Below are 57,406 nucleotides of genomic sequence, written 5' to 3' on the forward strand. Positions count from 1 at the left end.
AAACAGTGTTCAACAACAAAAAAACGAAAGTCATTACTATAGTTTAAGTTTTGTTCAGTCAAATAGAGGACGGTTCTTCCAGTCAAACGTGTTTCTTTTGCGCCAAATTATAAAGGAACATCCAAGGATTATCTTGCAGAGCTGATGTAAGAGAAGAAGAAACAACGATCTTAACTTGCCAGGGGACACATAGTTCTCTATACTGTCCACACTAGGAATGTCTAAAGACCATGAGAGCCAATCTGTACTGTGTAGACTTTTGCCACAATCCACCATTTATGAAGCGAGATATTAATCTTTCATATCCTCTCGATTTTGTTTGGCAGCAACCAAGTTTTCCTCAATGGGTATAGTCAGTTCAAATAATGTGACTTGTCTGTGTTCATCATGGTATGCTATGATGTCTGGACATTGATTGATGTTGTTAAATCTTACGAGAAGGTGTATTTCTCTCCTGGAAGACCACTTGAAGTTGTCCAGCTTTTTGTTAGAGGGCATTTTATGTAGTGAAATATATAGCTCGCAAAACAGAGTTATGTTGCTACTTGTATCTTCCATTGGACACACAGACAGTCAGACAGATGAGGAAGCATGCTTACAACCAGTAATGAGTCTTTCTTTTGAAACAATTTGCAAGAATCATCAGAAGAGTTTGGATTTGTCAGCAGAAGAAAGTTATTGACTTACAACTTAACAGCAGTAGAAAACCATTTTCAAACTTGTTGTTTCTAAACCAAAAGCAACGGAAAGCTGACATTTGTTTGGTACAGTGTACAGTGTGGAGGGCCTCTTATGCTGACAAGTAAATAGTTGTTTTGTGCAACTGATGAAGTCATTGGTATTCTAATTTGATATCAATAAATTTAGTTAATTTTGTTGCCAGATCTTGGCTTTGAGTCGTGTTACAGACAGGGATTTCTTGATGTTCAGAATCATGTTTTAAACGTATGATGCTTCAAGTGTTGTTCATCTCTTAAAGGGAGATGAGCCACCAAAAACAAAAGAAGTGCATCAAGGCACAAGTTATGACTTCTTGTGCTTCTGTTAGCCATGCTAGACTCAACAACATCGAGGCAAAGAATTCGTAATTTGTTATCTTAGCTAAACTGTGTAATGCCATGTTTTGGGTTTCTGCTTAATTTTAAATATTTTGTAATGGTGCTGGGAAGCTTGAAGATAGTGCCACAGTGTATGACTTGATGTAGGCTGTTTTTGAAAGCTATGAGTCAAAGGGACGGGACTTTGAAAGAGTTACGTGACTTGCAAGGAGCGGTATACTAACGGGATTCGATTTCCCCCAAATCTGTGTGGTTGACTGACTACTGTATAAGATGAAACATTGGCAGGAATTTATATTGGCGGTTTGCTAAGAAATTGATGGACAAAGCATATTGGCAGATTTTATTTTGACGGTCAGGCATCATTGTCTGATAACTGATATATAACTACCATAAGTGGTCATGGAGGAGTTTGTGATTGACAGCTGTGTTCGTGGCTCACATTTCCCTAACTTACTGGTCTCTAACTACTGCGTAGTGATGAAGAACTGCTGTGTCAGTGCAAAGAACGTGACAGTCCAGCTTCTCCATAGCCTCACGGTCTCATTCATAGGCACAACAGACGGCGAGCAGGCATTACCTATCATCTTGTGGGCTCATCTGCATGACGTACTACCACATCACCGTATGATGCCTGATCCACGTGGGTGATGATGTCAACATATTCCGGTGACCAACTTAATGGTGGTATATTGGCGGTCGCTGAAAAATCCACCAATCTGCCAAAATAGATTTGCCGCTAATATTTCATCTTATATGGGATGCAAGCGGTGACCAATCACGACACACATTCTCTTTTGTGTCACATGCGGCAATGAGAGACAATGGGCGGCCAGCCAATCACTAGGCGCTGTTTGGCATTAGAGAAAATTTAGCCAGAAAGACATCAATTTTGATTATAAGCAAACAGAAACGTTCTATTTCAAGTAACGCTACCTGGAAATCTATGAAAATTCTAATGTTACTGCTCTAGGTAGTAGTATGTACACACAAACGTGAAGCGTAATACTGTAATGCGCGCATTATGAATGGAACTTTGTTGCTAACACGAGTCGCTAGCTATGGATACGTACAGTGTATCGTAGATTTTGTACATAAATTGATATGATAGGTATTGTAGACACAATTTAGACTGTATGAACTCTTTTCCCCCAACCTGGTGTTGCATATGACATCTCGTGACTTCTGTATAGAGACTGCGCTGATTCTAAAATGGAGGTTTTAGGGTGAGGAGGCTAAGCGACTGGTGGGATGGGAGCACCCAGCCAGCGGTATACTGTTCACCACCCTTGCTGGCGTTGCCATTTCGAGTATTGCTTCGTAGCGTTCATTTGAAGTGACGCTCGATGGAGGTTCACGTATTACTAGTAGGAATGGGACTTTGAGAAAGTCACGTGACTTGCGAAAGTCACGTGACTTGCGAGGAGCTTACACTAACGGAGTTCAGTTTCTCTGTAGCTGGCTGGCTATCTATCTATGTCAAGAAAATGACCATATATGGGTGTCACGCTTTAGGAATGTATGGTATGCAAACGAGTGACCAATTCTTTGTGTCGCACGTGGCAACAAAAGACAATGGGCGGGCAATCAGTCGGCGCTGTTCAACTTGAGAGAAAATTCAGCCAGAAAGACGTCAATTTTGATCACAAACACAAGCAGAAACGTATTCCAAGTAATGCTACCTGGAACTTTATGAAGATCTAATGTTACTGCTGTAGTACTAAGTATGCACAAATGTGATGCGTAGAGCTGGATTTACAATAGGCCAACTCTTGAGCGTTGCGTTGTGTCTCGTGCGTCGCGTCCTGTTGTATTGTGTGGGAGTGGCATGCATTGCGTCACGCGTGTTGTGCCATTCATAATATGATTTCAGCGCACTGTAGACGTCGCTGCATGAATTCTTGAATTGATCATTCATGCTTAGATTTTCTACTGGCAGAACTTGGCTGGAACCCCCAGCTTGCTCAAAATCCATTTCTGTGCATTGTCCCTAGCATGCAGGTCTTTGTACATCTTGCAGCTGATCATACAAGCAAGGACAGCTTCCTACACAATCTATAGACTGCTTAACGTCGAGTACAGCGCCGAAATCAGTAATCATCACTCATGGAAACCACACGTGCATTTTAGTTGGCTGTGATTGGTCAAAATCAAGGTTCTACTTCCGACGCGACATGCTCAGCTTTCGATTCGACACTCAAATAGAACTCGGTTCTATTTGGACACATCACGTTGCACGCTTTGTGTGCCCCTCGCGTCGTGTCACGTCAAGCCATTTACAACTTGAAGTTAGTACGACGCGACACACTCGACGCATGCAACACGACGCTCAAGTGTTCGCCTATTGTAAATCCAGCTTAATGCGCACGTCACGTACGGGACTAAGAATCATTGATAACATGAGTCGCTAACGGATGTACGTACCATAGATTTTGTACGTAAATTGATACATATAGGTATTCTAGACACAATTTAGACTGTATGAGCTTCATCTTTTCCTTAACCTGATTTTGCACGTGGCATGTTGTGACTTAATTCTATACTGCGCCTGGTATGGAGGCTCTACGGTGAGAGGGAGCAAAGCGACTGGTGGGGCGGGAGCACCCAGCCGGTGGTATACTGTTGTCCCCACTCTTGCCTGCATTGCCAACAGGAGTTGAGACAAATTTGTAGAGCGGTAGCATATCCTTCTATCCTGTCTTGTTGATGGAAGCATTTGGCAGCCGGTGTTACATAGGCTCACGTAAGCTATTTGAGTTCACGAGACTGGTTGGGGGAAAGATAGATTTGGAGTATTGCTTTGTAGCTTTCATTTGAAACGACGCTTGATGGAGGTTCACCTATTACAAGTGGTTAGTTTACATAGTAAACGTAAGTTAACATCAGGAGTAGAAGATTACAGAGGTTAACCGAAGCTTTGTAATGTTAATAATAGCTAGCGGTTGAACTATTCATTAATAGAAATGACTGTAAGAACGTTGCATTGTTCGGTTAGCATTGTATAGCTGGTAGCCTTCTTGATTCGAGTAAGTGCACTAGTAGTTGAACCCGACGAGCATCATCCCTCACTCTTCCTCAGTCTCCGGAAGAAATTGCTTTGCTATCAGACATGTCAATTTGCTTGCTCCTAGAGCAATATCATCTTGTCTCCACTGGTTCCAGGCCAGAACGGATCAAGCGGCTGTCTGCTGTTCTCTTTCCTACTGACGGAGCGACTACAACAACTACAGAGCCGGCAGCACAACTACAGAGCTGGCAGCAGCTTTATCCATGGCGGTGACGAAGGAAATGTCTACCACGGCCACACAAATTGACAGCACATTGCTAGACTGTGATCCAGTCAGCAGCACAAGCATCGGTAGCTGCCATGTCTGAAGCTATTTGTTTCATGCTGAGTCGTTTGAGATCCAGGTCAGGCTCTTTCTGTCACACTACAAGGGAGGGCCATACCCAGACGTGGAGTCGCAATCGTGGGAACCAGAACAACGACGGCAGCTGAAGCTCTCGCTCATCATCAAGGTCTCGATCACCACACAAACGACGGTCTAGATTGCACAGTCGCCGTTCCCACACAAGATCAAAATCACGTTGTTTCAGCCCTCGCACATCTCTCGGCCACGCATTGACGGCAGCCAGATCTAGCGAGCAACCAGCATCCTGGATGCTATGTAGGAGGACAAAGAGGAAGATATTAGCAGGTGAATATGTTGAATTTGACACCATACTTACTGAAATGACGACTAACATGGCGGGGTCCCCATGGCAACAAAAGCCTTGGTATCCAGTCCAAAGTGCAGACATGGCCGCTACATCGGCTCGTGGCTCAGGTTTGGTTTGCATACATGGCTACAGTCTTGCTAGCGGATCCGGCTTGAGGTTATGAACTTATCGGCTACTAGTTTATAGTCGCTAAAGCTAGCTTGGAGTACCAAATCTCAGTCTGGCTGAAATATGATAGAGCCTTTCGTTATTTTGCCAGCAGGACCATGGACGTAAGAAGGGACACGATCAACCAATACCTGTGGGCTCAGTGCTTCACAGGTCTCGCAGCAACCTCTATCACCTGCTATACATGCAGCCAACTAGGTCACATGGCAACAGACTGTGCACAAACCGACCAGTCCTTTCGTCCCCCAGGCGAGCAACTGCATCTTTCGGTAACATCTCCAACCTCCCTTCAGGCAAACTCGAAATCTGCCGTCTCTTCAATGCTGGTAGATGCAAGAACCAAGCATCACCTAGCCTGTACAAATACCGACACCAATGTTTCATCTGCCACGGCGATCACCCAGAGACCACGTGTTTCAGCAAGACCACCAATAAACAAGCATAAACCGGACACTCCACTTTAGCCTGAGGTTTTTGCAATGTCACTACACAATCACCCTGATTGTACGTTTGTTGAATCACTGCTTTGGTCACTACGTCATAGTTTTAATCTTGGCCACACTGGTGCACGTTACTTTTGTTTATCTTCCAACCTAAAGTCCGCGCTTGAGCACAAGGTCACTGTTCAGCAAGGGCTCGATTTAGAATGTGAACACGGTCACATGGCTGACCCTTACAACGAACCCCCTCTGCCAACTCTCCAGTGCTCTGGCGTAGGTGTTGTTCCAAAGAAAAAGGTAGCTTGAGACTGAATATGCACCTCTCCATTCCTCGTGGACTTAGTATTAACGACGGCATTGACCCAGAGGAGTACCACTTGCGGTATAAGAAACTTGATGATGCCATTGCCTTTGTGAAACAGGCTGATCAGAGTTGCTAAATGGCGAAGATGGACTTGAAACATGCATTTCGTCTGTGCTCAGTCCGCCGAGAGGATTGGGACCTACTGGGAGTTTATTGGGGCGACTAATACTACGTCGACAAGCGCTCTCCCTTTGGTCTACGTTCCTCACCAGCACTATTTAATCAAGTAGCGGACGCGTTTGAATGGATCCTAGTAACCGAGTGCCACATTAATTGTGTTCTACACTACCTCGACAATCTCTTTGTCGAACCTGACAACTCCACTGACACGGGTGAAGGACAAAGCCCATCAGCTGGGCATACTGATGGAGCCGAGCAAAGAAACAGGCCCGACTACAACCATAACTTTCCTAGGCATTGAACTCGACTCAGAGGCGCTGTTTGTCAGGTTACCTCTTGAAAACTGAGGGATCTGATGGATAAATTCTCCAGTGGCTGTCACGCTGTAAGGCAACCAAGCGTAACTTACAATCCACAATTGGTAAACTTAGTTTCGCATGCAGAGTCATTCCAGCTGGCTGAATTTTTCTACACCAACTTCTTGAGCTGACAATCTTTTTCGTATGGAGTCATCACCATGTCTACAATAACAGTGAAACTAGGAAGGATTTTCAATGGTGGTATCGCTTTCTCCCATCCTGGAATGGGGTTGCAATGATGCTGGATGTCCATCTCTCTGCTGCCGTAGACATGGAGCTCTCCCCAGATGCGACCATTTTACACAGTTTTGGCGCATACTACAGTGGAGCTTGGTTCCGTGGTGACTGGCAGTTGCACCAGACGCTTGAATCGGGAAGTCTATAGCGTGGCAAGAATTGTTTGCCGTTGTCGTAGCCTGTTTGACGTGGGGTAAGCATTGGTCTGGCAAGCAGTTTTATTCCACTGTGACAATCAGAGCATAGTCAACTTATCATGGCACTCGTCTGTTGCTTGTTTTTAAGGCAGAAAACAATAACTACACTGTCGTTATTAGACATATTCTGGGTGCTTCTAACGTAATTACTGATGCATTGTCTCGCTCACAGATGCCCAAGTTTCATGCATTGGCACCTCAGAGAGCACCATGGCCAACTCCACTGCCTGCGGAAGCTCTCACCATTGGTCTTCCGGACCAGCAGCCACATTCTTTCTAAATGAAAGCATTGCCGCCTCATCACGACCCACCTATAACACAGGCGTGTCATGGTATATGGAGTTTTGCAGACAGAGGAAGTGGTCACCATTCCTAGCCTCAGAGTCATCTCTCATCGAGTTTGTCGTGTCAGCATCTTTGGAAGTGCAGTACCAGATTGCTGAAGGTATATCTGGCTGGCATCAAACACCATCATCAACTCGCAGGCATGCCAGTCCCTGTAGCAACTTCTTTTTGCCTTCCACTCATCCTCCGAGGCATAAGACGTTGTGGACTTCGGTTACCTCCAAAATGTCGCCTTCCAATCACTATCAAGATCATGGGTCAAATGAAATCGGCACTGCAAGAACATCTTGATCTATCAACCAATGGCCGCCAGACGTACTGGACTGCTTTTGCCACGGCCTTCTTTGGCTTTCTTCGGTGCTTGGAATTTACAGCTCCGAGCCCCAGCAATTGTGACAAGGACCGAACGCTATTACGCTCTGATCTCACAATTGACAGCAACGGTATCAGCTGAACGTCAAGGCTTCTAAAACAGACCCGTTTTGCTTGGGTGTCGACTTATTTTTTAGAGGCGGACACACCATTCAGTCTGTCCGGTAAAGGCTTTGAAAACTACCTGGCCCGTCCCAGAGCATTGGATACCGCTATTTCCACACGCAGACGGGTCCTTTTTCACTCTCCTGAATCTTACCTTTATGCTTTGGCCTTTGCTACACGTATTGGAGTACAATGAAGACCACTATGCAGGTCACAGCTTCTGGATCGGAGCAGTACCAACTGCAGTTGCTGCTAGTCTGCTAGATTGGCTGATCAAAGCTCTCAGTTGTTGGTCCTCAGACTGCTACCAATGATACATCCAACTTTACATTTACTCATTATAGAGACGGTTGATGCACATATATGTTGAATTTGATGGTCTCAGGCTGTATTCCAGCAATCTGGTACACCTGCAGTCTCCTGGCTTGCTTTGGTGTAGCGTGCCATTTGAGGGAGGGTCCTTGTTCTTGGCCGCACTGTCTTGTGTCTACGCGGTATTGCAACTTGCAGGCATGTTGCTTGCAACATAGTGTAGTGTATTACGAGCGATGTTAATAGTATGTATGCTGATGACATCTGTATTTGAAAGCTACGAGTCAAAGGAACGGGGCCTTGAAAAAGTTACGTGACTTACAAGGAGTGTACACTAATGGGGTTCAGTTTGCACCAAATCTCTGTCGCTGGCTGGCAATCTATGTCAAAAACTGACCATATATGGGAGTCACGCTTTAGGAATGTATGGCATGCAAGTGAGTGACCAATCATGACGCATTATTTTCTGTTTTTTTGTTGCACGCAGCAATGAGAGACAATGGGCGGCCAGTCAATCACTACGCGCTGTTTAGCGTAAGAGAAAATTTTGCCAGAAAGACGTCAATGATCACAAACAAACAGAAACGTATTTCAAGTAACGATACGGGAAGACTCTATGAAGATCTAATCTTGCTGCCGTAGTACGCACAAACGTGAAGCGTAATGCGCACGTTACATACGGGACTTCATTGCTAACGCAAGTCGCTAACTACGGATACGTATCATATACAGATTTTGTACGTAAATTGATACAATAGGTATTCTAGACACAATTGAGTTTGTATGAACTTTACCTTTCTCCCAACCTGGTTTGCATGTGATGTTTCGTGACTTCATATATTTATACTGTGCTAATTTTAGAATGGAGGGTCTAGGGCGAGCGGGAGTGAAGTGACTTGTGGGGCGGGAGCACCCAGTAGGCAGTATGCTGTGACCACTCTTGCCGGTGTTGTCAACAGGAGTTGAGACAAATTCGTGGGGGCAATGTGGCTGGCTTTCATCCAGCCAATGTTAGGTATGATCACGTGAGCGATTTGCATTCACGAGACTGGGTGGGGAAAGATAAAGTTGCTTCTAGAAGTTTCTCCAATGAGTATTGCTTTGTAGCTTTCATTTGAAGCGATGCTCAACAGGGGTTCATGTATTACTAGTGACATGTATGGAAAAACTTATAACTTGTTTTCAATTGCTAGAAAAGTGATGCATTTAGCTGTACAGGGTTGGTAAGGCAATGCATTATGACCTTGTCTTTACAGTTAGTAGCATGCTTTGCTACAAGTAGTCAGACATGCCACTTGACAGACTTGTAGGTGGATGTTTGGACTCATTTCTTCGTAGCTTGAAGGTATCCATATTTTAGATGATCATGATGTTCTCTCCTTCTTGACTACAAGTTTGGGAGCTCCACCACCTGAGCATAGAAAGGTAATTGTTTATGCAAGTCATACTAATAGAATGGTTGATGCTTGGATTTTTGGGGGAATATAGAACAACTGGTTCACATAAGCCGTGTCCACACTTGACCAGAATGGATCACGATTGGATTGCAGTTGTGCTGCTTGTGATCTGATCATGATCTAATCGGGAAAGCAACCATTCACACGGCACTTCAAAAACGATACCTCCACTTTTGTTATGACATGACTGATGACTGATGTGTATGTGTGGGTTTTTTGCTTATGGAAAGTGTTTTACAGCTACATAAGGTGAGCAAGAACAGAGATGAATGAGGAGGGTTAGATGTTCTGACTACACTTGTAGGGTACGTGAATGTAACACCCACTATTTCTAATTGGATTCAACTAATCACGATCAGATGGTGCTCCAGTTACAAGTGTGTGGACAGGGCTATAGATAAGTACCATTTAGACAATGCATTCATTTATTGGCGAGCAAAGCGAGCCTCTCTCTCGTCATGTCAATTGAGTTCGAGATATATTATATTTATATATTTATATATTTATATGCGTATGTCAGCACTTGTCATATGGATTTACGGCAAAACGGAAAGACAGATCGACAAAACGACGATGCCAGATGAATGCAATTTTGACTCCGTAACACATGCGCCAAGAATTGAAGCAAGGGTCCCCTTTCGAGGGGTTGACTAAATTATAATTTCTTGGCGAGAAGAGTGAAATGACTCTTGATTTTGCTCTTGTACGCAACTAATAAGGAAATAACATTGATGTGTGACAAACGGAATGGAAAGGAAAAGCTAAGAAAAGAGAAACGTCTGTTTTTTTGAGTTTCCGCACGTTACTTTGACAGAAATTATTGCTATGCAACCATTATCACGTGACTACGCGACCATTGTTACACGACTATCTCAGTGAACGATCCAAGCGTGAATGAAGAATGAAAGACAAAGCCAGAAGAAGAGCAACTGACAGTCTGTTTTCTGAGTTCTCGCATTTTGTGTGACAGAAATTATTGCTACTTAACGACGCCACCATTGTTACGCGAATAAGTAAGACAGAACACCATCGCTCGCCTAACACAATGCTAACCGAGCATTTACTAGTCATAATAGTTGTGTTGTCTTTTGAATTGTGGCATACACATGAATAGGCTAGTCATGACAAGTTTGGAGCATTTGATGTGTTTAGTGTATAGTTTCAACTTGTGGTTTGATCAGAAAGAAACTTGATGTCTGAATATGAGAATTTCAAAATCTGACCATACCATATTTTGGATGCGATGGGTAGAAAGTAGGAGGAGAGAAGAAAGCAGTCTGGGGACACCACTATTGTAATGAAAGGGGAACTCGCACGAAAATCCAAGCAACGTTCTCATGATAGTACTAAGTGCCCTGATTCTATTGGTATCTTTCTTTCGTAATACAACTCTTTCTGGATGGAGAAATTGAGCTTCCAATGTGGGGGCGTAACCCTATGGTAGCCGCCATTTTGAGATGATGACATAGCAATATCTTACTCACGTATGATGCTCTGTGTAGCGAGGATATATCGAGGGTTAGTTGAGGTGTAGCAGAATTTGAAAGGATTTAGTCTTTAATAACACAGTATCTTGGATGTTCTCTAAGAACATCCTTGGGTGTGAGCCGTCTACGATGCGTGGTAATGTCATTTACTATTACCTCAGTCCGTACGCGTACAAGGTTGAGTAGGTGAAGGAAATGCCTTGACTGAAAACGACCTGATACGGTCACGCTGACTGAATAGGGCATGATGTAATGTGCGAGCAGAGACTATAAGTTCATAGTTTTCATTTACGTTGAAGTAATATTTCTGCTAGTCTACTGTCGTTGACTTGTGAGTTGTCCATTACATTCCAAAGAATGGTTTACTGTATTGCGTTTGGTTGCAACAACAAGGACGGAGATCACAAACGTGGTGTGCGCTTTCATCACTTACCTCTTAGGAACAAACCTTTTTTTGAAACAATAGCTGACAAAGCTTCGATTACAGAATCTTCCTGTTAGACGTAGTAGCTTGGTCTGCAGTGAACACTTTGAACCGGACTGTTTTCAGCGAGATTTGTAAGCAGAATTACTGGGAACAAAACCACGAATTCACATCAAGTCAGATGCTGTCCCAACAATTTTTACTTTCATCTCCAAACGAAAACAACGATCAACAGGACAGAAATGAAGACGCAATCTGGTTACTATTTACTGACTGTTTCAATCAACTTGTCACTTAGAGCAGACCCTGTTGATGCAGGCCCTTACTGAAGTAATGAAATAACATGCTAAGGTTGCTAGAATGCCTGACTCTGATGATGATTATGAGCACCACCAAGAAATTGACAAAGGAAACAATTCCCCTGGAACCAAAGCGCGTGAATTTTGTGGTGCGTCAACGCGATATGATCTTAGAGACCTGGCTGAAACAAAGGAACATTCATACTGTGTGAGAGCATCTTCACCAATTCCTGAGGACACACATTCTAGTCAAGTTCAGCCACCACAAGTTGCCCATGGTTTTTAACACCAGTAACTGACAGTTGTCAGTCCACGGAGTTTGATGAAGAGGCACATTCTCCTAATACAGACAGTGGCACAGAGAAATACGGCGTCTTTGACACATCTTGTACGTCACAAGATTCGGATACCGGAATGGGTGTCAGGAAGACCAAAAATTCATTGTTTTCAGAAATTCCTTAAGTGAACTGTTTTGATTCTGCCCAACACGTGGCTCTTCTGTAGTCAGCCAATCAGAATCAACAAGTGGAACAATGTTAGTAGTAAGAATGGAGTGCTCAAAAGGGTATAATGTAAACTGGCAATCCCAACCACTTGTTGCTAGTTTACCTGTTCGAAATCTTATAACCACAGCAGGGATTCTGTTGTCAGGAGGAACATTCAGCAAATTCAGCCACTTTGCTCAAATCATAAAATTGCAATTTATCTTGGAATCATCATTTTATTGATTGCAAGATGAATACCTGTGTCCTGTGGTTAGTGAAACGTGGAAAAGTCACCAGGAATCTATACTAGAAAACTTCAAAGACAATCTTTTACATCTACTGGGAGATGGACGATGTGACAACCCTGGATATTCCGCTAAATATTGTACATATACTCTAGTGGAGCAAGAAACAGGGCTTATTGTTGATTTTCAGTTGGTGCAGGTCAGCGAAGTTTCCAATTCTGTTGGGATGGAAAAAGAGGGGTTGCTACGATCAGTCAATGAACTAGTAACTAAAGGATTAACTGTGGCTCAAATTGTTACTGAGACACACCTGCAGATAACATCTGTCATGAAAAGTGGTTCCCTGATATAGATCATCAGTATGATGTTTGGCACGTTTTAAAAAGTGTTATCAAAAAGCTAACCCAACTGGGTAAGGCAAAGGGCTGTAGTAACCTTCTTCCATGGATAAGATATGTGGCAAGTCACTTGTGGTGGTTATCAAAGTCATGAAATGGACAAGCTGAAAATCTAAGAGAGAATTGGATTTTTATTATTTACCGTACAATCATTGTCCATTCATGGGAGAATGCTACATCTTTTGGCAAGTGTGAACACAACGAATTGTCACGTGAAGAGAGCCAACAAAAGCAGTGGTTAGAGATAAGTTCTCTTGCACATGATGCACTGAAGTCGGTAGTTCTAAACAAGAAACTTTTGAAAGACCTTGACAAGCTAACGGACTTTAGCCGCACTGGTAATTTGGAAGTTTACCTTGCTTTTCTTACAAAATATTGTCCCAAGAGACAACATTTTAGCTACAACGGGATGCTTGCAAGAACGCAGCTGGCTGCACTTGATCATAACCACAACACAGGTAGCGGACAAGCTACTACAAGTAGTGGAGGAATGAGGTTTTTTCCAAACCTACCAAGATCTCTGTTGCAAAACCCATCACTGAATCAAAGAGCTATGGTTATTTGCAAGGAATCCTTAAAGCAGTTCTAAATAAACAACAGCTGAATCCAAAACCTCTTCGAAAACACAAAGCCAGACAACCTCCAGTAATTTTCAGCCAACATTGCCACCTGTGAAAGACCACTCAAGGAAATTATTGTTAGTGCTCGTTAAACGAGGTTTACGTAGAACATACAACTATGACATATATGCTATAGCAGGTATAAGATGGGACATTAGTTGACACAGATTTTTAGAATTAGGTAGTTACGAACATTATTGTCAAAATCATATCTAATCATGGTTCATGCTCCCTAAACCCCACGTACACTTTGCCTTCTTCTGGGAAGTTCTTCTAACAGAAGAAACTACACATGACAGTATGACCATTCTAAGACACCTGCCCAGTCTGTTATGAGCCCAATGTGTGAACTTCTTGTATGCTGTCAACCTCAAAAGCTTGTAAAGTGAAAGACAATAAACAAAATGGCAATGCCGTACACACTTGTGTCAAGAAACCTGTGATTCAGAGGTTCTGTGGAGGAATCTTCAGTGACATCTACCACTGCAGACACAGCAGTGCGCAGAACGTCGTAGTTGAGGCAGACAAGGTCAAAAGTTGCGTGTTCTACCACACACCGTAAACCACAGTGTCTCTAACTTAGCGCGTCCAACTCTTGGCAGCAAAAGCAGTGGGCATGATGACACACTGACCGCATGTGCATCATTCTGAGTTGACCAATCGCTCTGGGTTTCTGTCCCCTGTGTCTGAATCAATTTCATGAGAGTTTTACGAACTTGAACGGCTCTCAGCGTCATCATGTTCCGGCTCAAAACTGTACAGAAGCTACGCCATATACTCTGATGACAACACATGCGCAATCTGTAAGATATTTCTATGTCATGATCTCAAAATGGCGACTACCATAGGGTTACGCCCCCACGCTGGAAGCTCAATTTCTCCTTCCAGAAAGATTTGTATTAAGAAAGAAAGGTACCAATAGAATCAGGGCACTCAGTACTATCATGAGAACATTTCTTGTGTTTTCGTGGGAGTTTCCTTTAACTTTGAAAGACCTTCAAGAAGCGAGACTGTGCTCACGTTCAGAAACAGCTGCTCCAATCAAACCATTGCTGAAAAAAAGTTGGCTAATCAGCACTGTTATTCAAGTATCCTGACGTCAATAAGTTATTATCAATTATGTAAACGATTATAATAGCACAGTGGGGTGGAAGATTTGTTATGCTCACATTGAAATGGATGTCTCATTAAATGCTATCAAACAGTACCTGACAATGAGGCGATCACAGCAGCTGTTTCAACTGTATTGCCTACCGTTGGTGCTGTAGTCTTGAAGCCCCTTCAACTACTTGGTGTACACTGTCTAGTATGAGGTCATTATGTTCTGCTTGTTTCCCTACCAAGCATTTTTCGTGTTCTTCTGTTTGTCTTTAGTCGACTGGCTGAAAGTGGCTTCTGGCAATATTTGGTGTTTGCTGTGTTGCTTTTGAAGTTGTTAAGAGATCAGGTCATTTTTCGACTCACAACTTTGTAGAATCTAAAGAGTTGTTAATGGATCCCCTGTAAGCCATGACACAATGTGATCATCAAGTTCCCCCGTCAACATCGCAGATATTAAATTTGTTAGTTGGTCAAGGCATAGTTGAGCAGAAGAAGCAATTGATCCATATATACAGTATCGGTGCAAAGGGATTACTCAACAAATTTTTGATGGAAAAAGGGTGGCAACCCTGGGTTAGATGCTTTCTGCAATGTATACTATATTGTGTCTCCATTCTTGGTTATGGTATTGCTTCCATATTGTTTCCAATGAATGTTAGCACTTCACACTTCACATCAACTTTAGAGTTGTTCAGTGTGTCCTGTATAGAATTAACAAGATTTTCTTTGCTGCTGTTGAGAGGCAGTGTCATAGAGCAGGACAGCTTGGTATTTGAAAATGGGTGGATAAGTTAGAGCCAAAAGCAAAGTCTTCTAGTCTACAGAAACAAGAAGAAATACTACAAATCACTGCTGCAGTTTTATGTTCTGTGGCTATTATGAGACTTGAATTGTAGTACATATAGGTACATAAGTAGTTTATGGTGTGGACATCAAAAACAAGGATTGCATTGCTTATACAATTGAACCTTAAGCACTTCAGTGTACCAGTTGATAACAGTACAGAATGTGTGGATTTGACTGTTGATAAACATATTTGTCATGGCTAATTTAGATCAATATGCACTTCAAAGTTATGAAAACTGTGTGCTGGTAATTATTGCTATACAGAAGTGAAAGTAGTAATGTCAAAGGTCTAGTTCTTTCCATAGTTGAATTATCTCACTAAACTTTTGGTGACGCAGGCAGAACGTATAATTAGACATTGTGGATCACAGACAGGCATGCTGGATTGCAGAAAGAATGGAATTTGGTGAAGCAGGTGGAACCTACAATCAGATATTAGTGACTGCAAATGGGTAGGTTATACTGCAGAAGAAGTGGACAGACAGACAAACAGACAGTAGCAAGCAATCGAATGAGAAGCAAGTAAGAAGTGCATTTACTGAGGAGCTTTAATTAAAGACAAAATTGACCAGATGCGAATGTAATAAAACAAATTTTAGTATGCAAGTATAGGAGCAACATCAAAAAACTTAATACATTGCAATTGTTTTCTGTTGTACAAAGCACTTATAATGAAATGCAGACAGAGAATACGAGAGTGTGAGTGCTGTGTACTAGGAGCTAAATACAAAAAGCAATCACTTTCGAGATTTGCTTATTGGAGGAGTTAATAGGTTATCTGTAGTAATATAAATAATGAGAGAGACAACAGAAGAACAGGTGCTAATTTCCTAGTTGACACATGCTAAAAGTGTGCCATAGTAAGCATGAGTTTTATCTTTAGGATGACGGAGATGAGCCAGTGACTCTTAGTGATGATGAGTTAGAGAAGTTGAATCAAGAGTTTGAGCAATACTCAAAATCGTTTGAAGAACAGAAAGAAACGTAAGTGTGAAATCTGAACCAGAAAGGATTGCTGACAATGTTTTCATTGATTTTGTATTTGTGTATAGATATTCGAAGGAGCATCCTGATCTTTATGATGAATATCGAGATCCATATTTAGTGAGACTGAAACTTGTGTGGTGTGGTGTGTGTGTGTGTGTGTGTGTGTGTGTGTGTGTGTGTGTGTGTGTGTGTGTGTGTGTGTGTGTGTGTGTGTGTGTGTGTTTGTGTGTGTGTTTGTGTGTGTGTGTGTGTGTGTGTGTGTGTGTGTGTGTGTGTGTGTGTGTGTGTGTGTGTGTGTGAGTGTGAGTGTGAGTGTGGTGCTATAGCTCAGTTGGTTAGAAAGTCATCTTATGGAGTGATTACATCCGGGACCTTGCAGGGTTGCAGGTTCAAGTCACAGTAATGGCGAACTTGGCATAACTTCCTTGAGCAAGAAACTCACACACAATTGCTTCTCTTGACTCGGGAGTATAAATGAGTACCTGGTCATTGACTGGGGTGGCAAAGGCCCTCGAATGCGACAACATCAGCCACTGGGGTCCTGGTGGGACTTCGGGTGCCCACACCACAGTTGGGGTCGCAGTCGGCGCTCCTCCAAGTACCTGGCCAGTCTTCAGGAGTTTGCTTAGCACGGCCCATAGTTCCTGCATAGTGCACAAAAACCCAGCCATCCAGCTGGGGGGGGGGGGGGGGGGCGGCGTAACTGTAACGGCAGCTCCTTATCCATTTGCCATTTGCCATTTTGCATTTTGCATGTGAGCATGTGTGAGTGTGTGCATGTATGTGTATTTGATATGGACGCATGCACACTTGCATGTCTATCACTATGATATTAGTGGAACTGTTCAAGATGAGATATTATAGGGTATGTACTCACTTGGGATTTTATAATTACTATCTGCTGTTAAAGCTAGTTTGAATTTTTTTACCTGTTTGCGTGGCTGTTTGCAGGGTTGTTGCCAGAATTTTTTAAGGCATAGCAGGATGACGCCATTAATTAATTAATATTATGTTTTAATTAATATCAACAAAAAATAGTTAAGAAATGAAGCAGTCAAACATTTAGGGATTGATGCACAGATAGTGTATAAGTAGTTTCCTGACTTCTACCGTAGTAGCTTGTCTTGTTTGTAGCAAGCGAGACTGTGTGCTTCAATGATGCAGAGATTTGGTTTCACATAACGACCAGATCGTCATGCACGCATCGTCTTGTTTTCGAGCACTTACAGACATCTACCGCTCTAGACTATCTGAGGTTGCTTCGACGTCAAACAGCATAAAAAATACATGCATTCTGTTCCCTTTGTGAAACGAGAGTAGACTACGTTGCACAATGTTCATAGACGTTTATATAGGTCAGACGTTGATCGTGACTGCTGCATACGAGATTGAATCCTGTTGACGTTGACACTCCCGTGGTTGCGTTGGCTGCCGTAGACTTGCAAGTTTCACTAACAGCAAAGAATCTGAGGTTTTCGAGTAGCTAGGTCTCTTCATAGACGACAAACGACTACCACGACGAAACAAGAGGAGATTAGTGAAGGGGAATGTATGCTGTGCTTAGTGATGGTGTTTTAAGTCAGATGTTTAAGAAACTGAATTGGATCTTTAGTTTAAATGGCAACACAGCGGCTTCAAAGGAAGTTTACATGATGGAAGTATGATGTTGCGAGAAAGGGTCTGGCTACGCGAGACTATTCCGCCAACAAAAATTGTGACCTAGAGCGGCAAAAGATGACAAGCTTTTACTAACATTTCCTGTTTGGGCTTCATGTGTAAGCCTAGCACCCACGCCCATGTTTTACCTAAGGCATAGTGGGGGCTACACCTTGAGATCGCTGGCGACAACCCTGTATTTGACATGTACTTGACTGCAGTATGTAATTATCTTTTCTTCTCAGTCTGATAGTGTAGAAGAAAGAAATCTCAATCAGATTATGCAGGGACAGAAGGACATCTTGACTATTATCAGGTTCAGTGTGTTCCATTGTATTAGCTGGTCTGATTAGGTTGATTAGTTGAGTATTTTATGGCTTTTTTGTAATATTAACAGTGACGTTTCATGTTGCTGTGATTTATGGTTTATCTGTTTTGTTTGTGATAGTAGTTTTGCCTTTGTCTGGTTCTCTGATTTACGATGTTTTGTTACAAACTAAATACATTAAGGAGACTGTTATTTTGAATTGAAACATTGCAATTCAATCTGACTTTGTCCTTTCACAATGTGGTATTTTATTTTTACACTATTACATGCTATGTCATGAATCTAGAATGATTTGACTGTAAGGCACATGTTCTGTTACTGTAGAGTGGCCCCATATACAATAGTTTGTGCATGTAGTGTAAAAGACGCCTTTATCTTGCTGGCATTGCACTGCTGTAGAGTTATAGGATGCGTGCAGTCACTGTTTCTAAATAACTTGAATTCTGCATGTCTATTTGACTAATACTAGTTATAAATTGTTCTAATGATGTAATGATCTCTGTTTCTGTTTGTTTCTTTTGTCTTGTGGCTGGTATATTTCAGTAACTGCACCACAGCGAAATCTTTGTAGGTGGGGAGCCATGGATGCATGCAAAGGGAGAATGAAAGAATTGTCAGCTTGTTTAGCCATAGTGGCCTTAGGAATTAACTTACTTCCAGTCTGTAACTATGTGGCTGACTGACTGGCTGGCACGCTCAGGAATGTGTCACATCTTTAGTGTAGTCCAATCACCAAGCAGTATTTGCAATTGCTCATACATGACAACCAGTGAGTGACAACGGACAAACTGCCAATCAGAATTAGCCTCGACGCTAAGCCATCTTTGCTTTACGTGGTGGAGTAATGCTCACAATGTTACTTAGGGTTCACATGATCAAACGAAGTTGCCATTGTAAGGTGAAGATTGGCCTAGGGACACATTATATCATGTTTGTCACGTGATATAAGGTATCCTTAGGCCAATCTAGCATTGTCATGTTGCGATTGGCTGTTCCATCATTATGTATGCAATTAAATTAGCTCAATGATTATTGCTAGGCTGTGCCTGTAAAGTCAGTTAGTTAATTAGCGATAGAATGGTGGATGGAGAAGAAACGGGGCATGAGATCGTAGCAATCAAAGCACGACAAGAATGAACAAAAACCTACATGTATGTTTGCACACAGGACTGGTGCCGCTTTGCGAGTGTAATTCTGCTACCTGTACTTCCAAAGATTCTCTGAATAGATGTCTTCTCATGACCTCTATAATCCAAAGAGTGGCGCATGCACAGGTGCAGACTACATGTCTATCATCGTGGTTAGCGTGGCAAGTGTTTGTCGATTTTTTAGGTTACTTAGACTCACATCATCTTTGCAGTTCAATGGAGTTGTAATTTTCTGCTGATCTGTAGCCTATGCAGTTGGAAACATTTCCCCATGTTGCTCAGTAGTTACCAAATGAGAGAAGGTGATGATGGCGAACCAGGAGGAGCTTACTTTATTAATTAATTGAAAGAAGATTATTGATTAATTGGATACTGGGTCACATGAGGGTATTTATGCATAATGTGTCCTTAGGCCAATCTTCGCTTTAATGTGGCAACTTTGTTTCCGGTCATGTGAACCCTTAGGTATAATCACATGCATTACTTCTCCAGTTAAGGCGAAGAGATGGCCTAGCGTCAAGGCTAAATCAGAATGCCAAGCATTCATAAGAGTTTTTTCAGGTCTTGTTGGAAATAAACAACATACTTACCTGTCTGAAACTGCTAATGTGAAATTGATCACTTTTGTACTTAACTTAATTAGGCTTACAACTCTTATATGGGAACTTAACATCGTATAACTATGAGCGACATGTATGTCTCGTATGTCATAACTTTGACAATTACAGACTACTTTAGCAGTGTTATGTAATTTTTTATTGTGGTTTTTAGAAGCAAGTGTGTAAACACAGCTTCAATTACTAGTTTTAAATTTGGCAAATACAATATTAAGTAAGTTGGCGATATACAAGTTCTACCAACGTATGAGGTCACCAGGTGTTCTCCCTCCCTCCGCACTGTTTCTCTGGCATTTTGAGGTAGGTATTGCAGCGAAGGGGTACTAAAGACTTTTGGTAGACCGTCTCTGGAAGCAAGGACTTCTCTTCAAAAGCTTCTTCAAAGAGGTTAAAGATGTACTCTACATCTTGAAATTTAAAGCAAAGGTTGTTATTTGACTAAAATCACTTGTGCAGCACCATTTCTTAAGAAATGTACTTGCACAATGGGATGGTATAGAAATATTGATGAATGTTAATTTTGGCAATTTTTTTGTAAATTACCAAATTGTCAAATTTGAGTCTATGGTATATGAATGTGCAGGCAAAATCGGAAGTACAGCTGCGTATTTTAGTTGTAAGTATGGAAACTGTTTGGATAACCAACAGAGACCTGTAATATGTGTGTTCTGCTTTGTTCGGATGGCCTGTGCTAAGCATACAACTACAGGGAACCAGAACAATGCAAAGTTGCATTTCAGCCTGCCATTATTAGAAGAACCTATTAAGACATGAATGCCAGATCTCAAGAAGAACCAGTTTATCCAAGATATCAAGAGACTTACTGATATGCAAGCACTGTTAACTATGTGAACTGTAAATCCACATTTTTGTATGTATTTTTATTTTCATGGTGTTTTTACAACTTCTAAATGTACTAAATTAAAATGCATGCTAAAATTTTTCTTGGATGACAAACTGTTATTGCGAATCGCTACTAGCAATGTTGATGATGTACTACGACACAAGATTCAACTGAACTATGCACTGGTCTTACAATGACAGAAAACCAAAATTGAAACTCTGCTTACACCATGTCCAGTTTGCAACGTTATGATGTCACTCAACTCAAAGTACTCTGACAGACATTTAACAATGTCATCAACAGAAGATATGAACCAGACAGTTGCTGTTCTTGCAGCAGTAACGGTTTGTTTTTCAAATTAGTCCTAATGCGCACCCCAACACTACCCTTCATTTGATGACACAGCTGCTGTCTCGCAAGGCATGCGAGTCATCACTTTTTTGTACAATGCCAGTTTAAGAAGAAGGCATCTGCTGCGACCTTTTCCTGTTAGTTGTACCATTTCCTCAAGCTGTCCGTTTGATGCCGGTAACTCTTTTATATGCTCTGCGGATTGACGGAACTGTTGGCTTTGTAGTTCTGTGATTCAGTAATTTCTTTAGATGAGCGTGTGCCCTCGTAAGTCCACAATCTTCAGCGACTCAGGTAATGGTCAGCCTAGTCTTGAAGTCGTAGTTGTGATAGTGTCCTCTCTTTCTACGCTTAGACTAGGCTGACTGCGCTTTCTGCCGAGTGATCTCGATCCAGAGCTTCTTCTACATAACAGCATCATTCGCAACTGCGGCATCTTCTTGTTGGATCGTGGATGCTTCTGCTCTTCTTGGTAGTGGTAGTAGTTCTTTTTGATCTTTTGTTGTGAGCCAAGCATGGATACCACTTTGCTTCAGCTTAGAACTCATGAATCACGTATGCTGGCGCACGTAGAATGAAACAGTTACTGTACTTAGTACTAGTGTGCGCTAAAATTGTCTGTTAAAGCCTGTACACAAAAATAAGCTGCATATGAAAGGTGTTTTCGTCACATGTACGAAAATAGTCGAGTACAAACATTTGTGGATTTACATTAGTTTGCAATTTTTAGATGACTGTCAAATTAACTTTCAGAGAAAGACTTGAAGTACATCTAGATTGTTCCAAAATCTATTCCTGTTGGTAGTTAAGGCAAGATGATGTGTTGTGGATGCGTCACTAAGGCATGCTGAATGCATACTCTCTTTTGGCTACTGATTGAGTGAATAAATAGGATAATTCTGCAGTCACTAGATATACTAATATATCACCTAGTAATACATATGCACTACATGGTAACAGTTAACCGTTTTTATATTTGACAACTGTTGTTCTCTCTGCCCTAATTTCTTAATATCAGATAATTGAGTACTTATGCAATAGGCTGTAGAAGGGACCTACTAGTGGAAGTTGCTTGGAGTGACCGATTAATATATTTTTGGTTGTCTGCTTTAAAGAATGGTCACATTGGTGATAATTTAATTGTGTTATAAGCCTTGGTGTTTGTCGATTGAAGATAGAGATGAATTTAGTTGGACAGTTAAAATTTGTATTGGCATATAATGGTTCTTTGAAATCTGTGAATTGTGCTTTTGATATGGTGTTGTTTTATGGTTATATAGAGACTTGTCTATGAAGTTTGAATATTTACGTGATGATGTAAAGAAGAAAAGCTTATCTTCAGCTCAAGTGGCAGCTCGTCCTCCTCATGGATTGTCAGATGAATTGGGAACTGAAATGCACACAGTCATACAGCAGCAAAAGGACATGCTTCACAAATTAGAAGGAATCGAGACCTTACAGAGACAGTAAGGATTTACAGATTACATTTAGTTTGTGCATGCATCCCAGTGTGTGTGTGTGTGTGTGTGTGTGTGTGTGTGTGTGTGTGTGTGTGTGTGTGTGTGTGTGTGTGTGTGTGTGTGTGTGCGTGTGTGTGTGTGTGTGTGTGTGTGTGTGCGTGTGGACGTGCACATGATTACATTTGTAGGCAGGGTTTCTTCCGAAACCTGGGCAGGGTGCTATTCGTGTTAACTAACAAATTAATGTTAAGGATTGATTTTTATTAGTAATTAGCATTGATCGATTTGGAGCAGAGATTTTGCAAAAACAGTGACACAGGACACAGCGAAACACTCACTGTGCACACTGTCATCTATACTGTCTTACTCTCATAAGGTTACACTTAAATATGAGTAATGAGCAGGGGCCATGCCAGGTGTCCTTATAAAAGGACATAAAGGCTTTCTAATTTGTAACCATGCTAGTGTTGGTTCATTCTAGGGTTACCTAAATTGTTTACACAAAGCATCTTTTAGTTTCATGTTCCACGCATTGTATACTGAGATGTCTTTGATATCTGTATCCATTCTTTCTGTAAGCTGAGTGTAGATGACCTACAATGTACTAAATGAAATGCCTGGGATATGTATGCGGTTTGGAACCATACCAAAATCATCTCAAATGGTTAAATGACTGTGGAGATACAGTATTACAGGTTTTTGAGGTCAGACCTTGCAGAGGACATTATTGTAGAAATGGATAGTGTTTATTATTGAATCACCCCAAAAATTAAGTAGGGATGGCCAAATGACCTGGGAAAAACTACTGTATATGTGCATGTACATACTGTGTGTATAGGGCATGTCAAGATGTATTTGCTACAAGTATAAAACATTTTGAAAAAACGAGAAAGATGTAGGATTGCTGTACGAAAAAGAATAGAAACAAGGCCATGTAAGAGAGTGTTGTGACATCTTTCGTATATACAGACTAACTGAGCAATACATCATCCCTACATTGCACCATTTTGTAATTAGTAAGGTATAAAACACATATTATAGTGTCTCTAGTTAGAAAATGGTGCAATGTAGGGATGATGTATTGCTCAGTCAGTCTGTAGACGAAAGATGTCACAACACACCCTTGGACAGTCACTGAGTGAGGCTAGAAATCGACACTCTTCCTGTAGCACTCGGTACAGGAAATGTGTATGTTGGATTCGGTGCAAATGCAATCAGAATTTAGAGAGAAACGCTAGTGGGAGAAGAGCGGCTTCAATCAGCATAGAGTCTTCAATCGCTGAAAGCGTTGCGGAGGGCGACGACACGTACAGTCTACACCAGGCTGGTGTGGGCGTGTGTTCGAATGAACTGGAAGGTGTAGCGTTTGCGTCATCAAGAAATTTTATGCGAGGGTCGGTCCCTTGAGAGGGGACCATGCACTGCAATGACAAATTTGAGTAGTCGTGGACATGCTTCGTTATAAGCGCAGAGGTATAGAAATCGGCTTTGTAGCATAAACGGTTGATACCAATACCCACTCTTACAGATCATGAACCACAAACTCAACCCTAACATACCAACACTGGTAATTATAGTTGTCTGTAAATGATTGAGATGACAACTGTTGATATGGTGAGGAATATGTAGTCCTAGCTTTGTTGGTGGGTTCATGTTTGTTTGTCACGTTTGGCCAGGGTGTTTTGCTTGTAATTCTGAAGTAGCACTAACATTATTTGTTAATTGTTGTTATTTGTTAACTGTTGTCTAATGGGTAGCTGTTTTTGTTTACAGCCAAGCAGCTAGTAGTCAGCAGGGAAGTAGTTCTGAGCTTGTATCTCATGTTTCATCATTGATTGAAAGCGTCAGACATGTGCAGCACTCTCTTGATCAGATGCAAAACAGACAGGTAAACAGTTCTTTTGTTGTTGTTTTTGTTTTCGTTTCTTTGTCTCCTTTTATCTGGTCCTTCTCTTCTTATGAATTTGCTGGTACATCAATAATCAATCTTGGTTGCTCAACAATATCTGCATTCACGAATGACAAAATGTACACATATACTGATGCTATACAATGTATGCTATGCCAATCTCTTGATACTGTAATTTTTAACAGTGGGAATGTGCATGGTCATAAAGAATACTATTAGTTCTTTTATGTGGGCATTTGTATTGTTTTAAAGGGGAATGGTTGTGGGAAATGTTCTAATGTGCAAAGGTCATGAGCTACACTAGTGAAATCATAGAGAGTCATTCCATTGTTCATACAACCAGTGGTTAACTCTGGTATGCCAGTACTTTATGTTTATTCTCTGGCAATGTGGTCATAATTTTAACAGATTTGATAGACTTGTAAGAACCTTCCGTTTATGGCAATTGTAGCAGAATAGATTAAGTAGTGGAAGTTGTAATGCCTCGGTGCCCATGCACAGAGGAGGCATAGGGTAGCCTGCTCATGTGTCTGTCTGTCTGCACACCTGTTACCGCTGTATCCACTTGATTTGGTGGATTTTAACAACGAAAAGGGCTTCTATGGGTAAGAAGTGATGTTTCTGTAGATTTGCAACTGAAGCTATGGTGTTGAGTGGTTTTTTGTGCACATGGGCGATAGAAGGTTGCCCAGGTGCGGTAATCTGCTTGAATCCCCACTAAGTCATTCCCAGTTGATTCTAGATATCCCTGTCAGGCTGTGCTTTCATTTTTGTGTTTTGGCATAGTTAAAAGTGGCTAGCAGTATCTAATTGTGTTAAATTTGTGTAGGGTGCACCAGCTGAGTGTCCTTCTCTTGACACGAGTGGTTGCTTTCCGACAGTTTACTTTGTTCTGTTTCTTTCATGTCAAGTGGTGATGTTTATTGCGTATTTGATCTACAAACACAAAAACGAAACAGCTGCTAAGAAATTCTTTTGATAGAGCTGATGGTGTAGAAACATGACAGCTTGTGTCAATACAGACCAAAATTCAAAGACTGTTTATTGTGTCCAATAATGGCTTTGATGTATGCTATTTATTCACACATGGGTGCAGTACAATACTACACCGGGAGGGGCATAAACTATTGGTCTGCACAGTCTGTGGTATAAAGAAAGTGCTTTTAGCATGGCCATTAGATATAACTCCACACTAAAACTACTGTGACATTATTTAAAAGTTATCTATAGATAGAAAAGGAGCCCTTGAAATTAGGAACAAATAATCTGCATACATTCCTGCTCCAATATAGTATGCCCTCCCTGTACCCCTCCCCCCCGAGATCTGTAATTTATGTACAGACTGCCTCAATCTTGTATTTAATCTGAATGCGACCGTCATTAACCAGACAGAGGTCACGTGAAACATGAAGAATACTGTAAAAGAGAACTTCATACTATTAGGTAGTAATAAACGTTAACGATGATCTTCAAAGTCAACACAAAAGCAGCATCTCATCGTTCAAAATTTAAGACTAAATTTGCCTCAGATGTATAGGTAAAACTATATGTAGACCTCGCCTTGGCCTTTCACTCACAACCAACTGTGCGGAAAAAGGTTATTGTAAAGATCGATGGCTTGTTTGATCGTGGTATGTATACATGTATTTAGTATATAGCCAATAGCAGAGATAGCCATAGACGCGTCATGCACCCAATATAATACTGATATTCTCACTGCTTGTGTTGCATCCATACTTGAAGACTTGACTCTAGAAATCTTATTTGAAATACTTCTCACAAACAACAGAATGAAGAAGATTAGTGCCACTAATATGATTAGCACAAAGATGTGAATGATTTAATAATAAACAAAATTTGTATGTTAGCGAATTGGCAAAATTAATGGCTTGCAATTTGTCATGTCAGATTTCTGCTTGGCTAGTTTGTGCAATAGAGATAAATCAAACCAAAAAGCACATTGTATTCTGAATAATTAGATATCAACAAGGTCTTATTTATACAAAAACTGTACCGAAATTTTTTGACAATTGACACAATCAATAAAGAGATTTAGTACATGTTTAGTTCAACAGAGTCAGACATCACACACCATCAAGACAGCCTTCTCTCACATAAAACTTAAAACCACTTTTCTTGTTCTAGTAAGAGCAAACATGCTTTCTCATGGGGCTATGCTAGAATACAGTACAACAGTTGCACAATAAGAACCATACATTCATACAAACCCACAATACTTACAAGAATGTGTGATCACAATATTAAGTGTTAAAGACATTAAGCTGCTTGCATACAGCAAGTTAATCCCAAACTTGTTTTAAGGCAGTTTCAGTTGTGAAGTTGCTATAAAAGTCATACAAACATACAGTCATATGCCTTGTATCACTGTATCCCTATACTACATCTAATGTTCAGCTGCTGGTCTGAAGTCATCAGGTAGAGCATGAAGAACATGATCCAGTATCTGGAGTGCTCTGTGCAAATGTATTTCTATCCAACACGGTGTTTGCTTTATAGTCTGACGAGGATAGTCTGGTCCCCATCCTTTCACAAAACTTAGTCGTATAATGCAAAACTTTCTTAGATCGTCCACACCCACACCAGCTAAAGAAGGTGCTGTAGGTACGAGGCCTGCTGTAGAGCCTGCTACAGCCACCGCTTGAGCTACAGCACTGGCCTGTTCATTGGCAATCTAAAGTACACAATATCAATTCTAACAACTGACATTAATTAAACTCATAAATGATGGACAACAGAAACAAACAAATGTACAGATGCAAACAATAAACAAATAAACGTAGAACAGGCAAGTGACAACTATTTTTTAGACCAGCATACATACAAACAAAGTCAGACAAACAGACAAAGAAGAGTAAGACAACAATGAAGAAGAAACAGAAAGAAACTACAAACCCTGGCTATCTGCTACTGACACTACTTCAATTCTATATTCAGACAAAATGAAACAAAGCAATCCAACATTTAATGTATTTGTATACCAGTCAAAAATACCACTTTTTGCAAATTTCAAAATATTTCTAATGCTGATGACAAAGTCATAGATTAAAAGGTACAGAATGGCACGCCTGCTAATGTGACTGCTATCTAGCCTCGAATTTTCAGACCAGAGAGTGTGCAAAGCGCGCTAACTCTAGTCTGGACCAAGTCGATACTAAAATGATTTCGGAAGTATTTATCAATAGCGATGCTAAATGGTGTCTAACAGCGTAGGATCGTTTTACCTATATCAACATATCATTTGTAAATGCCATGAGACTCACCAAGAAAGAGATGTCTGCCGTGTTTGCAGCTATATCTTGGTAGAAGGCATGAAACGACTACTCTTTGATTCTTCGGCAGACCGCTAGCTAGTCTAACCGCTCGACTAGCGAGACTACCGCTCGACCAGTTGTCAAAGGTGATGGTCTGGCGACACTACTGTGCATGTCCTGTCACCGCAAGCTTGAAAATATCAAAGAACTGAAGCTGAAACTAAAACTAAGATGCATACATACAGAGTCTAATCATTGTTCTGGCATGCAGAGTTTAGTCATTGTTCTGGCGTGCACTTAGCCGCCCACGAGGATTTCACATGCGCGCAATCAGTGCTAGTGCACTTAGCATAACCAATTATTGCTAAGCCAATCAGAATTTACAACCGAGATTCGGGTTGTAGAAGCTGATTGGCTTAGAAGGGCTATTTCCGAAATCATTTTAGTATCGACTTGGTCCAGACTAGAGTTCGTGTGCTTCGCGCACTCTCTGGTCTGGAAGTTCGAGGCTAACTGCTATGCAGCATTATTGATGTCTAAAACACTCCAGCCACTTGGAAACCGAACTTCATGAGAAACTAAGTATCTAGTAATAACCATTTAAAATCTTGTTTTAAAAATATAAAATCACACCTCTATGTGTATTGATCATATTATACTTCTCTGAGATTGTAGTAGCTACAGTATATTACTGAAAAACAACTTCAGATGCCTTTGAGCTATCGCTCCCACAATACCAACTACCAAGCTAGCAAGCCAAGTGAAATGATACAGTAAATTTGATCAACACAAAGACACATGCAGATTCTTTACAGAAACGAAAGAAACCCAACGAGCCAATTAAATTTATTACAGTACTCTGCTGTGTAACCATTTCCATTCTATTATGTCGTGCTCAACCAGATCAGTCTGGTTTGTAAAGTCTATTACAAGTACCGGAAGCAAACCCTGCTTCAGAAGTACTTAGACCATCACGGCTGTCTAGAAAGAAGACATGACTTTACGAAGGATCCGAGTAGATCCCAGAAGCGCAGTTTATACCCTGCCAAGGAGGTTGTTTTGTTTAATTGTTTGTTTGCCTGTTAGCATCAATGCACCAAGTCCAATTTGAACACTATCACTCAGTGTTACTGAAAATTAGCTGATTACCCTGTTCTTTACCCAGGCTAATTACGGTAATTAACAGAAATTCCTATGGTTATTGTCCGGACTTCAAACAACTTGTTAAGCCATGCATCAAACCATCACAAGTAACCAACACAGCCTGAGCATCATGTGGCATACATTCACAATAAAATTTCAGCATTTCTGCAGATCAGTGTAAACTATTCAACATCTGTCTAAAGATGTTTTTTAATTTTCAAAATGTTCATTTTTACAAAAATGGCATCTCGTTTACTGCTTCCATTCTTGTCCAACTTTCCACTAGGTGTTTAGGGTCACTAAACTGCTGAGACCACGCTTGGCAATGCAGTCATGTAGTTAGCTACTTTTTAGTAATAAGTTATCTAGACAGCGAAGTGCAAAGCCACAAAGATTGCACCTACTGTCAAAAACATGAAAAAGAAGCTTTGTAGAGTAACATTATAATCCAATATTTAGCTACAACAGGCAACAATACAGACATTGTATTCCGAAAGACATGATGCCTAAATCTTCATTAGACTCGTTTTCCTTTTTGGTACATGGCAGTATTCAAAATCAACAAATAAGAAGAATGCCTGACAAAGACAGAGACCAACACTACTGTCAAGCAAAGAGATAGCAAGACCTTGACCGACCGATACACATAAGTATCGAAACAATATTAGTTTAGAAGGTTCCTACCTGATGCTGCATATGTGTATGGCACTGAACAAGATCAAAAACTTTGACGTAAGCATTTGGATATATCTTATGAACAGCTTCTCCGGGTGCTCTTCCAGCTTCTCTATCCAAGTGATAACTCTGTACATAAATACTGTGTTCACTCAAACATTGTATCCAAACATCTCCATTTAATCTTGTTTCTAGCTGAACTCCTTTTCCAATGTGAAGACGAACTCTCTCAACAACTTCCCCACGATGAACATTGCTCAGTTGACCCAAACAAAACCTCCCTTGTCCACTAGGATCAGTGTAGCCATCCACAGTCACAACACTGTAAACAGTAGGCACTTTGAATGTCTCCCCCACCTGACTGTCCAACTCAAAATAAGCTATAGAACACCAGTACTCAGGAACTGCAAAAGAGAATACCACATAACTATCTCAACATCATCTAAACGCATCTCAACACATCCACAAAGTACAATGGCACGTTCACACAACTGTGTTCTAGCCAGGATTTTCCCAACCGTCAATATGACGTCATCAAATGTTTGATGTTGACATATTTGGTAATGACATCATAAAATTACTTTATCTGTTCTCTAGTTGTATTAGAATCAGATGTAACATAATACAAACAGACAGACAGATAATACAGTACATTATTACAATGACAAGTTGACTTAAAACTGAGCTGACCTCACATGAGATTAAAGATAAACAGTAATTAGTAAAACACCTGCTGCAACCACAGTCACTCATTAGCACTTCTTGTGTGAAAGGTCAACAGAAATTTATCAAACACCAACAAGGAGACCATGCACTCCCTAAGATTACCAGATGTCTGACATGAGAATATGTATTGTTCTGTAGCAACTTTGGGACCATCAAGACCACTACTGTCTTTAGATCTGTGATCCCACACTATGCATGCTAGGGCTTTCCAATTCTGTCCCAACCATCAATAATGCTGTTTTCTCCACTCCAAACATCCCTTCCCTATGCAAACGGTCATTTTGACGGTAGTGACAGTACTGGCGAGAACACTGCACAAGCCCTCACACAGCACACCTTATACAAAGACAGTCAATTACAAACAATCTCACATATAAATATGTGTGTGTGTGTGTGCGCGCGTCCACACGCGTGCATGTGTGTGTGGACGAGAACACACATTTTCTGCCTTTAACTTTTATCTGTACATCGAATATATAAATGTAAGGTGTAATACGGCTCATATATTTGATGCAAAGATACAAGTCCTTTAAATAACTCCCTGCCAAGAGAGCAGTACCAAATAATTACCCAAATAATTCCCCTGTCCTAAATATAAATAAAGGAGATCCCTGCCATGCTAATATGTGCCATGCAGATACACCAAGAAACATGTAGGGTGTCAAATTCCACTAACAATGTCGTTACTACTGTATCACTGCAACGTGTGTGGTATGATCTATGGAACCAGAGGCTGAGCAACAAGTGTTCATAAACCCACAATCTGAAGACATCCTTCTAGAACAAACGCTCCGTTGATGAACAGTCTGTTGTTAATTAATATTTGAGCAAGTACAAGTAACTCTGATACAGACATGGAGTGACTTAGTTCTATACTATGATTCATGTGTTGTAAATTTTCACTGTTATAAAACAAGCTACCAGCATCCATGAAACAATAATTGCCTCTCTCAAATAATTGTGCTTCTCAATTAATTCCCCTTGCAAGTAACTGGAAAATAACTCCATAAAGAGTTATTCGGTGAGATATTGTATCCACATTTATAAACCTATCAGTAGCACGTAAAACCTGATAAACTAAAATAAAAAACACTTCAACATTCAGTGCATGCCCTAAAACGGAGCACTTGAATTTACTTAGAAACTTACATGGCAACTGAGGAGTAGATCTTGACTCTATTCGATGATCTTGCCCTGCAAACAGACACTTGTTCATTACATAGTAATTAAATCAGCCAAACAAAGAAGCAAACATTTCCTAGTTGTATGCCTATTTCTTGATACCTAGTTATACAGTTTGAACATTGCACAAGCGATGTGTGTGTGTGTGTGTGTGTGTGTGTGTGTGTGTGTGTGTGTGTGTGTGTGTGTGTGTGTGTGTGTGTGTGTGTGTGTGTGTGTGTGTGTGTGTGTGTGTGTGTGTCATCTGCAGCTCAATCGGTTAGAGAGCGTATTTGGAGAATGGAAACGACTGAGGCATTTAGGTCATGAGGTCATGTACAGGATGGGCACAGGCATAATTCCCTTATGCAAGAAACTCACACGCAACTGCATCTCTTGACTCAGGAGTATAAATGAGTACCTGGTCATTGGCTGGGGATGGACAAGACTGCTGGCTTGACAGAACTTCACGCAGTGGACGGGTATGCGTGGGCTTGAGGTTCAGTCCCGAGGCTGCACCAAAGTCAGTGCCCTTAGATGCTCTGGCCAAGCACCTTGGGGTACGTCAGCGTGGTCTAAAACTCTGAGTAGCGTTGGAGACCCCACCTTGAAATAGGCTAGGGGTGCTATTTTCAGTAGCCTACTGAAGGGCATATCCATTTGTCCATTGGTCAGTTTGTGTGTGCATGCATGTGGATGTGTGCGTGTGCTTGCATGCAGTCGCATGTGTACGTTTTCAATGGCCAGTTACAGGATTCCCAATATTGCCTTTTTAGATGGTTTCCTCAAAAGCGTCCCCAGGGTAAGCCAAAACTAATGCGGAGAGATGTGACACACAAAGACCAAAAGCCAACATGCCTATCTGAGAACAGATGTTTTCTTTTGATGAGCACGTCTAGAACCTCATTGCATGAAACATACTGCAATGCCATCAAGTTAGTCAACTATACAAGAACAGCCCATTCCTCTGCAAGTGCATTGCCAGCAATGCCTGCGATACTTCGCCGGGAGTGATCAAACGCACCACAAATGTATCATGAAAAGAGCAAAACCTATTTACTAACAATGAGGAGCTATTCACTGCCTTTTCTACAAAAGATGGTTTCAAAGCAAAGGAGGACTGACTGTTCATAAGTGTAGTGTTAGCTTGTGAAAGCTTGTACGTTGTTCCCCTGTTCTCGGGGGGGGGGGGGTAGTGATGTGTTTTGCGGCAGCAATGCAAGAGGAGAAGGAGGTGTGTACCGTTAGGCAGGGGACTTGACAGTCTAGTACAGTAGCTCCTAAACATTTGTCATACCTATATGTACAGTACTTATTTAATTGTCTGCATTAGCGCCTGTCTAACTGCCTGTCAAAAATTGTCATTAGAACAGTTACTCTTTAATACAGTCATTGTAAGCTAAAAATTGCTTACTAATCTTGAATAACCAAAAACTATCAGGAACATGCCCTTTTACAAAATGACTACTATATCAACAATCAGTACTCTGTCAGTCAATCTGTCTGTCTGTCTGTAGTGCTACTGATATCACTATACAAGCACAGTGTGATAGAGATACGGCACAGTTGAGATCTCTGCCAGGACAACGGCTGGTGCATGGTTGGATGTCTTCGCCACTTCTGCTAAGCACACTTTAAAAACAAACGAATTTTGTTTAGCATCTTACCTGATGTTGGGAGTGGCTCTACCTTTCACCAATTGGATTAAAAAGTGTGACTGTGGTCATGACTTGGATGAATATGGATACCATCTTCTAGCCTGCAAATATGGGGGTGAACCTGTGTGGTCTCACTGAATGGGTGGAGTGAGTGCCTATCTGACCATCACCTTCCCAATCAAACAGAACCAAGACATCAATACATCAATACTGAAGATCATCCTGACATTACCATGGTTGATCCAAATACTAGACAGAATTTGGACCTTGATGTTTCACTTGCTCATCCATTACGTCAGGACATTATTAAGAGGCTAGCAGAGAAAATGGTCATGCTGCCATGACAAGAGAAGAAAAGAAAATGAAAAATATTCAAAAGAGCTTGTTCCAGAAGGATATGTATCAAGATGTGTTCCTCCTGCAATAGAACATTTGGGAGGTGGAGCACAAACACAGAGAATTTTTGCAGCATTTGTCACAACAGTCAGTAAATCCAGAAGCTAATTTTAATGCCTCCATGTTCGTGACGTAGTGGAGAAAAAGATTTTCTACAATTCTACAAAGATGCAATGCCAAAGTTGTCCTCAGAAAACTTTCAAAACGGTCACCTAATCACGTTGGTTTAGATAGAGTATTTGACTTTGACACTCAAGGCCAAGTCCATTAGTTAAAATATACTCATCTTCAGTACATTTTCGACTGTCAGCAGTCTTGTGTATGAAAAATGTACAAAAAAAGTTATAAAAGGCATTGCATCGCATGGCTGCACTTGACTGAATCACCTGGAACTCTTGACAGTTGCATTTCAAGGTCAATGTTATGACTTTGTTGTGTGCAAGACTGGTTTTCTTTCACAAATTCTTAGCATATGCACAAGTAGAGTCAACATGAGAATAAAGTACCTGAATGTTTGTCTGTCTGTCAATGGTAGTATTTCAAACATGATCACTATTACAAGCTAAATAAAGTAGCTAATAGCAAACTTTAAAAGTGAGTTCAATAGGCCTGAGTTACAAAGTCATCTATGTCATTATAATTACTGGAAGTTAGAATTAAAATCTTCTTAGTGATTGTGTTAGTGTTGCACTGCTGCATTGTCGTTGAGAAGTGTTTTTGCCAAAAGCACATAAATTCCTTGCAGTTGTTCTAGCCTGAATCATCCGATGCTCTCTGTGACATTTCCTGCAAGAATTTGTTGGATTCTTTGCCCAACGACCAAAGTATTCCATGACAATGGGAACAAACCTCAATGATGGCACTCCAGAAAGTTTGAGTTGACTGTATTTTATGGTTTTCCTCTCCTCTATACTTGCAGAAGCTGTCCCATCCTTCTCTGCAACTTGATTCAAAATATGATGCCCAATGTCTGTCTGTCTGTCTGTCTTCATATATTTTCAAACTTAAGATAGCAAATAGCCAACTACTTTGTCCTATGACAAATATGATAACAGTAACATCTAAAACAACTAACTAATTTATTAAACTAATTTAATTGACTAAAGGGATCACATAATCCCAATTTTTTTAAAAGTCTACAGGTCAAAGCCATTTGTCCTCTGTCTGTCTGTCTGTCTGCCTGCCTGGCTGGCTGCCACCTGTCAGTTTCTCTCTGCCTATCTGTTCGTCTGTCAGTCCATCCATTTCCATTGCTAAGGACTCTCCACAGTGATGCTCAACACATTTGTTGCTTTAGTAGCACGCCTTGATATACAGTAGATCAATTTTGGGGCAGACATCATGTCATAAATAATAGAAAGAACAGGGAGAACACAGCAGATAAAATCCAATACTGTCTCGCATTCATCACACAGATTTTCAATAGCTAACTCACAATACTCTCCTGAACATCAAAATGACTTATAACAAACAAACGGTTTGGTGTGTCGCATCATACAATAATGATGGATAGTTAGCAATTGATGATTTCAAACAAACAAGAAGTGCTGCTGCCTTGTCACTTGCATGATTTCACAAAACCAGAAAGTATAGCAAGAGGTGTTCCATAGGTCGCACAACATGATGTAGGTTCAGGCTCTGGTGTGTAGGAAATGGTGTGGTGCTCTTAGACCAACTACTTTAAGCATCTTGAGCAAGATACCATCTTACAATTGCTGCTCTTAACTCAGAAGTACAATGCATACAAGCTTTTCAATTAGGGATAAGCACGACTGTTTGCAGCTTTGTCAAACCTAACAGATACATGTCAATTACAATGGCCAGTCTCAGGGTCGGCAACCACCATAGTCAGAGGTAATGGATGATTCAATGATGCACCAACAGAACAGTCCAATTGATATGTTTAATTGAAGAACTAAAAATATAACACAATAAAGCGAGGTGTTACAAGGGTGTCTCTTTGCTAGTGTGTGCCCCTGTCAGGGAAGAAATTACATCCTAACTACAGCTTTTTTAAGCTGAGAAGGGTGTGAGGTTAGGGTCCACTAGTCCAGTAAGCTGCCACTCAAACAATCTGATATTCTACTAGTTGCAGAAGTGACTTGACTATGTTCCAATTGCTCTTCTTGGTGGTCATTCTGCAATGCCAAAACCCAATGTGGATAAAGTGGCAGTCAAGGTCAATGTGTGTGTGGTGTGCACACATATGTGCCTCTGCATGACTGTGCCTCTGCATTACGCATATGTATGCATCTTTAAAATAGTAACACAGACAATTACATCATTAATTAGAGTCTTACATCGCTGTTGAGATTGATGACTTTGAGGTGGCGGCTGAGATGGAGCCATTAACTGTGGAATGTGGACTTGCTGCTGAAGCATGTGAGATGAAGAATGAGGAAGAGGAGAAGGATCTAGTTGAATTGAAGCACTCCAAGCACCAAACTGATCTCCATACAAAGAATGACTAGCAGGCATGCTAAAGCACCACACAAAGAGTAGACCAAAAGAACATTTACTAATTAAACAAAAAATCAGTAACAAAAATACTACTAAAGACATTATCGATTTGTCATTGCATTTACAATGCAAACATCATGCAGAACATACACAATCTCACACACAATGAAACTATGTGAACGCTACAACGAATTACATGTTCTACACATAAGACAGTTTTTGTGTTGCTGATGCAAAAGCAATTCTACTGAGAATATGAACAGCAGTGACCTTGCACATGATGACCAGGGGAGTAGCAAATCATTGTTCTGAGAAAACTAGCTAGCAGTGAGAATTACATTCACAGCAGATTGGGTGCTGCTATAAAGTCAACAGATGTGGTCACATTAGAATTATTTATGTCATACCATATAAGATGAAATATGGGCGGGGAATGTATTTTGGCGGATTTTTCAGCAACCGCCAATATTAAATTGGCCACAGAGATATGTTGCCGTCATCACCAATGTCGATGAGGCCACAAGATGGTAGGTGATCCCTGCTTGCCCTATGATGTGTATATGAATGAGGCTGTGGGACGATGAATGAAGCTGGACTGTCACATTCATGCGGGTCACGTTCTTTGCACTGACACAGCAGTTCTTCATCCCTATGCAGTAGTTGGAGACCAGTAAGTTAGGGAAATGTGAGCCACAAATACAGCTGCTGTCAATCACAAACTTCTCCATGACCACTTATGGTAAGACATATATCAGTTATCAAACAACGATGTACAATTGCCAAAATTAATTCCACCAATATGCTTTGTTCATCAATTTCTTGCCAACCGCCAATACAGTCGCGTGTCACTCATCCAAAGTTCACTTATCCGACACATTGATTATCCGACAGGTCAAGCTTGTCACGTGGGTGATCACACGGCTGGTCAGCTGCATACGTGTACATACATGTACATCCACGAGCATGTCATTTGTTTCTTGAAACAAGTTTGAGAGTGATTTCAAGCGTTTCTTCTCGTTGTATTCTACACTCAGCTACATCTACATTTATTCTACATCTACATTCAGTATATCTAATGTGGAAAAAAAGCGGTATAATATGAACAATAATTGAGTTCGTAACAGCTTCAGTTATCCAACATTTTCACTTATCCAACAGGGGTCCGGTTGCAAGGAGATCGGATAAGTGACACGCAACTGTATATCAATTCTGCTAATGTTTCATCTTATTGGGTACACATAAAACACACTGATCTATAGATGTTTCCAGTTAAATCATCATCCCATTCTTACAACAAGTTGCTACTAAATATCCCATTGCCAAAAGACTACATTTTCATAACAGAAATCTCAAAATTGAGTCACTGGGCATACTATTACCTTACTGCAAATCCAGAACATATAACAATCATTTAATTTAATGTTGACAAATGTAATGAGCAATTCTCAATTTTTAAATTAAAACATACTAAACCCTTACACTTTGTGCATGCATATCAACAAATATCTGCACACAAGCACAAACATACTACACAATGCACTGGATATTTGCTTGCATATACCATATGTCTGTCCCTCTAAAATGATATTCCACTTAGTCACAAAGCCACAGGCATATGTGCCTCAAAGAATATTATTGGCAAAGCACATTAATTCCACAAAGTTTTGGGCTGATAGTTTTTAATTACCTAACAAGAGTCAAACACGCAAGTTGTGACCCAACATATAAAATTGTGCCTAATACACATTTAGTGTCTTCATACTATTTAATCGCAAGGTGCAAAATATTTGAACTAGTAACTGAAGCTGTGTTTATACCCTCGCTTCCACAGCTATGAGCCACGGCTATGAGCCATGATAAAGTTGTTAAAGTATTGCAAATTTAGACACCATTTTCCTCCTAAGTACACTACTTGTAAAATGTATCTAAGCAAGAGTTATCATACGTAACATAACTGTCACTCCTGGTTCATAACGTTAGGTTCCTGTTTAGTTGTAGTAAGCCAGGAAAGCAACTGATTTTGCATTAGTAGTTGCAGACAGGTAAGTTTCGTTGTATATTTTCAACAAGGCTAGCCAATTGCAAACATGAATTAGACTGTTGTGATAAAAATTCTTTCATAAATATTGGCATTTATGATAGCAGTTTGTTCATTGTCTGTGTTTGGAATATATGACCAAACACAACTGCTGCTCTGTGATTAGATTGTACCAAGGGTGTGTCCTGAAACATAACCGAACATAGACACCCACACGTGCACATAGTCATGCAGACCTGAAGTGAGTCAAGCCCTTTAAGTACGCTATTCGTGAAGTCACATGACTTTAACAAGCCCTCTCTTATGGCTCATAGCTGAAGTTACAGGATACAATAATTATGGACATACTGTTTATCAATGAAGCGCAAAAGTGCTCTAAATCAGTACAAAATTTCAGGTTTCTAGCCAGGACTGTCTTTACCATCATTTTAATGGTTGGGAGTGATGCTAGATGGTTGGGGAGGTTCCAACCATCATTGTCCAAATGAGGAGAAGTGAGGTGGAGTGATTTCTGCCTAAATGGTACATTTACATAGGAATGTGAATGATGTAATTGGCACTGTAACAGGTGGCGGTAAGAAAGGAAAGACCTCATTTATGTAAACTAGCCTCCACCTGGCAATCTGAGCGCACGCCATGGGCAGTGGAAATTGAACCCGCCTAGCCCTGACTCTACTTCTCCTGTACAGCATCCGCACACACTTTGCGACGGAACAAAGCCCACTCGAGTCGAGTCACCGAGAAAGGTCCCCAGCAGGTCAAGTGCGAGCCAGTCGAAATTGCAACTGTCCGGCAGCATCGGCGATCCAATCCATCCATCCATCACGCAGCACTCACGACTCTTCTACTTCCTGTCTATAGCATGATGCAATTTCTGCATACGAATGGGAGCCTACACCCGGCAGGTCTGAGTGCACGTGGTAGGCAGTGGAAATCAAACCCAAGCATGACGCAACTTGCACACCTGAGCCTACACCCGGCAAGTCCGAGTGCATGCGGCAGGCAGTGGAAATCGAACCCAAGTGGTAATTAAACCCACCCGCACCGAGTCTACGTTCTATCTATAGCATGATGCACGGAAGCGGCACTAGCACAATTATATATGGATACAATTGCACTACATTTATGTAAAAGCACCAGAAGACACCTGTTCCTGTTGTAATCAAGTGAGTCTTCCCATCAATGAATATCCAAATAGTAAGTTAGCTTGCTTAACTAAACAACACTATGCAGGAAACTTGACCAGCCTACTGAAAATACCAGATTGGGCTTTAGCCATTCCTTTCACAGCTGATTGTGAGTGTGATTTTAGCAAATAATATAGCTAATACTGACAAATGTTCCTGCACATTTAAAGGAAAGTCCAACAAAACAAACTCTAACTTGTATGAGTAGATCTTACAAAGACAAATCAATTGGTATAAGTTACTCCGTTATCTTCGCTTTTGTAACCGAGAATGAGCAATGTTTCTGTGATGTGCAATGCCCAGGTGCCCGCTCTCCACTTCCTGGTCGATTAAGTTCTGCCCACGGCAAACAAATCAATGCATTTACCAGGTTTTCCCGTAAGCCGTCCAGCCGTCTCAAAGTCGGCTGTGGAGAATATTAGTCGTCTGTCAAAATCGCTGCCGACCCACTTTCCTAGCAGCATGCAGTCTTGTCTCTACTTCTTTCTGTATTACATTTGGCAACGGAGGCTATTGACGCATGCGCATATGCAATAGCTTGAATTGACGACTCCCACTTTGTTCCGTAAGGTGAGAAGAATAGATTTAATGTATCCCATTCGAAGAGACCATACTCCATAGCACTGTCAAAGTTGTGGCCACATACAGAGTAGTAAAACCAAGAAGTCATACCATCTATTGACGATACGGCACGTTCGAAGCTGGGAGCCAAGGAGGTGTAGAAGATCACGAGAAGTCAGCTTTCCTCAAGTCCAGTAGAGCTACATTCCTGATCACAAGAGCGGTAACCCGCAAGGAATGACACATATTGCATTATGTTAGATATCTAGTAAACTTGTGTTGATATTAATAAAATACTGAGTCGGATAGTAGAGATGTCTGTGGGAAACCCTGGTTTACGGATAACTGCTACAGAGATAATGAAGATCTGCCTTCTTGCCGTCAGTGGTTCCTCTCTAAAGTAAAATGGTGTCGCTAGAGTTGTTTTTCCGTCAGACTTTCACCCAGAATTCCTCATTACTACGGCTTACCTAGAGAACTCATTTTTGCTTGAGTATTTGTTTATCCTTGTTCTTTTAATATTTGAAGAGATAATGTTCAGCGCACTGTCTAGCGTGTGCTACAGAGGACGTTCCTATTTTCACATCTGGTCTGCTCGCTTTCTTTTGCCGCTGATTGGTAAAAAGTTACAATCCCGGACGTGAAAACAGGATCGTCGTCTGTTGCACAAGCCAGACAACATGCTGAATGCTTCTCGTTGGACATTATAAGAACAAGGATAAACAAATACTCAAGCAAAAGCGCTCTCTCTAGGTAAACTGTAGTAATGAGGAATTCTGCTTGAAAGTCTGACAGAAAAACAGCTCTTAGAGTCTACCGACACCATTTTACTTTAGAGAAGAACCACTGACGGCAAGAGGGCAGATCTTCATAATCTCTTCGTATTTCCATTCAGCATTCTCAATATATCCGTAGCAGTCGTCTGTAAAAGCATTGATTCGTTTGCAGTGAGCAGAGAGTGGGCACGTGGGCGTTGCACATTACAAAAACATCGATCATTCTCGGTTACAAAAGCAAAGATAACGGAGTAACCCATACTAATTGATTTGTATTCGTAAGATCTACTCATACAAGTTAAGTACATTTGTGACCCCTAAAAATGAAACTTTAGTTCATCTAACGAAAATTTCTCTAGATGGTTCCTCTAATACTGATTTTGAACTTAGTGAGGCATTGCGAGTATGGCACTCAAAAAAGAAAAGAAGGTTGCCTAGGGGCCATATTGTTATGACCTATAGATTATTACTGAAGACTTTAACTAAAATAAAAGCATAGACATACTGGTTTGCTAAGTAGTGTAATTGTGTTATACAGTATACTGTTTGTGAGTGTACCATCAAGAGCAATTTGGGAGGTGTGCGTGGCCATTAAGTCTTTTATGGACATGGTTATTATTAAAATTTGTGCTAGTTAGTGCAAAATCCTGGCTAGAACCCTGTTCAAATACCCTAAAATTCCTGTGTAAGTGTCATACTTTCAACTATAATTAAAGGAGCACTTCACCCATTGACGCACGCGCGGTAGACGTTAACGTACATTAAGGCCTTGGGCTGCGGACCAAACGCTTGCTGTGTTGCGCGGTGCATTGTTTTGGTCTTGCTTTCCGAGGCCAACTACGAGGGCACACAAGAGACAGGTCTACATGCTTCAGGCGACTCTAACAGTGAAAGAGAACAAGTTACACTTCATAAGCGAGTCAGTCGTTCGTACGTTGTAGACTCCACATGATTGTCTTGAACGACGAGCAATCGCTCGGTCTTTCGCACTTTCCTCCGTGCTTCTTTCTACGAATGGAGACCATACTACAGTACAAAAGGGCTTGCGCAACGTGAAAAACACACGGAAACGTGTGACACCGCACATAATCACGTGACACAAAGTGCCTTCATTCTACAGCTGAACCATCGCTGTATGTGTGCTTTTCGCCATCGATTGAAGGTGAGTAGTGATGCGAAAGCACATTTTACTTTTGCCTACGCAAATATCAAAGTTTACACGAAGTGGTAAAACAAAACCTACACATAATGGACATTATTTGAAAAAACGTCTCGTACAATGTTGTTATTTTGCATTATGATAATGCTCAGCTATCAAGCTTGCTCTGAGATAGCGTCAAACTTCCCAACTTGAAAAAGACCAAAAACGATTAGCTAATGCGCGTGCGTCAATCGGTAAAGTGCTCCTTTAAATACCACTCACTCTGTAACTACTGGCTATAGCATTACGTGCAAAGCAATAACACCCAAATATAAATGTACTATACAAATTCATATCTACAATACTGTCACTAAAGTGGCAAGATATTTGGTTTACATGCAGGCAGCTGACCTGGGTTGTGAGTGCTGATCATTGACTGTGAGGTGCGTAAAACTATCTGCTACCTGTGGCAGCTGAAGTCCAGAAGGTAGTTGTGCCTCTGGAGACATAATACTAGGATATATCGGACTGTTTGATGAAAATGCTAGAGATGTTGGATCAGATGACATCATGGGACTTGTTAGAGGTCGAGGGAGAACTTCTGGAACTACATAGCACCAAAATGTTACATTGTCAGTTACATCATATCAATAAGAAAGATGTATTAAGCCACAAGAAGAAAATTAGTTGCTTGACAGGGAACATGGCTCAGAAATCCTTGCGCGCACGCATTTTATTTTTCATCTTACAGTTATTAATATTAATAAAAAATTAGGTAACATATGGGCTACAAGTGAACAGAGTCAGAATTGTGCATTGACAGAAGAGCCGAACAGTGCATGCCTCCGCAGCAACACGTCGTTGGCCATTTCTGCTAGTACCGCGATGCAGTCCGGATAATTTACGTTACGTACATGTGTACGAGACATTTTCCTATTTCCATGAGACCTACTAGAACAATCGTGATTTGCTAACCCCTATCACTGCTTTACATAAGTAGAATTGGCAGAAATAATACGTTCTTTACTGTAGCTCCTACAAGCGCATGCGCAGTCAGAATAAAAAACAAAAATAAATTCGTGAGCGCAAACCTGCCAAACAACTAATTTTCTTCTTGTGGCCTTAAATTAAACACACACAAAGGCAATGAATTCCTAGTAGAAACATCTACACAGCAATAAATAAACTACAAAGGCATACAGAAAGACAGACTAACATGTTAGTTATGTAGTAATGTGTTTGAAAAACACGGATACCACCATTCATGTACTAAAAGTTCTATATATATATATATATATATATAAATATATCCATACAACCAGACAGACAGACAGAGAGACAAACAGAGGTCTTTGTCAAGAAAGGCAGGTTACCAGTCCATTCTGTTCAAAGTATGTACTATCCTGTCTGATTTTCAATTTGACAATTTTGATTAGGTTAGGGTACAATATTCCAGTGTTGAGTAGATACACTACTGTGATTATGGCAAAAGACTTGATTCAATTGGCTATCATTTAATCGTATGCAAAACAGGAACTGGCCTCTTCATACACACCATTCAATTGTGTCAAATAGGTGTGACTGTCTAACTCAATTAAAAACATTAATGATTTTCAGGAAATCAATAGACAATGCTAAACCAATCTGTGGCCATTCTGCCAAGAGATGCAGTTAGCTGTTTAGACTGTTATATATTAGCATAATGTACAATTCAAATATATGAGTGTGACAGGCAAACGAACAGACAAACAAGCAACAGAAAGGCAAACATAGACAAATAAATAATATTCTATTTCACTACAAAGCAAAACAGCGTTCTCAAACATCAAAATGCATTGCTCATAGAATTAATTAATGCAAGCAATGACGATTGCCATTCTCAAAGTTATCTACTGAAATTATCTATCACCATATAGCTATTCATGTCTAAAGGGCTTAAAACTACTGCAACAGTAATTCTCCATCTATGTTGTACATGCTTTTCATACATCATTATAATTTTCCTTGTTCTCTATCTGCCACTGGCACATGTCTGTCTTCTCCGATGCTCTCTTCACTGCATTCAGACAACACACATATAACAGACACCCAGCCAGCAACCCTCTCATACAAATATTCATTAATTAATCAAGTTTCATAAGCAGCATGCAAATACGTATATCTTTAATTAATGATTCTAGAAGACAGAAATGAAAGTTCAAAAAAACTAGTAAACTCGTTTCTTGGTATAGTACTTATTACCTCACTCTTTGCAATAGCAGAGAGATCTAACAGAAGGAGCATTCTGACAACCCTGCAACTATCAGCCAAATTCAGACGATCCATAATTGCCTGTAAAAGCTAAGCAAAGTGCAAGTCCTATTTCGTAAATAAAGATAGCAGTGCTTGCAACCATGACTTCCTTGGAAGGAACGTTCCAAAACCGCTTAAGAAAATGCAATAATAAGAGACTGCTACAAGCAGTTGCTCAGTGTTAATTGACAGTACTATGTGCATGTGAGTGAGATCAGTTTTTGTTTCTGTTGCATTACTGATACACAAAAGCTTGCTCTAACTACATAATGTCCCCCAATACCAGCATGCTGTTAAATCCAGGTCAATGGTAGTCAGCTAAACCTCACCCCAAAGTGACATGCTATAAATGTGAGGCAATATGGTAGGTGTTTACAGACAACTCTTGCATGACATGTTGCCACAAATAATTTTCCAAAAATTGGTACCATTATCCAATGAAAACTACACCATTCCCAATGCTGTAATAAAAACTAGAAAACAGTATGTAAGAGTACCGCTTTGAAAAAGTACTCCTTGTACTCCGGTAGTTTGTCTGATGGCACAAAAGCAACAGCAGCAGATAATTCTGACTAGTGTGAAAGAGCGTGACTTGTGAGCTGTCTTAGTTGCCGAGCGTAGTGAGGCTTCTAATTGGGTCTCACAACAGAAAGGGGCGTGGTCCTATATAGCTCTCCATCGAGCTCTTGGTGTGTGTGTGTGTGTGTGTGTGTGTGTGTGTGTGTGTGTGTGTGTGTGTGTGTGTGTGTGTGCACAAACCTCAAATTTCTCCTCCCTACAACCATGTTTCATGATAGGACCTACTTTAAAAAATCATTTCCGTGTCCGACTACAAATGAGTCTAAGAACGATTCGTTTAAGTGAGCAAATGATGACAAAAAAGCTTCATGAACTTCCGTCGCCCCATCCTTTTGTATTGTAGCTAGAGATTGTGTGTACTTGACAACCAAGAAACATCTTCAGGAGTTGAATGCCACCTACAGTCAACTATTCACACGTTCCATACTACAATCAATCTTTTACTACACTGTGCTGCATCTAACACTGTTGATAGTCAATGTTTGCCAATATTAATTTCTATGTCAATAAATACCATACCACTGTTGTTACAACGGAACTGAGTGCATAACTAGACTGTACATTTCAATTGCCTTGATCACGAATGCAAAACGACGACTACCTATACCAGGCCTACATACGTAATCTAAACTACTAGGAAGTTTGCATGTTTACTTCCATGACAGCTAGGGTTTCAACAAATGTCTGAAAAACTCTGTTGAACGTGTTACTCACGAACGCGAGGCGCCTATGGATACCATACAACTAGTTACTACAATTTGGCTATGGCATGGTGGTTAGATAAGCGTACGACCTTGGCGGCTGAGTAAAATATATATTTTTATCGTACTGCTAGTAAGCAAGAACTTTTGTATATACCCAGACTGGATGATCTGCATCTCCAAACACAGTGTAACTTAAATGTCCAAGACAAACACCTTGTGAACCATTCTCTTTGCCTCATTTATCAGTACAGGCACAGTTTTTAGGTTTTCTACCAGAACTTCATCTTATATTGGTACCAAACAAAGAAATTGCTACGTCTGGCAACTCAGTATGTCTGCGCAGTAATCAATAATTGCTCCTCCAATGATCACAAAAATAAGTGTTATCCCCATTTGATTCCTTGAAAAGAGCATTCTGGAGAAATGCGCTAGGCTGCTGGCTCCCCTTCGCTCGTTAATTGGAAATCCATACTAACCAAGTTGGGTATGTTATCTCAGAGCAAACCCGACAGATGTACGTTAAGAACTTTTAAAAACTTAAAACTGACGGGGCCGTTTCAAGAATTTCGTCCACCAAGTGAAGCATTTTTTTGCACGCCATCAGATCACACGAGCCTTACTGACATAATCACGTTCCCGGAAATGGTCTCTCTGTTGTTTCAATCGCTCCAAGAATGATGGAAACCGTCGTGCTACTTTCAGACTGTCTACAGACTGACCTTCTTTTCGTGCGATTTATTTCTGTCCGGCAACATGTGAGAGAATTGGCATTTTGTGAGATTCTTTGCCGTTAAAGGCAGTGGATGCTGTCGTCGATCATGTTCTGGCAGTTTACGAAGCACTCTTCCCTAAGCAGGAACACTTTCCGCACACTCCCTCGATCACCGGACCTCGCTATTTCGGCTGCGCACTATGCTGCACACTAAAGCTGTGCAGTTCTACGAAGTGTTCCTTTAATGTTTTGCAAAAGCACCCATGTATACATCCCAGAAACCATAGTTCAACTACAAAAAAGTATACAAGATAATAATTAACTGAAAAAAATTTCTAATCACGGTCATACTCTCAATTCTTGTAACTTCCTTTTCTTAGCAGCATTTCCTGATTCTGATGCAAGTAGATAATAAAAAACAAGTTGACATCCACTCATGCAGGTGTACAACAAGCAAGCAAGTAAATGAAAAGACAGGCAAGATAGAAAACAAGCTAGATACAGTAAATTATGCAGTCATGCTCCAAAAAATATCTGTGACCCTGTCATCACAAAAATGATGACACAGCTAAAACTCAAATAGGCAGTTACCAATACTAGTGCAGACTACTTACTAAAGTGCTGTCATCTAACATCAAAACAGACTTGTTTCTAACTACAACAAAACTAGCTGTTACACAACAAAAGACAATCATTCCAGGTTTTCACTTCATTTTGCACCAAACTGGAAAAACAGCACACAGTGTAATTCAAAAATTGGTACAACAAAGAAAGTCAAATAGAATGTCTAAACTAGCAATGTCAATAACACCACAAGACTTGACATGCAAGAGATGGATTTTGTCGCACTACTCACATGTGATAACCATCTATTGAAGAGGCTTGCTTGTCTGCCTGTCCTTCTGTACCATAATTGTAATTTGAGCAATGAATTATATTATACATACTTGGTGGACAGACACTCATACAGACAAACACAACAAACAGCAGAGCATCAGCACTAAAGAAACACTTCACCGATTGATGCACGCGCAGTAGACGTTACCGTATGTTAAGGCCTTGGGTTGTGGACCAAACACTTGCTGCGTTGCGCGACGCATTGTTTTGGTCTTGCCTTCCGAGGCCAACCACTAGAGCACACAAGAGACGCGTCTAGAAGCTTCAGGCGACTCTAACAGTAAAAGAGAACAAGTTACAGTTTATAAGCGACTCAGTCGTTCGTACGTTGAAGACTCCACATGGATCGTCTTGAGTGACTTGCAATCGCTCGGTCTTTTGCAAGTGTTTCTTTCTACGGATGGAGGCCATACTACAGTACAAAGTCCTTGCGTGATGCAAAAAACACACAGAAACGTGCGTCACCACACATAACCACGTGACACAAAGTGCCTTCATTCTACAGCCAAACCATCGCCGTATGTGTGCTTTTTGCCGTCGACTGAAGGTTAGTCAGTAATGCGAAAGCACATTTTACTTTCGCCTAAGCAAATATCACCGTTTACACCAAGCAAGCGATGAAACAAAACCCACACCTAGTGGATGTTATTTGAAGAAAATGTCTTTATCATAATGCTCAGCTATCAAGTTTGCTCTGAGACAGCGCCAAACTTCCCACATTAAAAAAAGACCAAAAACAATTAGCGACCTAAGGCAGAGTCAAGAGTTAATGCGCGCGTGTCAATTGGTGAAGTGCTCCTTTAGTAGTGTAGAACGTTTAAGTTCTAATCAATAACACAAAACAATAATTATTATCATAACAAACTTCATGTAGACAAACAACACTGAAGGCAGACAGACGGTCAAGGGTTAATTAAGCAGACAAACGGTTAAGCAGACAAAGAGACTAGCAAGCAGACAGATATACAAACCGGTAGCCGGTCAAACAGTGCTCATACCATGACAAAGAACTCTCTCGTAATGATATGGATTCACACAAACGTTGTCACATTTCAACTCAAACCCATACTGACAAAACTTAGCTGCCTTCAACTCGTTTTTGTGCAGATCAGGCCACCTCCATAATCTAGCATATATAACGTGAGGAAAACCCTTCCTTCCCGCTACCTGCAACCTTCCATCCAGTGTTCTCTGCATTGTTACACACTTAGAAGGCTGACTTCCATTTGTCGTGATGGCTGTAATGAGAGAATCTAGTTCATCTTTCTTGTCTTTCAGCTTCTTGACTAAAGACTCTATCGCTCGTTTGGCGAACGTTTCACTCTCTCCTCCTTGTCTGTGGCACATGAGAGAGTGAACAATGCTCGCTTCGTTAGCCGCCGTTGTAGGACTGGGAACAGATGTCGACATGATGACAAACTAAGTCTATAACGTAGTATTGAATGCTGAATGCTTTCGAGTAGACTAAACACAGTATGTAAGTATCAACTGAAAACTTCCAAGTGAATCCCGGATGTTTAGCGTGCGTTTGATAGCAGACTCTGTCATTTTCATTATGGCTATTTGGGAGGTGTTGCAACCTGTGATTGCATGTGAAGGAACGTAGGAAATGGGTACTAGAGAAAAATGTTTAAAAAAGGTGTCAGGGCTGGCTCATGCAGCAGCGGCGTAGCCAGAGTCCAATTTTTGGGGGCACACTGGAAAGTTTTCTCAAATCTGTATTTCTTTAACCGCTTACCTTTTCACTTGTTAAGCTTGATTCTTCTGTTTTTGTCCACTGCGGCAAACCTGTACAGCTGCTTCCAAGTGTAACTAATCAATCTTGTCCCATGCCAGCCCTAACCTAGCCTAACCTAATTGTAGGTAGGTCTTCACTGAATCAGTTTTTTTCAAACATGAAAACGAACGTTTACATGACGCGGTAGAGACACGTACCTAATTAGTGTCAACACAATTTGTAAGACTTAGAGCAGATCTACGAAAGCCTCCTTCACTGGCAAGAGGTGGTCTATCACGTCAAAGAGAGTTTGCTCTCTAGACAACGTGCTGCTGAAATGACGCCATTTCATGATTAATATGGGAATTTGGAGTCAGTGGAAGAAGATGAGTTGTGCTAGCTACGTTGAGCAAGACTGTTACATTACTGCTAGAGGTGATGTGATTTACACTAGGATGGGAAGCAGATTTGGGTTGAGTTTGCAAACAATACTGAGATAGTCGAGACCAACAGTCGGTTCACTAATTGTTGCACAGTTATATACTGTACTAGACACGTTCAGTAGTCTAATTTGTTGCTGTACTAGAGACACGCGTTGTGTAGTACATCAGACAATTCTTTTCAAGACAGATCAACATTTAATTAGCCAGAAGCTAAACACTAGAATACACTAGCAAGCTAGTAGTTTGACAAGTTGTACACAGTGTACAGTAGCCTTACATTTACAGTCACTGCTGATTCTGGCGTGTTAGCATCAGAGCCGTATATCAATATATCTTTAAACGGCTCTGGTTCGCATCAGCGGTAATGCAGGTGATTACAACAAGTGGCCTAGACCCGGAGCACACGGCCTTCTCAAAGAATCTAGTTCCTGACAACACCGTACGATGATAGCACGGTAGACAAGCTTCTAGTGAGAAAGGCGTCTAGTGGTGTGTCGACTGAACGGTTTTGCAGTGCGTAGTTGAGTTGCCACTTCCGGCCTAGCATGGCGTTCACCATGCAACTTTCCTCTCCCCAAACAAGGTCTCAAATTATTGCGTTGCTGGACTTCGCAGGTGTTCGAACAACGAGCCCGTATGTCATACTATGTAACACATGTCTTCCAGGAACGCCGAAGAGTCTTAATCCTAGGTATTGCAATAAAATGCCTATTTCGTCGTGGCGGAGCACGTGGAGCTATATGCGGGGGTGCGGACCGGCGCTAGAAAATAAGAGCGAGGCTCTACGGGACGTTGTCTGACGGACGTAAGTTATACACCCCGCTGCTCCAGCTCGTTAGCACTCGGACTTCGGCTTCGCCTTCGTGCCAATCGTGGGCGGAGCGGGGTGTATTAATAATTTAATTTCGTTTATTAGACACTCGTCAGGCTGCGCAGCCGGCGGTCTACACTTATTGTGTATATTTAGATACACAGATGTTTAGACCCTATGTAAACGCTGCAAAGTACTAATGTACAGGAACGACCTTGGAACCTGGCAGTACGCAGGATGCCAATTACCAGAGCTTGATAGTACACCCCTGCTGCATGTGTACCTGGAACTGAAGCTGACCTTTGGAGACTCATTATTGCTCCGCCTCTCTCGTCTAGCTTAAGTAGTCAATTATTGCTGCATTTCACTTGCAGCTCTTCACACTGATCGAGTCAGTCAGCTAGGAGTGTCGTTTTTTGTTCACGCTAGCTTCCTAATTAGCGTGCAAAAGTAAGATTGGACGCAACGAATTTCTTTCAATGCCAGAGCAAACAACGGTACGGAGTAAAAGACTCTCAAGGTTAGCTATAACAGATAGGCTATGTATACGTACACGCATTTCTAGGGTCTAGACCGTTACATCAAGTGGGTAGCATCTAATTTACCTGGCTACAAAATCAAGCATGGTACACTACAGTTTGCACTTTCAAAAAATTGTAACTGACCTTCTAGACGTAAGCGTCGCTGACTTATCTACTGTGCACAGCAACTGTCCTACAGTTGTAGACTACTGTCTATTCCCCGTACGGTTTATCTTGGATGTGAGTAAGCAGGGGTCATACCATCGTGCATACAGATGTGCATGCCTAGATACTTCGCTAACTACTAAGTTTGTAACATGTCAATCCAATTACGTTCAATGGTTCCAGTTCAGGTATTGTACGTAAAGAGCATCTCACCTTCTACTGGGAATATACGCTCTTAGATAGTCTAATATGAAATCGGCAAACATGCCATTTGTTTTGCCAATCTCAACGTGGACTGCTTTTAGCTACTCAGGAGAACGACTCGGCTAATGGTGCATTGTGATTGATACTCTGCTTTCTGTTGTTGTTCTGTGCCTCAGCTGCAAAACGTTTCAGCTGCTATTAATTAATTAACCCTTCAGTAGTCGTCTCACCGGAAGTAGCAACCCGACGGAAACGAGCATGTAAACAGCTTTGGAATGTAGTGTGCGTTCACTGGTACAGTGTAGCGCTCATGTAGTCTAGGCGGAGTCACGCAGGACGTTCCAATTTCATAACTTTCGAGTGTACCTTCAAGGTCATAGCGAATGAAGAGTAGCCTGCGACAAAGCGCCCAAGTGATTTACGGTTTGATGATTATTATAAGACTGCCCGTCCCTTTCTCAGCCACCTGTATAAAACTGTTTAGTAATCTGTGCTCGTGGTGTTAATTAATTTGTGCATGCTTGCAAGTACAAAGTACAAGTGCAGCAACTGTTTGACTGACTGTAACCCTAGGCGTTGTTGCGATTGGAGTACGTATATTTGTGCCTCGTGAGGCTAAAATCAATCGTTGGGTGTTCACGCTTAGGTAAGTTTCCTGTGCAATTCTACTGTACAACTAAAGTACCTGGAACTGGAAAGGGGTCAATTTCTCGTCGCCTAGTGTCCAGCACTGTTAGTGCACTCTTTCATTAATTATAATTAAGTACTCTACAATTGTACAAGCTTGCATGCATGGCTATTTCCTTTAGGGCTGAAAGTAGCCAACTGCACTATTGTATCATAATTTTCCTAGATTGTACTGATGACGTAAAGAAGTTAGTTCAAGTTCATTTCATAATGTAGTTTGACGCCTTCTCATTTCGTCTGGCGGCAGCTGCTAATGTTTGTGATGGTTAAAATTGAACACTATGGGCACGTTCGACTGGGCTCTTCCAGAAGAGTCTAGAAGAGGACGCCCCTCTTCCAACTTCAGAGCAGTAGAAGTTGGAAGAGGGGCGTGCTACAGCTTGCTTGTTTACCGATTCGTGCACTCGCAGTGTTGTCTAGAACTGATTGGTTCGTACTGTTGATATTGAGTTTTAGTTAACTTCGGCTGCTGTTGTAATTTATCGGCGCATTATGTCTACAACTTCTGCAAGTCCAGATAGGAAATCAATGTCAAATGTCAAAATAGCATCATATGCCATGACGTCCCTCTAAGACTGTCCGTTGGTCACTGTTAATGTTTTATGATGGTTGCAATTGAACAGCTTGAACGGAAACGTCTCTACAAAGGAGAATAGTAGCCTCGTCCCCAGACTCACGTGAGTCTGGCAGTGTTCGGTTCCCGTATGACACTTTCAGCCTCGTGAGTCTGGACTCACCGCGCCTACTTTCACACACTTACTTCACTAAGTGTCACCCCACGTCATAGTCTTGGCACCCCACGTGACTACATGGTACGTACGTCACAAACTCAATTAGCTTAAATCTATCTAATGTGTGACCCAGCAGACTGTGTATCACGCCCAAGCTTCCAAACAGCGCATGGTGACTCTCCACAGTGAGTGATTCACCACGTTCACGCTATCCAAATCTCAAGACGACTTCAGCATGTGGAAAGGTGAGTGTATTCCTAGCTAAGTTATTGTCCCACTCGCGTAGACTGGCGAGCCTGTCAAGTCTAGTTACAGCGATCCGGACTCCACGTGTAGTTCACTCGTTGTTTGTGCGGACAAAGATGTCTTTTCCCCATAGAATGGCCCTGGAGACTTCAAGTTTACTCTCCCGAAAGTCATCATAATTGAAAACACGGAGAGCGGACTGCAATTCCATGTCAATGTGTCTCTTGTTGCCATTGCGCGCCCTACTGGCCATTAGAGTCTGTGCACTAGCAAGGGCCATGCAGATAGCGGATGTGCGACGAAACAACGAGTGAACTACACGCGCAGTCCGGATCGCTGTAACTAGACTTGGCAGGCTCGCCAGTCTACGCGAGTAGGACAATAACTTAGCTAGGAATACACTCACCTTTCCACATGCTGAAGTCGTCTTGAGATTTGGATAGCGTGAACGTGGTGAATCACTCACTGTGGAGAGTCACCATGCGCTGTTTGGAAGCTTGGGCGTGATACACAGTCTGCTGGGTCACACATTAGATAGATTTAAGCTAATTGAGTTTGTGACGTACGTATCATGTAGTCACGTGGGGTGCCAAGACTATGACGTGGGGTGACACTTAGTGAAGTAAGTGTGTGAAAGTAGGCGCGGTGAGTCCAGACTCACGGGAGGCTGAAAGTGTCATACGGGAACCGAACACTGCCAGGCTCACGTGAGTCTGGGGACGAGGCTAGAGAATAGAAACAAAAACATTGTGCAGAAGCTAAAAAAATACAAAGCTGTGTCAATTTAGTCGGCAAATATTCGAGTTCAAATCGACAGCGAAGAGGTCTTCGCACCAAGGAATGTGTTAGGGATGTTAGGGACAAGTGTGTGATAGGTCGTTTTCTACCCTTCGAATTCACTACAATCCCTGTCAGTATTCTTTGTCGTGAGCATCTAGACGGAGCTAAGGCGTGCCACTAGCAGGCTGTATGAGCTAACGGAGTGAAACTTTATAAGTAGATGGAGTTGCTAGACGTGGGTGTTCTGTACTATAGTACACTTCCCATGCTCTATAAATTTTCCCATGCGCCCATTTTCTTTAACTGGCCTTTAAAGCATTTGGTTACTGATATCAAGAACAATAGCTAACTGCAATCCGCTTGTACTATATACGTATACTTACTTATGAACCGTTCCCGTTGTTCACTGTTCACTTGGAACTCATTCCAGCTCTATCTCTTTGCAGTAACAAAAATTAGGCTGGCAAGGCATATACATGAGATTGAAGTACTGACTTCCGTGTTTTAGAACATGAAACATTGGAATTTGCCTAGATCTCTATTCTTTTCCAGCATCTTGTATGGTAAGATTTCGTAACTACGAAAGTTCCATTTCATGGCGTTTTTCTCTCAATGTAAGTAGATTTCCGTTTAGCTGTGATGGAGTCAGAACAAGCTCCGACTGTTGTTACACTGTTTCCTGAACAATGTCATCTCGTGCGTTGCGGTATTACCATAACAGAATACTCCGGCAGTCCGTACTTATGGTGGAATAGAGGTAATATCAGCTATAGCGAAGGAAATGACAAATCGATGGAACTGCACGAATGTGCAAAATATGAACGTGGAAACGAATGTGCAAAACAACGTGATCGTGGAAACGTTTGTATAACCATTCTAGACCAAGGAAGAAACAGCAATTTGATATTGGGCAAAGCAGTAAAAGGACAATCTGAGGGTTTATACACTTGCTACGAATATGAAGCAGAGACTAAAAAGTTCAGAAAGCATAAAACATTTAATGTGACAGTGGTGGAAAACACGACATCGCCAACACGTAAGTCTAAACGTGTTGTTTAAACGTTTTGTGCAATGAAAGTGACTGTAGCAATTATCGTTAGCAACACATTCACCAAGCAACATGATGACAGTCACAGGAACACGTAAGTCACTATAGCATACAAAGTATTGTGCAACAAAGATCGATAACAGTAGCAAATGCATATTAGCAACACAAACGGTAACCAGTATGACAGCAGTCGCAGCAGCACTGGCAACATCTCAAGCATTATCTCCAAACTCGGTGACAACCACTACAAACGGTTTGTAAATATTTTAGAAGCGCATATATAAACAAATGTTGCAGTATACTAAAAATTGTGAAAAGAGTAATCACTAATATATGCCTCTATAATGTCTCTGCAGGCACACTGACTGAAAACAACAATGAGAGTGATGACAACGACAACGACGTCTTATTATTAGTTGCAGTGATAGTCCCTGTTGTTCTCTGTACGGCAATTGCTACCATTGGTCTGACTGTCACCTACCTAAATTGCAAGACCACTCAAAGTGCATCAAATTTGACAACAACAACAACAACAACAACAACAACAACAACAGCAGCACCGTTTTCACGTCCTCGGACATCCACTAAATTTGAAAAATGGAAATTTGATCATAATAATCTGCAGTTCATAAGAGAGCTTGGTACACTTTTAGTCTTAGTTATCATGCATAATCATGGTCTTGCTAGTGCTGTATATATTGTACGCAGGTAGAGGTTACTTTAGCATCGTTTATGAAGCTGATGCTCTGGGTATTACCTGCCCTGGTGTTTTGACCAAAGTAGCTGTCAAGATGGCCAAACAAGGTAATAGATCTACACAATTCCATTGAACTGTCTATAGATTCATTTGTATCAGGTTTCGAGCGCTGTCATGAGGCAGGAGATGGTACTCTGTTTGATGAGACAAATCTGCTCACATCTTTGACATCCTGCAATCACCCTCATGTAGTCCGTCTATTGGGCATTTGCTATCAAACAAGTACGTCTTAAATTTTAATTATAACTAACTGTGACTACTAACTGAATGAAAGGCAGTACTAACAGTGCTGAACCCTGGGCGAAAATTGACCCCTTTCCAGTTCCGGGTACTTTGGTTGTACAGTAGAATTAGCAATGTGCTTCCAAACGAACTGCCAAGCAGGAAACTTACCTAGTAGACGTGTGTTCCTAGAACACCCAAGGATTGATTTTAGCCTCAACAACGACGCACAGGTGTACATACTCCAATCTCAACAACGCCTAGGGTTAACAACACCAAACAGTTGTTGCACATGTACTGGCAATCACCTACTGTACTTGCAAGCATGCACAAATAAATTAACACCACGTGCACGTCACTAGACACAAACGTCCCAAAACTCATTTATACAGATGGCCGATACTAAAAACTTGTCTATACAGGCGGCTGAGAAAGGACAGGCAGTCTTATCATCAAGCCGTAAATCACTTGAGCGCTTTGTTGCAGGCTACTCATCCTCCGTTCGCTATGACCTTGAAGTTACACTTGAAAGTTATGATCAGTAATCAAAATGGAACGTACTGCGTGACTCCGCCTCGACTGGCGAACAAGCTCCAACAACCATATGTCGAGATTACACGAGCGCTACACTGTACCGGTGAACGCACGCTATACATTCCAAAGTTGTTTACATGGTCGTTTCCGTCGAGTAGGTCGCTACTTCCGGTGAGAAGACTACTATAGACTAACTAAATTACTTGGGTAGACCTAAAACTGTAAAATTAAAGCTCCAACCTTCAATTCTAAGCAGATCTAGTTAAACATAATGAAAATTATATATAAAGGCCTAACTTTTTGAACAGCAGCTTTACTCATTGAGCTCACGAACTTAAAGAAAGTTCAACAAAAAGCAACCATTTAGTGATTACCATTAGAAGAGTCAAGTCAGTGCAAGATCACGCAACAGGTGTGGTGCACAAGAGCAATGTTTCCTACAGTTACCAAGTTGCTCATTATTGATTAAAAATTAAATTTTAAAGGTCCATGTTAAGACAACAACATTTGATCATCCAATTATAATATTCGCAAGACAGAACAGACCTACTTTGTGCAAAATCAGTTTTTTGTAAAGAGGTTGAGCTACTTGACTATCTCTATATTCAAGGTTTTTGTATGTTTGTTCCCATTCAGTTGTGTGTGTGTGTGTGTGTGTGTGTGTGTGTGTGTGTTGTGTGTGTGTGTGTGTGTGTGTGTGTGTGTGTGTGTGTGTGTGTGTGTGTGTGTGTGTGTGTGCTCTCTCTCTCTCTCTCTCTCTCTCTCTCTCTCTCTCTCTCTCTCTCTCTCTCTCTCTCTCTCCTACAGTGCTCGAAATAACATTGTGTGACTAGCAGGGGCGTAGCCAGCATGCCGTGATTGGGGGCACAGATCATATGACTGTGTTTGACTGCTGCTAATTACGTATCAACGTATATGTGTAAGTACCTCAGACTCCTCTAAGCCTTCTGTTGACGGTGAAACCGCCAAGATTGACGGTATTCTTTGTGACTTTAATTAAGGACAGAAAAATGTATGTATGTATCATTGTATACATTGATTGAAAAGCTGTTACCAAAATCGGTTGACATATATCGTGTAGATAACACCATTAGTGCATAGAGAACATCTTAGATCCCACTGCAAATTAACCACTGTTAGCACATGTACTATACTTAGGAAAACATGACCCAGTAGTGTATATAGAGACAGCTATGCCACTGACTCTAGCTACTCGCCCCGTCACTCGCTTGGTCAATACAACTCTTATGAAGGGATATGTTGTGTGAGCAATTTAACTACATATATGTATGACCATACACATGCAAGTAGAATTAAACTGCGGTTACTAGCTGGCACCCTCTCTCTTGCCCTAACTATGTAAAATGCGCAATAACTTATGTATTGGATTTGTTGGGCTCACAGGAATGGTTTGGCATCCTTCCATACCATAAGCTCCTGGCTTTCTTATTGATTACATATCAAAAGCAGTTGGGGTATCAGTTAGTGGCATATCTGCGTTTTCTTCCTTTTCATCACCATCCACTCCCATTATACTTCTAACTTATCAGTTACTTTTTAATTCATCTGTGGCTGTGTGAAGTATTGTTATATTCCCATAGCAAAGATAATATAATCTTTCTGTGAGAAACTGGGATATCTGTTTGAGGAATTTAAAGTTTGGGTAGAGTCATCAATGGCAGAAAGCTGCAGCTGTTCCCTAT

At 41.1% G+C, this 57,406-nt stretch overlaps 4 protein-coding genes across 7 annotated transcripts in view; 3 read left to right on the top strand and 1 right to left on the bottom strand.

Annotated features, from left to right (window-relative positions):
* Positions 1 to 2,668, top strand: part of LOC134187708 (protein ERGIC-53-like) — a 12,708-nt gene extending 10,040 nt beyond the window's left edge. Inside the window, exon 5 of the mRNA XM_062655860.1 lies at positions 2,574 to 2,668. Within this exon, the coding sequence (XP_062511844.1) occupies positions 2,574 to 2,668 (95 nt within the window). The remainder of the gene's footprint in view (positions 1 to 2,573) is intronic.
* Positions 2,669 to 4,803: 2,135 nt separating this feature from the next.
* Positions 4,804 to 25,494, top strand: LOC134187709 (protein ERGIC-53-like). Its single transcript, XM_062655862.1, has 10 exons — positions 4,804 to 4,890; positions 5,546 to 5,683; positions 8,757 to 8,822; positions 9,136 to 9,222; positions 16,043 to 16,143; positions 16,212 to 16,263; positions 18,048 to 18,118; positions 22,371 to 22,556; positions 24,324 to 24,438; positions 25,289 to 25,494. The coding sequence occupies exons 1-10, from the start codon at positions 4,804 to 4,806 to the stop codon at positions 25,436 to 25,438; spliced, it is 1,053 nt and encodes a 350-aa protein (XP_062511846.1). The 3' UTR covers positions 25,439 to 25,494.
* A 1,029-nt stretch (positions 25,495 to 26,523) lies between these two features.
* Positions 26,524 to 48,325, bottom strand: LOC134187754 (mothers against decapentaplegic homolog 4-like). Its single transcript, XM_062655903.1, has 6 exons — positions 47,836 to 48,325; positions 42,065 to 42,260; positions 35,791 to 35,969; positions 31,425 to 31,469; positions 29,559 to 29,953; positions 26,524 to 27,151 (listed from the first exon to the last, which is right to left on the bottom strand). The coding sequence occupies exons 1-6, from the start codon at positions 48,245 to 48,247 to the stop codon at positions 26,864 to 26,866; spliced, it is 1,515 nt and encodes a 504-aa protein (XP_062511887.1). The 5' UTR covers positions 48,248 to 48,325; the 3' UTR covers positions 26,524 to 26,863.
* Positions 48,326 to 50,116: 1,791 nt separating this feature from the next.
* LOC134188112 (fibroblast growth factor receptor 2-like) overlaps positions 50,117 to 57,406 on the top strand; it is a 9,607-nt gene continuing 2,317 nt past the window's right edge. The window contains exons 1-8 of one of the 4 annotated variants that reach the window (XM_062656303.1): positions 50,117 to 50,328; positions 53,589 to 53,705; positions 53,765 to 54,178; positions 54,243 to 54,284; positions 54,351 to 54,443; positions 54,547 to 54,831; positions 54,899 to 54,994; positions 55,047 to 55,169. In XM_062656303.1, coding sequence (XP_062512287.1) covers positions 53,654 to 53,705; positions 53,765 to 54,178; positions 54,243 to 54,284; positions 54,351 to 54,443; positions 54,547 to 54,831; positions 54,899 to 54,994; positions 55,047 to 55,169 — 1,105 coding nt within the window. In that variant the 5' untranslated portion in view covers positions 50,117 to 50,328; positions 53,589 to 53,653. The remainder of the gene's footprint in view (positions 50,329 to 53,588; positions 53,706 to 53,764; positions 54,179 to 54,242; positions 54,285 to 54,350; positions 54,444 to 54,546; positions 54,832 to 54,898; positions 54,995 to 55,046; positions 55,170 to 57,406) is intronic. The other 3 variants (XM_062656305.1, XM_062656304.1, XM_062656306.1) reach the window with 3 other exon arrangements.

The sequence above is a fragment of the Corticium candelabrum genome, chromosome 12 (genome assembly GCF_963422355.1).
Source record: "Corticium candelabrum chromosome 12, ooCorCand1.1, whole genome shotgun sequence".
NCBI classification, from domain to species: domain Eukaryota; kingdom Metazoa; phylum Porifera; class Homoscleromorpha; order Homosclerophorida; family Plakinidae; genus Corticium; species Corticium candelabrum.

Bases quoted from the DNA above. Each gene is read 5' to 3' on its own strand.
- LOC134187709 (XM_062655862.1), top strand. From the start codon at position 4,804: ATGGCGGGGTCCCCATGGCAACAAAAGCCTTGGTATCCAGTCCAAAGT. The intron at 5,684-8,756 runs GTAGCTTGAGAC...TGTTGTCAACAG, and splicing joins GTGTTGTTCCAAAGAAAAAG to GAGTTGAGACAAATTCGTGG. The intron at 22,557-24,323 runs GTAAGGATTTAC...TTTTGTTTACAG, and splicing joins ATCGAGACCTTACAGAGACA to CCAAGCAGCTAGTAGTCAGC.
- LOC134187754 (XM_062655903.1), bottom strand. From the start codon at position 48,247: ATGTCGACATCTGTTCCCAGTCCTACAACGGCGGCTAACGAAGCGAGC. The intron at 42,261-47,835 runs GTATGAGCACTG...GGTGCTATGTAG, and splicing joins CGAGAGAGTTCTTTGTCATG to TTCCAGAAGTTCTCCCTCGA. The intron at 29,954-31,424 runs GTAAGTTTCTAA...TCTCTTTTGCAG, and splicing joins ATCTACTCCTCAGTTGCCAT to TTCCTGAGTACTGGTGTTCT.